Genomic DNA, 51,792 nt, shown 5'->3' on the forward strand with positions numbered 1-51,792 from the left:
CCCGGCTACCCGTCGACCCGTTCCAGCGGGCTAAGACGTGTCAATTGTAGCCGGTATATAGACACATCTTGAATTGTGTCTTCATTTTAGACATGTTATGCTGCATGGAAGATTGTCTGTGCATGTGTCTTAGCTAGCTGGTGTCTTCAGCAAACACATAATTCTATGTTTCTATTTGGTATGTTTCCTATTGTTGGAGATATTTCTATTTACAAAACACTCCTGTCAAAAGCTTGAGCAAACAAAATTTTTCAGTCAGTAAAAATATGAGCACACTCGTGCACAATCAGAATACAGAATCACTAAAACAAGAAATGGCTCATTTCATTGTTAAAGGCTATTCATTGACCCGGTGTTATCAGTGGGATATATACACATACCGGTTTTTTAGAGAGATATACATGTTAAGTCCTCGAGCAAGCGTCCAAAAAAAAGGGCTTCATTGTGACAATGTGCGCGCAAAAGCACGCAAAAATTTAGCATTTTACACTATTTTGGCCCAGAGGTGCATTTTGGTGGGACACAGGCTCCTTTCCACTTTTCTTTTCCTTTTTCGGCACTCTGACCCCCTAACACCCCCCTACCACCACCGCACCACCCTACCACCACCACCACCCCTCTGACGCTAATGCACCCGGATCTTGCGACATACTATATGTGACACGATTTATACTGAGATGATTAGGTTACCCTGGATTTGAAGTTTTGTTTGCTAACTTTTTTTGTTGCTGGTATTTTTTTTCAGACGATTCGGTACCTGTGGTTTGCATATGCATTGAAGGAGGAACAGGAGTCATGTATCATGCATGCAAAGCAGTCAGTAATGACATACCAATCGTTGTCGTCAACCCTTCTGGAAGAGCTGCTGGAGTTTTATCAATGGCCTACAAAAGCGACGGTTTGAACAGGTATAATATATCTAAAGTATTTGTATATATGTATAATATTAAGGGGGTACTACACCCATTGATTTATTTTGCTTTTTTTTTTTGCATTTTGTGAAGAAATTACAAAAAAAAAATAGAAGCCAAAAGGAGGTACATCACTGATGATTTAAATTCACTTCATTTTGGAAAGCTTACTATCAACGGATTTCGTTAAAATTTTGGATATGTGTTGCTAACACATTAGGGAAATAATGTTGATATGTAAAATGGGAATAAGTGGTCCCTGATTTCTTTTATGACTTCATGAACTTGGTGCTCCACAACTATCAAAAACGAACCGGTTAAAATGCTTCTATTTTCAATGTCGAGCTATATTTTGTATTTTGAACTTGCAACACTATGTCACTGAAACTTAATTAAGCCATAGGTAACAGGTTACCACAACCACACTACAGCAATGTTGAAAAAGATTGTATTTTTGTCACCTATACCACCATATTAGGTAGTTTTCCGTCAGCTTCATTTTTGTGATTTTGGTAACTATTTTATATTTATTTGCCCAATCCAACTCAACTAGGCAATCTAAATTGTACTCACCATTTACATCCCAAGGTATTTGAGTATATCCACCTCACACATTTCCATTATATATCCAGTAACAGACAAAATATCAAAATTGATGCCTCATTATGACATGTATGATATCACAGACTATCACATGTATTCAAAATTGATGCCTGAATTTGGCCTGAACCAATTGACCTATAACCTGACCTTTGATGACCTTATAGCCTTTTTTAATCTCTTCTCCTAACAACATATTATAGAAGATACATACATGGTGTAGTATTAAATTGTCTATGTGGAAGAGATTATTTAGGCCTATTTAATTTATTCAGTGTTATAATCAGTGAGTATATTTCTATAGATAGTATAACAAAGGATTTAATGTATTCTATTCATGTATTCTACTTGGACATGTTCAATAGAATAAATTATGGTTTGTTATGAAACACACATCTCAGTTACCAGGATACAGTAAACAAAAAAATATATAGGGCTAAAATGATTTTCTAAAATGGTTTAAAACCACTTTGTATGTAGAGATATTTTATAAGTTCAGGACATATGAGATGATGAACATATTTATATACTTTATAAATTTGCAACAAAAAAAAGAAGATGGGTACTGATGAAAATCAGGGTATTGAATCGCCTTAAGGTATATGGTCAATTCCAGCGAAAGCGGGACAAAATTCTCTCTATGTTAACTTTCCACTTTAAAATGTCATTAATAAAGGGAATCACGTTATTGATGGAGCATATCATGTCACGTCCAATGTGCTCTCTTTGTGCATATAGGCCTTTACTAGCAAGTCATACCAGGGGACAAGTTATGATGGCTTAAATGAATTGGCGTAACCGACGAATTCAAAGATAAAGCACCATATATGTCATTGAATGTCCTTCAATCAAAATGAAATTATCACCGTTAGAAAGATGTTTGCATGATCTCTCATCATATGTAAAACGATTGAATTCCACCAAAGTTTGTGGACTCTAGAGGCCATTAAGTCAATTTGGCTAATAATTTTGTTACCCGCGTATCAAAAATAAAATGATCGTTCTGAAAAATGTTAAGTAAATATGCCATAAATGACTATATCATGAAACGAAGTTTCGTTCTATAATTCTGAGGTCCAAGTGATTTTTTTATGCAAATATGTTTTACCCATAAAATTCCATAAAATCAAATTTGACGTTACCCACGTATCAACTGTTACCCACGAGTCCAGCAAATATAATTGCCATAACTTAAATTAACATTTAATGACTTTGGACACTGAATTTAGTTTGACAAGCGCTTAAAATTGTAAATCGTAAAAATACGTTCACCGTTTTAAAAAGAATCTACGACGGTTTAAACTTTTGTTACCCACGAATCCCGAATAGATGCTAACCTTGAAAACAAGGAGATTGTTTATTTTAAGTTTAAATCAGCACATATTCAAGCCATGGGTATGCTATATTTTTTTCAGTACTTACAGTTTATGCACCTAAGAAACGCAAACCCCAAACGGCACTATAGTACTTATAGCTTTACCCACGAATTCGGCGTTACCCACGAATCCAAGGATTTACTCGTAAAGTATATGTTTCTTATGCATCTTAACATTTTGAAAACATGCGAAATAGGTTCCAAAACAGTCCTGTTTAATAGCGTCCTCTTGAAGGTATACTGAAGCTGTATCATGAAGTTTTGATTGATTATCCTAAATTACCATTTTTGGGTAAATGCAATTGGTTAGAGAAACGGGAATCATTGAAACACAATGGAGGAATAACCGCATGATGGTTTCCAACCTTCTGTAATATTTTCTATTTTGCCGCTTACCAATACATACCTTCAAATATGTTACCCACGAACATTTTGGTTACCCACGAATCCCTACTTAAATTATAGTTAACAATGTATTGATAGTGTTTTAGTTCATAGGAACTGTCAAACACGAGTTAATAGAATATTGCTGCATGAAAATATGGAATGATTTCACTAAAATAATAATATAAAACTGTTTGCTCTGTCTATTTGAATTTGGCAACTTCATTATTTATTATTTTTATACCCAAAATGCCATAATGATCCATTCTAAATATTCCATGTAGTCTGTATTTTGATTAAAATTCATTTTAGTGCAATTGCAGCCTGAATTATTCACATACGGAAAAGTATTTTTTATTTTTAGTTTAAAAAATTATTAGGAATTGCTATTTTCCAGACGCTGTTACCCACGAATCCATCCGAGATCCTCATCCTGCGACGAGATACAAAATCTAACTTTATATTTAAATGAAGCATTTATTCTAATCTTTCAAAATAATACAGTAATGTTAAATGACAGCCACTTTGGAAAGAGTTCGAAGAATTGACACAATCTTAACTGTACACCTGGTTCTTTCTTAAAATTTGTAATAACTAAAATATTTCTTTGTAGATATGTGTAATAAAATTCTATTTTACGTTCAAAGTCTTCACCGATTTCTAGTGTATATGAGTCACACATAAAATATTGAAAGATATTAAAGAAAGTGAAATTTTATGGCGTACAACAGGTGAAAAAGGCTTGAATTCGTGGGTAACATGCATATGCGCATTTAACACTTTATTTGGTCTAGCAAGAAAAGTTATTTTTCAATCCGATGGCACTTCCACCTGATGATTCACTAGATATGATCGTCTCATTTGATAAGTCTAGAATTGAAAAGGAAAACATTTTCAAATGGCCCCCAGAGAGAATTTTGTACCGCTTTGGCTGGAATTGACCATATATAAATTCAAAGAACATACCTTCCAGAATAGGTAGTCGTTACTCTGAGTTTCATGCCTAATAGGCAATCGTCAGACGACACAATGAAATGCTTTAGGTGGACTACCATCTCTTAGGAATGTGAAAGAATATACATTCCATGGTGTCAACACAGCCAAAGTCTATCCCAGAGTCAGTCTGTCTATCGGAGATAGTCAGGAAGTGCTCAACTGCAAAAACAGGAGCGTAATAACAACATTTTACTCATACTTTTTATATAATGATTGATTAATTGGTAAATACAGGGAACTGGAAGTGGCACCAAAGCACATCTTAAGCTGAACATATTTTACCCCCCTTATTTTGTAAGCCCGAAGACTTTACATATATAGTCTTTCTAAAAAGACCACTATAAGTATATATTCTACCGATATTACCGGTTACCGGGTCAAAATGATGCAACCGGGAATTTTGTTTCGTCTTTGCCCCCGAATGGTCGGTCTGTATTTTGACAGAAAAATGCTCCACCATTCTTCCGTTCGTTTCGTTATCGTGTTCCATCGACTTATTCTTACCATCAAATTAAAATTGACATTATGGCGCTTATTCTATTAATTATTTTATTATAATAAAAGTGTATTTCTATAAAATTGAAATAGAAACACTGGAGGGCCATCGTTAAATTTGTCACACACCGGGACGTATAAAATACCTTGATGAAAATCAGTTTTCCATTTCCTTTTCAGGGACACAGAAGAGCTTCGGAAACGAATGAACAACATTATCAAGCTTCAGGTTGACAAAAATGAAAAGGTGAAAAGGTTGATGAAAAGAATGGAGGATTCTATAATGAAAAAGCGACATTTGGTGAACGTATATGAGCCCAATTCAGAGATGGATCAATTGATTCTTCAAGCCCTCATGACTGGTAAGAGTTTTGACATGGGTTTGATTAAATTAGTGCTGTGTTCTCTTCAATATTTTATTTGTCAAGAACGACTGGTTTCAATTCATTATACAGATTGAGTTCAAGACGCACGCTTCTTTCTCAAGACGCTAGCTAATGACTATCATATCCGTTGAACATATATATTCAAGTGCAAGGAATCTGGATTCTTTAGACTAAATCAATTACGGGAGATATTCATCATTTTCTACCCCGGTATCCAAAGATTTATCGTCTGAATATCAAATCGTGCATAGCACATTCACGTGTATCGATCCCAGATATTTATTTTAGTAATTCTGCTGTACTAGGTAATTATTAGCCAGGCGATGTCGGTGTGTGGTATAGGCCTGTGGGCAATGCTCATTAGTCATGTGCATTGCCAGTTTTTACTTGCACCTTGTATATATTTGCACCGTGATCAAAATTTCTGTCGCCTTGAGACGACGCATGTGTACACCGTAGTGCGAGTTATCTTCGTTTATATGAAGCCTGCACTTCAAAGGGAGAAAGGAAAGGTGTACCAATACTTCACTTCAGGACTTCAATGCGCAAGATAGAAATTGATTCAATGAGAACGACTGCATACTTACAGGCATAAGACACCAAGTTTATTGGAAACATTGCAGGAATGAACAGTTATAAATGTTATAATGAGTTTACAATAATGATTTTCTTCTTAAGAAAAATGTTGTTGGCCAAATTTAGCTTTGAAATGAAATTTAGACACAGAAAAAAAAATAAAACACCATTAAAATTATAAACTAAAAACTAAAAAAAAAAGGTTTTTAAAGGGCCTGCCCTGATGTTGGCCAATTTTGGGTCAATCGGTGGAGGGCAAGCAAACAATTATTTTTTTTGCCTACATCACTTTCTAAACCCAAATGATCGATTGATCGATTTACCTACAGCTTATCAGGAGGACTCTGTATTTAGCCGTCAGTTGGATCTTGCGCAAAAATGGAATCGTTGTGACATCGTTACGAATGAGGTCTTCGTGTCCATGGTAGAAAATTTAGACTGGCATGTAAGTTTTCTCCTTTTACTCAAGTGCAAGTTTAATACACGAATGTAAGTTAGTTGGCTATGTAACTTAGTTTTGTCGTTTTACTCAATGGGGTACCAACATTATCATGGGCGACGCGTCACGACAGTGACACGTTGAACTTTAAACAATAGCCATTTTCATCTTTTTCTGATTACTTGTCTGATGGTTAATGAAAGGAATGAAAAGCAGTATTTAAAAGTAACGGAATTGATAAATAAGAAGGTCCTATGAATTTTACCGCTTTAGATGCCTTACATGAATTGAGTCAAAAATCATTGAATAATAATAATTAGATCGTTATTTTTGAAATTAAAAAATCTAATACTGGTACTAAATCTTTGCAACTCGGTTTGCTATGTTGCGTCCGAAACCATCAGATTTCATCAGACACGTGACTGATGATGGTGTGACGTCAAAGGGCGAGGAATGTAATGCCTTGTCCCATGCGTGCACAAATCCTCATGCGTGTGACAATTGGCAGCGAATTCCCCTTTCTTGTTAAGAGCGGGCTCTTCCACTCTCTGCCTTATGTTTTACTTAACTCCTCTCTCGGACCACTTCTCCTCCTTGTCAAGTATGGCTGCTTCTTCTGGATTGAAGAATACTAAGTGTCCTTATTGCAGTGGTTATACACAGCGAAGTTTGATTGACTCACCTTTGTTGACGATAATGATGTGTCGTTAGCAAAACGAAGCAATTTTTTTGGGGGGGGGGTCCAGGGTGATACTCAGTCTTGTTGTTCAAATGTCTCTATATAAAGAAAGACAACAATTGGAGAAACTGCCGCTGTGGGGAGTTTGTTCAGACCAGCTGCTTGGTGGAGCCTCGACCCTCCCTCGGGTCCATGGAGAAGGCCTGGTAATGTAGATTATATAACATTAAATAAACCCGATACATGGACCCTCCCAATCTGTAGGCAATTTGCCTTCCAGTTACCAGCATTTTGTGGGAATTCACTTTTACCGATCCTGGGTCAGACGAGTTATCTATATATCACGTCCGTGGTCTCACTGTCTTGCCGTTTATGTATTAAACGGTAGTAGCCTGAACACAAATCAGTGTAGATCTCAGCAAGCAAGGCGATATTTGAAATCGGTTTTCATTGATAGTCTATTGATCATAACCAACGCGCGCGCAAAATGACAATGGAACTGGGTCATGCATGTTATGTGCCTACCATATTTGAATTAACAATGGGGCGGGGCTATCATAATTGACGCACCAGTCACGTTACATTATAAGTATACTATCAAAATGTAACAGTCTCGGATTAGGAGAGCTATTATAAAAAAATTAAGCAAGTTGGTCTGTAAATTAATTGAGTTTTCGTCGACACACAGTGCTCCAGGAACACTATAACTTTGTTACTGGTAGTCAGGGCTTAGTGGTATGTTGGTATTATTATTAAAGTGAACATAGAAGGAGAAGGTGGTTTTAGCTCTAATTATTTACCCAGAGATGGAACTGAGACTGTGGGACAGTCTAGGTGGGGCCCCGTTACCAACACACTCCACTCTCCTTCAAACCTCTGTTCCACAAGCCTCGACACACCTGATGAGGCTTGTAGATCAACGTCTATACGTTGTGCCTGTGCGTAACGCACTATAAAATCACTGCGCTTTCTTTTAGTTTGCGTACCCATTTTTTTTCTTAAGGGAGTGTTCAGAAATACTTTGGTGGGGGGCTGGTAAAAAGGGAGGGGGGCCAAAAAAGTTTTGGACCTTAAAAGAGGGGGGACCAAAAAGTTTTAGGTGGTAGGAAAGGGGGTCAAAAAAGTTTTCCCCTTTAAAAACCAACAAAATTTGCGCGCTTCGCGCGCATTGAGACCATCTATATCACTTTTAACATGGGCAAGTTCTGGTGTTCAGTGCTTTTGTTTGAAAAAATTATGGCACTTAGTGTACACATATCTATTAATTAATATAACATTAAAGATGATCAGCAACATGCAACATCTGGGTTGTCTAAGAAATACTGGCACTTTTTATCATAGTATTTTATATCTCTACAAAATAGGCTACAAACATGATTATGTACCAATCTGATCAAAATACAACTAAGTCAAGAAAATATTGCAAATAAATAGTTTTCTATTTCTCATTGCAAAATTAATTGTACACATAGGCCCATGGGTAGATTTTCCATAAGACAGAGTGGGTACAGGCCCAGGTGCTACGGTCTTTGGGGGCCAAAACTGATACCTGTGTACATTTGCGTGACCAAATTAATCTCATATTTGACCATTTTAACTTTTTGCATAAATTAGTTCCAATTTTAACAATATTTGACCATTCAAGCTTCAATATGGCCAAATTTTTTGCGCGGTTCGCGCGCATTTGTACTATCATAATAGCCACGCACGGATTCAAATTATATGCTGATGTGCCTATGAACTTCCAAATAAATCCTCTATTTCATTTATCCCTGTAAAATCAGATAAATACCCTGATTTGGGAGAAATCTAAATTAAGTATAAAATGAAAATTTCATTGTGCTTGTATTTCATGTGCAATTTTCCCACCGGGAATGTTTCAAACATTTGCCTCCCTCAATGACATGTGACCCAGATACCACACCACTAGAAACAACATTATTAAGTATAATGTTTGTTATACAATAATGGGGGGGGGGGTCAAAAAAGTTTTGTCTGTCAAAAGAGGGGGGTCAAAAAAGTTTAGCGGTCCATCGCAGGGGGGTCAAAAAAGTTTTCGAGCGAAAAATTTGAGTTAGACCAGCCCCCCCTACCAAAGTATTAATGAACACTCCCTAATGTCAGAATTTTTAGCCCCCACACATGGTATCACCCAGATGGTTGCCGTCCGGGTGTCCAGGCGGAAGCAAAACCATTAATTCACTGCGGAACATAAATGCAATAACCGATCAACAAACTTGATATTGTGATAGGATATGGTGGGCCGATGTTGTGTATACTTTTATGTCATGTTAGTTGCATATTTATGAATATTAATGAGCTTATTTGCATATTGCATATTATTTGTATTTAAAAACCTTTGTTATTTACCCACCTTTGTGTGGGGCCACCTTAACTGCGAAATGCGTAATTTTAGTTATAGCTTGATCTCCAGATTTTTTATCAAGGTCCGCTTGCGATGCAGTTTTATATTTCGCGTTTTTTGTTAATATGGCGTCGCTGTTGACTCAGCTGCGTATTCGTATTAGAAACGATTTAATATTTGTAACATTTTCCGCTTTAACACGTGGACTAATCGTCTTGTAATAGCTTCCGACCTTCCGTTCTGTATTTCTCGGTATATTGTCCATTTGGTGTCCCTCCGGGGTGTCCCTGCAAACTCGATTTCAATTTGACACACCTTGGTGTTATTCTCTCGATGTCCTGTCGTGCTTTCTAACGAGGACCGGGGGTTCTTCTTGGTTGAAGGTGTACGGGGATGTGCCACGGTTTTGGGGTACCTTTCCACCAATTTTCGTATATCGATTGGTGGAGAACGATGCGCCCAATTAGACGCATTTGAGCAAAATTTTCGTATGCTTATGGGTTGCAAAAACAGCATAAAGTAAGTATAGCGAAAGTCAGCTTCCGGAAGTACCCCCGCCACCTTGGTCTGGGGCGGAAATTTTATGAATCAATTTAGAAGAGCAGCAACGACACCAATTGCACTATATTTCAGATGTTAAATCTACATCATATGCAAAATGTTGGAAAAAAAGAATAGGACGTTTTTATTTAGGGCCGTTATGGAGAGAGTGCCCGTTGAGGGAGGCACTAGAACCTCAATTTTAGTAACAAAATGCAATTTTTAAAAATGTCCCATGCTATTTTTCTGAAATTTTCTTACAGCATGTAGTATAAACATGTAGATATATAATCAACTAGTTGCCCTACCTGCTCTTCTCCTAAAAAATAGAAAGTCCTATACCTCAATGATAATGAAACCTAGGTGAAGACTGCATGGCACATCCTCGTACAAGTATTTTCAAAGACCTCCACCCTCCGGACCAGGAGGCAATGTAGCAAACGGAGTTACAAAAGTTTAGTACCAGTATTAGATTTTTTTTAATGAATAATAACTTAAAGCCTTAATGTACGATCTTTTTAAATTCTTAGATTTTTCTTTTTTTCTTCCAAAATGATAAAATGCAATCATTATGAAAGTTCCCAATACATTTGGACGCGAAAAACATTGGAAATTTGCAAAGAAACATCATAAACTTCACCTCTATCACTCGAAATATCTCGCACTTTTTGATAGGACGGCGAGTACGGCCTCAGAGTTAGTCTCCTACGCAGCCAGTTTGGTTACGCTCCCTCCACGTGTGGAGGGAGCGTAACCAAACTTGCATCGTAGGAGACTACGATTTAAGATCGTTCCGACATATTATCATAATCTGAAAAATTATGATAATATGTCGGACCAACAGAAAATCATCCCGTTTTACTACAAATAGGGCGAATTTGACAGTTTGCTCATAGATTTAAGTTGGAACATGTGTAAGTATTACAAATATGCCAAAACAAAATCGGTTTTGAAAAAAATAAAGGTATATTCTGAAAAAAGATCGTACATTAAGGGCACTTTCTCTTTTTGGTTGAAATTTTTGGCGGGAAATAATCCCGCCAACATATTAAAGTAATATATTTCCACAACTAAATATCATATTCATGAAATTAATGATGCATCTGGTAGCTTAGATCATAACGTTCATATACTTAGTTGCAGTTATCCCAGATAATTCTTGATTTAGTTTTACACAGTCTTGAATTGTGGAGGTTTTTGATCAAAAAAGGTGCACTCGGTGTATTTTGAAACTTGAGGCATAACGCTTCTCAAATTAGCCCCAAATCATAATTTATTATATACGCGTGTAGCAAACCCCGCTGGGAATAATTGGACGTTGTTTGCGGAGCCTAAATTTGATTCGATTTTATTTCACAATATTTCTAGGGTGAGAATTTTGACCTGACATTTTTTTCGGATTTCACATTCGGATTTTATAAATAAATAAATTTTGAATAAATAATGAGTACGCTTACCTTTCTGCAACACTTCCTTCCTATCATTTTTGAACAAAATATGATTCAAAATTACGTGCACTACACTTATATATATACTGGCACAGAGAGGCAATGAAGAGAGCTATTTACGGTGGGGTATCTATTGCAAGCTATAAGGGTATAGTAAACTGCTCAAATAAAGAAAGTCCGCAGTCATGTAACCGGTTCTACATCAAAACCTGATTTTGTTATGACAATTTGATTGATAAAGTCGTGTGCAGAATCTTGTTAGCTCCAATTTGATACCAAATTTGGTACCCAAAACTCTTAATTCACAGAGATTGATACCTGTATATGAAATTTGGTGCATTTTCAAAAGTTGCAAATGAAAAACGGAGCACGCGGATCTGTAGGCGAATGGCAGAGTACGACCATTAACATAGCCCGAAACAACCGCTTGGTCATATCGATCGCATCGTGCCCTAGTATTCATCAGTAAAGCACTGTAACAATCCATGCGTTTTAAATTAACAATTGAATAAAGCGCGCACTTCGGATAGTCGACATGGGTTCATCGTGGGCAAACAAGCTTGACCACATTGCCACGCTAAGCAATTTCGACCGCGTGTATCGTTTTGATTTGCAACTTTTGAAAATGCATTAAATGCCATAAACTGGTATCAATCCTTGTTACTGTTGAGTGTTTGGTAGTAAATTTGGTATCAAATTAGAGCTAACAAGATCCTGCACACGGCCGTATCAATCAAATTGCCATAACAAGGTCAGGTTTTGAAGTAGGACGAGTTACATGACTGCGGACTTTCTTTATTTGAGCAGTTTATATCTTCCCGCAAGTGACCCGATGTGTCAAGCAGATGCATACATAAGGGCGGTATATTCAAATGGTATTGTCTGGATCATTGAGTATTGATCGCGCAAGTATACACGTATCTGCGTGGTCGCTACCAAGGGTTTGACCTCACCTCACAATAACGTCGTGAATGACCCAGCGTTTTCATTTTATTATTACAAAATGAATCGTCGTTTATCACAAGTCTTAAGAGTCATATCAGTTCAATTCATCCAAATTTATTTGTATTAAATGAAAAACAAACAGACAAGTAGGGTCATATGTCTATTTATGATTGTATTCCTACAAAAAATCTTATTTTCAACACACTAGAAACGTGTTGATATGTATAACTGTGAAAATCGCCGAATGTTAACCACAGCCATCGTGGCACAGTAGGCATCTTTAGCATTCATAATGCCTTGGCAGTGGTTCGAACCCCGGTGTGAATTTTAGTATTTTTTATTCTTTTTACCAATGCGCTGTGCCGTTTTTCAAACACGCCCCTGAATGAAATTGATGGGCAAGTACCCTTAAGGCTTTAATACAGGGTCAATGGTCATTATTTCATGTAGAGATGACTTTGATATTATTTCATAACAGGCTTACAATGCTGAAACGGACAATTTCAAGGAAAGATTGCGTACTGCACTGGTTAATAACCAACCAGAATTTGTCAAGCTATTCATGGAAAATGGAGTCGTAGATCTGGAAGCTTATCTGACACGAAAGGAGCTCGAATACTTGTACCAGCAGGTATCCAAATGTTGTTTCATATTTGCATTTAGCTTCACCCTCAACGTGAACGTTTTACATTAAGGTAGCTGTTGGGCAATGTTACATTAAGGTTACTGTTGGTCAATGTTACATTAAGGTTAGGGTTAGGGTTAGTGGGTTAGGGTTAGGGGTAGGGTTAGTGGGTTAGGGTTAGTGGGTTAGGATTAGGGTTAAGGTTAGTGGGTTAGGGTTAGAGTTAGTGTGTTAGGGTTCTAATGGGTTAGGGTTAGTCTGTTAGGGTTAGTGAATTAGGGTTAGGGTTATTGGGTTAGGGTTATTGGGTTAGGTTTAGGGATAGTGGGTTAGGGTTAGGATCCCAGTATCACCAAAAACTACTTACTTTTTACCCCACAATTTCCCTCATTCTTCAGACCCTGCCCCCTATCGGTGGCTAATTTATAGTTTAAGCTTGTTTGCTATTGTTTTGGGAGCAACATTGTTTCTTTGTAAGCGTGCGGCGCAACCTTGAACAATATTGTCCTTGAACAATATTGTCTATGAGCTAACGGGTGATTGTTACTTTTGGGGCATCATGTACTGTACAATTTAGTATAATGTTGTTTTCTTTGGAATTATAATATAATAACTCTGTTGTAAATCCTTTTTTCAGGCTAAAAAGTCGCCATTGACAAAGCTTGTAAGTGACTTTTTAAACATTTCTGGTATACTAAAATAGCAAACGGTTTACATGGCTTACATCAATAACTCGTAGTATAGAGACAGTTAAATTAATTATGAGTAGTAAACAGTGGCGTAGCTAGGGGTTGTGGCGCCCGGGGCCAAGGATACAAAATGGCGCCCTAAACCTGTGAATGTACCGAATGCACTGAAGGACATTCCCCGTATTCGGAATGTAACTTGGTGTGTCTGATGTGTTCACAGGTCCCACAAAAATGTGCAAACGTCTCTATCCGAGCCCTTAACCATGTGACCACGGATTTCCATTATACCGTCATTGTGGAAACGCGCATGATGTCACCATATTTGGTATCCTCTATTCAATTGATAAGCCTGGCCAAACACGGCCAAGCTTCGTCAGGGATGGTGACCTCAATCCCCGGTACCTACGCCAGTATGTAATTATGAATAAGTACTAAACATGTTAAACTTCTTTCTTCAATCTCTTTAACCAAACCTAGCAATACATTTTGTAGTATTCTCTTGTATTCAGGAAAAGGAAAACCTGGATGCCATAGGTCGCCTCATACATAAACTGACAGGAAACGTCAACCCATATGATAGCAGCAACACGACTGAAACAGGTCAGCTATAGTATGTTCACTATCACCTCTCCTATACACATAGACTAACTGCTCAATTTTTATACACCCATACGTCGATCAATAAAACAATAACCCGAAAGAGAATTTCTTTAATTTGACATCTCATTATTTGTGAAAATTGAGCAAGAAACGACGGAGCTATCGGGCCAGGAAGGCTGTTATTGTCCATACACCCTGCATGCATGAGCGCACAGTTTTTGTTGTAACAGAGAAGATGAGAATGTACATACGACATTGTCCATCATTGATCATCTGGCGATTGACAATACGGTGCGCCGCCAGCGGTTGTTCTTGCTAGTCCAATTTTTTACCTTCAGGGTCGACATCGCCGTTCTAGCCACCATTAGATTTTCACGCGAGTGTGATGCACGGAGGATTCCGTGTGATCAATAGACGAAAATGGATCTACTATTATTGTAAATTACACTTTTACTGCGCATTCGCGTGTAATATCATTATATTGACATTTCAGTTAGTCTCGGTCCCAGCCGATTTGTGCTCCTTCGTCACTAAACAAACCGTCTGGCGACAATTTCATAATACGTCTTTTCTGATTGGCCAATCATCATCATCATAAAATGTTAAGACTGAGAATTGGCTGTCAATTAGCGCTGGGCTTCAGCGCATGCAGCGGTTGATGGACAGCTATGCGGTAACATAAATCCACACAACGTACGTGAGTACGCGCTGCGAGTCCCCGGGTGCGAGTCTCTGACATGAAAGGCGATATCAGACGATTGGTGCCTCAGTGGCTGCTAAGCTAGCGTATATTTTGCGTTTGCGGTATCTACAAATAATGAGGGCCTATGATTCAGTTAGAGAATAAACGATAGAATTTTATTTTGCCTATCCTCTACCGTGTGATAGACGACAGGCAGGTCCAATATTTTGAGTAGTGGATGCCGGCGCAGCCGGTATCCACTACGATAAAAATATGGGACCTGCCTGTCGTCTATCATAGGTAGAGGATAGGCAAAATAAAAATTCCTATCGTTTATTCTCATTCTTAGTCAGTTAAATATTATTTTAATAACTGTAAAAAAATTTTTTAAGCAAAAACTAAGTTACCGTCATAAAAACTCCCCTCATTATAAAATGAACGAAACTTGTTTACAACTTCACGCATTCTGTTGCGCGTACTGCTAGCGCGTTCGCATATTCCGCACTAGTCTACGCATCCAGCGCGATACACACGCGCACCTCTACACGCGTGTTACGCATTATCAAGACGCATGATGACGTGGGGTCGTCTACGGCCTGATAGACGGCACCCGAAATCATGCGATTGTCCAATCAGAAATGTGTCTACGAACTAGACCACTCCCACTGACTAAGAATAACCAATCAGCGATTGTCATTTCACGGTTTGTCGCCACACGGTTTGTTTTAGCATAGATGAACTCCTGGATGGGGCAGCTTTAATTAGCATGAGGCCGCATTGATATGTAAATAGCGTATTGTTATTTAAATTTGCGCCCAGACGTATTGAGGGCGACAGTCATGTTATCCAGACGGAGAATGGCTGCATATGCCGGGCATGTCAATTTGCTGAGTGAAGGCTGATAATCACCTTTCTGTATACGGTAATAAGCTAGTATATTTCGTGTACCAGTTGGTTATAACAAAAAATTAGTATCATATTAAATATATTAAATGTATAAACTTTGAAATTTACATGAATTTGAAGAGCAGAGCTTCGAAATGTAGCTAAGTCAGGTGATGTGAAATTCTGCTGCGTGACCCCCTCTGCGTGGTAGAATTATATTCATAAAACATTGAATTTAACAGATATCATGGGTAGCCAACCACGATTTATCAGCATTTAAAATATATGTTAATTAACAAAGATAAATAATAAAGAGTACAAATGGCAATTAACTAGTAAACAAGCCTGAAATCTTAAAATGTTGCCACGTGATTTCCCGAACACATGATATGTTAACATGTGACCACTATTCAGATTTACCGTAAATATTTGGAGTATCATGCACATCATGCACATACACTGTGCATTTCTTTACTTCCGTATAAAATCAATAATGCTGGGAGCCAAGTAGGCCTAACATTGTCTGCTCAGAGCAGATTGGTATTTTATTTTACTTGAGAGCATAATAGAAATACATAAAGACGAATAAGGCGCCATGATGGAAGGTCAGGTCGGGTATCAAAGGTTATTATAACTTAAATAGGCCTACTACTTGTATTTCCCACCTTGCCTCTGTCACATATTTCCTTCATATTATTGACAGCAAGTCCTAATTTTGACTTTGCTATTGCAAAATGTCATTTCATATCAAATTTAGTAGACTTTCTTTGAAAAAACATATCACTGGTGCCTGATGGGAATACCCGTCCGCCATTTCATTAAACTGGATCGTTTTCGCCTGTTTTGTGCCCAGATGTATTGGGGGCGCGCTATACTCTCATTGAACAGGCAAAGTTCGCAAAACTAACAACGTTGTTATTTGCCAAACTCAATTAACATGATCCAAGGGGTCGAACATGAATTATTCATAACGAGCTATAACGGATCGATAACTGGCCTCACTTTCTAGCTAGTAAACCAGCTGAATTTTTCATAGATTTTGCGTTGCTAATAGAACAACCGTGAATTTAGTGTCACCCCCTTGGTTTTAGTGACGAAGGAACACAAACCGGCTGGGACCGAGACAAATACACAGTGTGCGATGTACCTCTGTTGTATTTGTATTACGCGGGCTTTGGATGTCGACATTTACTACGTATTTAAGTTGACCTCTCCCTCAGCAAACGCTGGAAGCGCATCGTATTGTGAATCGACCGAATTGAATTTATGGTAACAAACATCTCCTGTTTCAACCGGCGATACATACAATCATCTTTTTCTGATTCACAAACTCGACATTAGATGAATTTTTGAAGTAAAAATAATTACGTTAACGTTTTGTTAGAATTCGGTTGAACTTGTTGCATAGTCAAATAAAAACCGATTCACGGGAATGGCATATTTGGGTTTTGTTGTCAACACGTCAGATGAATTGAGCATGCGACGTAATTTACTACCCAGATACGGAAACATTTATATTATAATTGAATAGTCACGTGATATTATGTTCCCCTTAGAACATATGTAGGGAATTCCTTTTGAATACCTTTTTAAAGAACGGTGCATATTTTCTTGCGTCTGGTAAAGGTTGTGACATTTGGCTGGTAACGCGACGTTTTCACGCAAGTATATTGTATCAAACAAACTAATATATAATTCACAACAAGTGAATTGTTAATTACAAGTTCGTGACAATAAGTGATACTCAACCAAACGCTTTATTCTCGTTGCTGACTAAAGTATTATCCAAACGGATGGCCCATGAAATCCACCGTATACTTGGGGACAAATAGCATAATCCTCTGCATCCTTGCACAGATGACATGACAAAACGGTGTTGCTTTCACCATTCATTCTATTGAACAGTATTCCTAGTGCTGTTCAACTTACATTGACAGACGTGTGTTGTTTCCAAAATCAGCCTTCATGGTCTTCAGCATGTCGACAGAAGAATTATCTCCTTTTTGGAGAAGATCACATTTTTGCCGTACTCCAAATCTCCTTCGTTCTAGCTGGATTGGTAGTATATTGGCTACGTAAAACAAATGGCTGGATTGGAAGTACCCTTCTTTGAAGGCACGGCTACAATCACATTGAATAGCCCAACAGACCACTTCATAGATATGCTACGAAATTCTATTGCTTCTATCCTCAAACCCCAAATCTGGGAATTCCCTGCATCTGATTAAATAGATATCATTTTACATCATGTACATTGCAACACATTCTGATATCTGTACATTTTCCCCAATACACAAATAGATCTGACTGATCATGTTATTGTGCACAATATAGGGGTTTTTTACTCTATTTTCTAATTATGCGGTCGCACACCACAAAATCGTATGCTAATTTACACTTGAAAAGATCTTCTTGAAAATTATGTATGTGAATGTGAAACCATTCCCGTGATGCTAATAATAATAAACACTTTAAACCTATTTCAGAGTTGTTGAAAGATCCATTTCGACACCTTTTCTTATTTGCCATTTTGAATAACTACCATGAAATGGCGGAATATTTCTGGGATGAGGGCAACGAACATATGGCTTCAGCATTGACTGCTTGTAAGATGTACAAAACGATGGCAATGAAGATCAAGAGAAACGAAAAGGAGTTAGAAGAGCAAGCAAAGTAGGTTTTGTTATACAAGTTACCGTCTATTTTTACGGGCCCTTTTTCATTTCATTTCGGATCCCCTATACAAATCGGCCGAGTGTTTATGCAACCATAATGGGCCGAACTACGCTAGCGCTAACCCTAACCCTGACACTAATATAACACTAACCCTAAAGGTTGGTGGTATTGCCCAGGCCATTATGATTACAGCGGCCAATTATGGTTGCAGGAAGAAATTAAACGCCCCGCCCTGCTATCAACTAAAGATGCAGACTATCAAAACAAGTGTAGGCCTATACATGTTTTTAAATTACTGGCGTTATTTCTTTCGGTTTGAAGATCAGACTGATCATAGACCTCAGGTCAATTTACCAGGGGGTGGCAAGAGGCTAGGCTAAAAGTGGCTGATTTTACATGATCGATTGTACAGATAGTTACATCGCCTCTTTGTATCCGGGCCTTCTGGATCCTACCAGCCAATGTTATCAAGTATTTACTTTTTTGGCAGGAGGTACGAAGGTCTCGCATGTGAAATTCTTGGAGAGTGCACTAAGTATCGTGATGGGATGGTCATGGAACGAATCCAGGAATTTCTTTTGCAACCCCTTGGAAACTGGGGAGGTGTAACGTGTCTGAGACTTGCAGAAGTATCATCAAGCCAAATGTTTCTTTCCCACGACAATGTACAAAGTTTGGTGCTGAACGTATGGAAAAGAGGATTGGAAACCGTAAGATAAAAATAACAAAATCTTTCACTTGTTCATACAAAATAATATTTTTCTTTCGAACTCACCAAGAAAGTTTTCAACTGTCGTTAAACTTATATCAGGGGAATTTTCCAATCGTCCCGCCGACCGGTTTACTAAAATTACTTCCGGGACAATTTGCAATTTTGATGTTAAAATGGGCCATGATGAGGACAAATGAGGCCTAACACCTGAGCAAAAGGAAGGTGCACTTCACAACTTCAGGTCAATATTGTTCCGGTATTTTAAGCCGGGGTATCCCCCTCCCACCCCTGCACCTTGGTCGGTATGTTTCTGTCTGACTTTTAATACTTCACGATGTATATTTCCATTTTCATGATATGCACGGTTTTTTCTTTCCATTCAACAAGGATGCCAGCCCGTGGTTCCTCAGACTCTATGCACCAAGGCACAAGTTCTTCTACAATATGGTAAATAGCTTGAATTCCAAATCACAATTATTGTCATCATCATCATCATCATCATCATCATCATCATCATCATCATCATCATCATCATCACCTTTTTCTTCTTCCTCCTCCTCCTTCTTTTCCTCTTCATTTTCTCGTCTGCTCTCGTGGTTGCTACTATAATAAACCGGACCTTCGTCTAATCAATTGCTTGTAACTTAACTTCTTGAGGTCACATAGGATTCAATATGGGGTGTCTTAATGTACAAGAAAAAAATTTATTTACCCAAATATGGTTCAGTTTTAAACTGAAGATTTTTTTCCAAGTGTAAGGATACTTTTATACTTTACTTGCATTCAATACATATTTACGGTAATCGTAAACAGAAATAAAACCAAAACCAATTCAACTGAGTTCGAATTTATTCGAAGCACCTGCTTTTAAACAAAACAAACGCAAAGTAAATCTAGCAAAGCCGCAATTTGCAATTCCAAGATAAGGGCGCACCAAAAAGGGGAACAATGGCGATCAAGGATAAACTATAGTTTTGAATTGGCTGTGTTGTGTGCATATCTATTGCACACGTCTTGTAAGGCCGAGTAAATGTTTCTCATCCCCTCCCGTTTCCTTTTTGTAGGCCGCTTCAATTATCAATAACTTTTGAAAAAAGAAGGAAATTGAGATGCTTTCTATTATAGCCTTGCTTATAATACAAAATACACCTCTGGAAAGTTCTGTGATCATAAGAGAGGCCTACCTATCAAAACAAGGAAATAAAATAGGCCTCCTCATTTTTTCAGGTATTATTGTATACGATAAATATAGCGCAAGATATTGGTATTTACACCTATTTTTCGAAAAAAAATAAAAAGCCTCTCCTCCTCAAACCCCTCCTCCTTTTGTATTATTTTTTTTAAATTTCTACTCTGCCTAATGCACAATAAATGCATTTTTATTGATTGTGATGATAATGCAAAATAAACGGTATGCATTTTAATGAGAGCATGAAGTGATCATCTAAAACACCGGTGTAGTGTAGGCTGCTACTTCTCACTACTGATATCAGTACGTAAAGAGGACTTGGAAGGAAGCTGAAGGAGGACTATGATTTTCTTTATAATACGATTAATGCGTATAATAGTATGTTTAATGTTCTATTTACAGATCTGCTACGTGCTGTTCCTGACGTTGTTCTCGTATGAGCTATTATCGAAACCATCCCTTATGTCTCCGCCATCAGGTTTGGCAATACTTTTAATAGTATGGGGCACAACAATGATATGGGAGGAAATTGCACAGGTAATACTTTCGATAATCTACCCCTTTTGACTGTCAAGTTCATACTCGGTCATACGAGGGTCATTCCAAAAGTTCTACCTCCGCTCTGAAATCTTTGGTTATGTAAATGGTAATTTCTTCAAACTCAGCATGATTATACATTGAAATGCCACCTACCAATGAGGGCAAATGTATATTGACAGATTTATCAGATGTTTGTTCGTGACCTCAGAACCAATAAGATTCGATACATCGGAAACGGTAAAAAATCGTAAAACTATATATTACATGGAAATATGTGTAAGCCTCCTATAAATGAGTTAAGCTCGATATGCAAGTGTTATGATCAGATTGTTACAAGATGACCAGTAATAAAAATGCAATTTAACTTTAAAAAATCATACAGCATCCAATTTTTACTGTTATGTCTGGTGGTCTCTCAGAGCATGAGAATCTGCATCATTATGCAGTTACTGTCCGTTTTCCCTATCCAGTGCAAACACATCGCTCCAATTGATGATTGACCTCTAGCTCACTCACTGTACTGTAGGTACAGGCAATGGACTAGTTAGTGGGCTGGTGGGAAAACCCTTCACCCAATAATAGCCATAGAAGCTCACATGTGAATTATAATGTTCATCCTTAACATACTACAATTTGAAGTAAACAATGTCACGGGAAAGCTGTTGTCGAGCTGTTTTCCCGAAGAGAGTCTTCCAAAATTTCATAACAGTCGGACGTGTAATTTCAATGGCAATTGTGCTCAACAGCTGACTCGCGATAGCTCCAACTGTTAATGTCTTTTGAGCATTTTTAAGAAAAACATTTGCTTACAATCTGCTGTTGTCTTTTCTTTGCTATAAAGTAATGGTTTTTGTTGGAGTGAACCAGCTTTTTTCTCATTTATATAATGCTTAATATTTGTCTTTATGTTAGCAAGATATCTGTGTATAATTTGGAGGCATAATTCTGATAGGTATAATAATATTAATATCCCCCTCCCCAAATAATCGAGCTTGAAACGCGGTATTTTTAAATACCGTACATTTGTACTACATGTAATTGCGTAAGCTAAGCGCCGTTGTTATTGATGTTCTTCCCAGGTTTGTGTTGCTTATTCAATGAAGAGGCTTTTGGAGTACATATGTGATTACTGGAACATAATTGACATACTCATACTATCCATCTTCGCTGTGGGAGTAATACTTCAATTCCCTGATAGAACTCAGGAAATTGGCAGGATTTTTCTTGCCTTCGACTTGTCCTTTTGCTACTTCAGATTTCTTCATACCTTTATGATTTCTAGAAGACTTGGACCAAAAATCATAATGGTCTTCAAAATGGTAAGCTGTACATGACCCATCACACAGTTTCTCAAAATTATCAGCACCGGTATAATGCTACACCCTCTAAAAAGACATTGCAGTATAATATATATATAACATCGAGAAATTTCGAAATTAGAAACGTAGACATTTTGCAAGCTTTGTCATTTAGCACAAAGGCCCTGTGGATTGCAAGATGGAAATATACTGCATTCTTCATTAGCTTGATATTCGATTAAAATATTTGAATAATTAGTCTAGTAAAATATTATGGAAGGATACAAATCAAATTTGGGCTATTATGTAAACATTACAAATATGCCAAAAATCATGTTTGAAACAAATTAACTAAATTCATTGAAAGATTATAGAATATGGCTTCAGCCACAAAAGCTACAGCAACAATCCTCTGCGATCGCAAGTATTTCACGTGATGCGATTGAGTCATCATGCGCCTGGGCTTGGAAGACTTGGTCGGCGAAGGTAATCCCCGTGGGAAGGTATGACCGTCCGTGTTTCTAGCACTCGAGGGGTCGATGGTTCAAAACCGCATCCGAGAAAATGAACATATTCTTCATCTTCTTCTTTCCTTCAAAAAGCCTCCGCGAAGTTAGGTTTAATGAGTTTCTCCCACACGATCTGAATTATCCACCGTGATGGGGGAAATTAACCCTAACACCCAACCCTGCTTTTAGCTATCGAAGTTACAGAAGAAACGAAAAAGGAGAGAAGATGAACAAAGAAGTCGCTTGGCACCCCCGGAATTCGAACCTGCGACCCCCGCATGCCAAGCACACGATCACCGACCGGTAGCCACACGGGTAACGCTGCCCGGGCAGCGATTCCGTGAGCAATAGCATGATTGCGTCATCGCAGACCCTGCGATTCACGCATGCGCAGTGGTTTTCATCGTGGTATTTTGTGGTATTTATAGGCATTTGGGTTAATACATCACTTTGGAGAAATCAATGATCGTGATGGAGAAATTAGTGCATCGTGTTGGAGAATTCATTTCGCATTGGATTGGATAAGTCATTTCACATTGGATAAAATTTTATTTCTTTGCGTGCCAAATATATTTACCTATAAATTGGCGGTCAAATAAACCAAGAAGAGAAGAATATGGCAGCCGTGTACGATTATTGGAATTGTTATCATTTATTTCTATCTCTCTTATATTTTTTCAGTTTGCAGACTTAGGACTCTTCATAGTTATCATGTTGTTTGTTCTACTTGGTTATGGAATCGCTGTTCAAGTTGTCCAGTACCCTCGAGCAAATACTGACTTCATGTCAACCATGACATCAATATTTTACCGACCATATTTTCAGATATACGGGGAACTTTTTCTCGAGGATATTGTAGGTGAGAAAGCTATTCAATTTACGCCGAGGTGTTACTCTAAAAAGCCTAAGTCAGCTACTTTTAAACAAATCTAGAAAATTTAACGTGTTGAATATCCAGGAGAAGACAGTTACATGAAAACTGTATGATTGAATTAAATGATTCTAGTCGTCTGTGGATGTTTTTCTTGTTAGCGATAAAAAAAGAAGCGAAAGTATACTATAACTTGTTTTTAATTTGTGTTCAATAATAGCGAGCCCATCTGATGGAACATGCACCAACAACCACACCGATGTAGAACTTGGAATGCCAATGTGTCCAGAAAACACAATTATCGGCGTTCTCCTTCTGGGCCTGTACATGGTTATCAGCAATGTGTTACTTCTCAACCTCCTGATTGCTATGTTTGGGTAAGGGTATCTGAAATTATAAATTAGTATAGCAAGGTATTTCAACTTTTATTTGCACTTTTCCCAGATAATTTCCTTCCTCAGTCATGTTTTGAGACGCTGATATCGGTAATTCTGTGAGTTCTAGAGTTGCCTGCAAACAGTTGAGACAGTTTGTAGAATTTAGCATGTTTAGTACCGTACCATCACAGAACTACAATAATTTATTGGAAGGGAAACTCATTACGTAGAATGTGCCTTGAAATTCGAAGTAAAAAACATGTGAAAAAACCAAAATAACAGGTCATATATATATATTCGTCGTCCTAAATCTTTACCTGTTTTAACCAGTCAATTGCACAATAGCACCAAATCTTATTGTGCTATTGATTATTTAAACAGGTGAAATATTAGGATGGTGAATATACATGACCCGTAATTTTCGTTTTTCACGGGTCTTTCTACTTCGATTTTGAAGGCACTATGATCACGTAACATGCGCATATTTTGAGGGGAGCTTTGGGGGCGCGAGCCCCCCCCCCCCCTTCCCCGGGTGAAAGCAAGGGGCGGCTGAAGATGAAGGGGCGGCAAGAAGAATTATTACCAATCACTAATTCCGGCCTGAATGGAGTTAGCCCATAGACATACTTGTTTGTCTCGGCCTGTCTGGGAGTTAGTTGAGCCAATGCGCCATCAACGCAATTATAAGAAAACTCTATAAGAGTCTTGGGTCCGTATGCACAAAAGGGTTAGACCGTGTCTAAAGTTAGACCAGGTTTAAGTGGAATTTAGTTCCATCAGGCATGGTCCTTTACTCTTCCTAGAGTAGCAAGTAAATTCTAAAGATTTAAATGCAAAGTTCAAAAATAATACAAAATAACTTATGCAAATGTAAAGGAAAATGTCCTTTCTCCTGGGACTAAATTCCACTTAGACCAGGTCTAACTTTAGACCCGGTCTAAGTCTTTTGTGCATACGGACCTTGAAGACTACCGAAGGTGGGTTTTCACTGAAGACCAATACGCCCAATTAGATGTATTTGTGCAAAAGTGCCCTTAAAAGCATCCAATGTGGCAAAGTTGGGTGCTTTTCGCGATGGGTTGCAAACACAGCAAAAAATAGGTGTAGAAAAGTCAGCATCCGAAAGTCTGCTGCTACATCCACGTACATTTTGTTCGAAGACCTCCCGGGCTTTTACTCTCCTGCTACAATCACTAATCATTTACCTTTTTGTGTTATTACAAATATTAGTTATTCCTGTTTCTTGTTCCTCCAGGAATACGTTTCAAAATGTTGAAGAGGAGACCGACGTTATTTGGAAAAACCAATTTTATTTCATCACGATGGAATATTTTACAGGACCAATATTGACACTGCATTTCTTACTGCCGTGGATTATTATCGATGGCTTATCATGTTTGATGCATTTTAAAAAGAAGTCAGGTTTGACGTTCTTACGTAAATTGCGTGAGTGTTCAAAAAACTTACATGACGTAGTTTAATGAATGTCTTTCTAATTAAATATTTAAATCCATAACATCTACTCACAGTGATTTTGACGACTAGGACTACAAATGTCAGCCTCGTCGCCTTGATTTTACTAATCGGCAAAACTTGATAAAGTTCTATCATAAATTCTTTAGTGTTGGGGTGAACTCTTTCGCGTTCAATGACTGATTTTATCATTTATCTCAGAACGGGAGGTGAAGCCAAGGGAGGCGGTACAATTGAACAAATTAGAAGAGGCAGTGGCTTACAATTACGTCATTAAGAAACGACGAAGTGGTTGTGAACGCGTTTGTCGATGTTTCCACCACACGGAAATAAGGTGAGAATAAAATATGATTTAAGAAACAAGACATTCCAGACAAAATTCATGTCTGTTCAATCTTACAATGTTTTTCGCATATTATAATTTATGATAGGCTATCATTTTAATTATTACAGAAATAATCGAACAGAATAAACTACTTTTCGAAATCGCGGCTTGACAGCACAACCAGTTACCGAATCCATTTTAATTTGAATATTTTCTAGTTCGCGAATCCATTGTTATATCGGATGAAACTTAGCTGATAAATAGTGGATGATCTTAGTCATTCAGTAGTTTTGGGAATTTAATCAAATACTGGAACTTTATTTTTGCAACTTTGCGACGTTGTGTCTCGGACCACCAGACTTCATCAGGCAACTAACCCGCTGGGCTGGTCACGTGATAGATGGCTGGGTATCGTCCCGATGGCCCGGTCGCATGTATGAGATAAGTTAAAGCGGAGTCTCCCTTTCTTGTTCAGTGATGGTTGCTCAATGCGCTCCCAAATGGCTTCTTTTATGCCTCTCCTCAGCGGCTTATGTTGGAGAAACCAAACAGGCTCTTAAACCCGTATTGGCCAACAGAGGAGATTCAGTACCAATGAAGCGCAAAACTCCGCTGTGTACCTCCATCTAACGGATAACTGGACACTCAATCTACAACGAGGAAGTCGTTATTCTGGATAAGGAGGAACAGTGGCATTAGAGAGGCATAAAAGAAGCCATTTGGGAGCGCATTGAGCAACCATCACTGAACAAGAAAGTGGGACTCCGCTGTAACTTATCTCATGCATGGGACAGGGCCAGCAAGGTGATACCTAGCCATCGTGACCAGCCCATCGGGTCAGTTACCTGATGAAGTCTAGTGGTTCCAGACGCAACGTCGCAAAGTTGCAAAAGGTAAATTCCAGTATTTGATTAAATTCCAAAAAAGCTTAGCTGATGTGCAATGCATTTTGGGCAGGTTGACAGCTAAATGTACCATGCAGAGTATCGGGCTGAAAACACGATTATAGCTTAATATCCCATGATGCAATGGCAAAACATCGCATGATCTGATCACATGCAAATAAGGGCATGACACATCCATATAAGGGCATAAAGCTGTCACAGATATATAAGTCAAAGGAGTTACATAAAAAGCATAACTTTGCTCCTATCGTAATTAATTCGTCACCCGCAAGACATAGTGGCGTATCACGAAAATGGCCATTTTGAGATAATTGCATCTGAAGTTTTTGCAACTTTTAACCGTTTGTCATACATTGCCTCGTTTAAAATGTCCCCTTTTCTTGAATGGATATGAAAATATAAATATTTAAGATACATTTAATGTATAAAATACATTGTTGTCATTCACCAATTAATTGTAATTAGTCATTAAACGTATACGCCAGTATGTCTAATTTTTTTAAACTTATACGCCAGTATGTCTAATTTTTTCATGATGCGGTCATGTCTACAGTAGAATTCATCTCGACCTTTGCAGGACTTAAACCCCATTAAAAGCTATTAAACCAAGATAACACTCATTGAAACAGCTCAACTGATTAAATCGGATCTTCTCTGGTTGTGCACATGTGTCTGTTTTATATGTGCGGTATCGCTATAAGGTGCTATAATACAGCTTCAGTTGGGTAACTGATTATAAAGGAAACGCAAGGAAACAATGGTATTGGACCTTTGTTCACGAAATGAGACAATGGCCTGCTTTTTGTTAACCAGCATTCTTGAAAATGAGCAACATAATGATTGTTGACTTAACACGGTTTGGAAATAATTTCTTCATATTTTTGGTGTTATCTGTCGTTTACATATCCTTCCTAAAACACAAAAGTGCGACTATTTCCAAACACCTAAATTAGCTAAAAATTTAGGACATGTTACAAAACTATATTTTCTAGAATTTCATAGAATAGTTTAAATGTAGCTTGTGCCGATTTTTGTGGCATCCTTCAGAACGGAGCGGTCCGTTACCAATATAGCTCAATATTTTCGGTCAAATCTCCATTCAATTAACACGGGGAGCGCTAGCTATGAGCTAGCTATGCTTTGCCCTCACTCATATTCTACGAAAGTGCGACTATTTCTGAACATCTAACCTAGCTGTAATTTTAGGTCATGTTAGAGAAATATATTTGCTAGAAGTTTGGAGAATAGTTTAAATATTGGCCGGTTATTTTTCACACAGTGATGTTAACTAGGCAAATGCAATATACTTCTAACATACACTATTTGTAAAGGTCGCGCGTCAATGGTGAGAGCACTGTGTATTGTGTATAGGAAAACGGACAGTAACTGCAGTATGTGAAACATTTTTCTCCATTCAAAATTGACATCCGACACGTGATACGCCAGTATGTCGAATAATAGTTGAATTCATATCCATATTGGCCACACAGCCGCGATATACCAAAATAGTGGTGTATGTCACATATAATTGCGACATAGTGGCGTATGTCACTGATACGCCACAAAACAAGGGGAATGTTGTACACAATAGTTCCATTGAGTGAGATACGTCAAACCTAATTAGTGATAATACTTTATTAATTAATGACATGCATGTCTTGAAAGTTTGTCAGAATGTAGAGCTTTATACATAGATTATGAAACTTATGAAAGATTATTATCTCATTTTGTCAAAAATGGCTGATACGCCACTATGTCTTGGGAGCGACGAATTGTATACAAATTTGTTGTTATTTGGTTCTCTTGTGCTTTTAATATCGTATCTTTCAGCAAACAAAGAATTATGGATAAATTGAGCGAAACTGAAAACCAAACAAAGCAAAAGGTACGTCTATTTTGAATGGTAATTTGCACCGCATGCGCTATATATATATCTTTAAAATAATTTCAGACATGCTATGACCACATACCCTAGAAAAGTGTCTGTGCTATTACTCGGGGATTCAGCACTTATTTCTTTGGATTAACAAATATGCTGTTTAACCAAATGAAACACACCCGAACCCTAATCCTTTAGTTGGCCCGTACTGGCCGGCAATAAAATAGCAATTTAGATAGTCTTGATTTTGGCAGGGTATGTTAGTTTACTAAAGTACATAACAATCGTGTAAACACAGAATTTTGAAAATGATTGAGGGTGTCCTCCTCAGCAAATGTTATAATATGGCTTTAATATCATATTCATAAGTAATATTTCTCTTAACTCTTTTAGGAGAGACGAGACGAGAGCCAGGAAACCGGTGTGTTAAGTAGTTTAACTCATATACTTTGGCCAGAGGCAGATGCATACGGCACAGGTTTTTCCCTGTAATACGCTCTATAGGATTAATCTTTTCGCTCTTTAAACATCGCCATCTATCAGTATAAACGATTTACGTCTAATTGCCTTCAATCTATAGTTAGTGGTCGTTCATGATTATAACCGCGTAGAACCTTTTGTTACTTAAGGAAAGTGCTCTATAGGCCTATGTGATTGATTGCAAATCGATAATTCGCGGCTTCGCGACTGATTGTAGATCACTATGAATCGGAGGAGCCTTTTGTAAGCTATTTACAATAGCTACCTTCTGATTACGTTTCCATATCAGGCCAAAAGGATGTATGCTTTGTGTCAGATGTATGTACTGTACTTCTTTTGTCCCGAAGCTTTATTCTAAAAAGTACAGATAAAACGCACTCTTCTTTTGGATTTTTGAGACAAGAACTATTTTGTGTGCAAGATAACACAGATAGATTTTCTTTGGAGACTTTAAATTAGGAAATCTGTACCATAAACTAATCAATGGCTAATATAGTTATATACCCCTAAATTAAACATACCAGACGGTCTAAATGAATTTCGGAATATTCCTAACAAAGAAAAAGCACTTTTAAATGTTTCTGCGATTCATGGAAGCCGCCATGATAGCTGCTTGCGAATCCTTTCTGCCACAAGCGGTAGTGTAACCTTTCACACAGACCCACGGCGAGCGTGTGTTGCTATGGCATTCGCGACCCCCACAGCGAATTTTGGTTTTTATTGCTGTTTTTACTTTTCGTTCTCAAAAGACATTGTTGATCATAAATATTACTTAAAATACATTTTTTATGTTCTTCTGTAGTTTTATGGGTAAAAATTGTCGCGTTTTCTTTTGAACGAATGTTGAATCTGAACTTTGGTAGTATTCGCTTCGTGTCACCAAAGTTCACGAGGGACGAGGCTCGTGGCAAGGATTTCGCTGGTTTCAAAATCGGGGTACCGTTACAGCGTAATAAAATACATCGGGTATCAATATGGCCGCCACCATGGATTACAAACTGATCGCTGATTGTCGTAAGGAATTAAGAATTTCTCCTTTATTTGGACGTATATAAGCTTGGGACTTTTACTGTTTGTCGTTTTTATTATTACTGCAACTATATAGCCATTGATTAGTTTATGGTACAGATTTCCTTTAAATTCCTTGTAAATCGTCAGTTTTACCGAGGTTTGTTGTAATTTTTCGTTTCCATGAAAGTGGTCAAGAAACAAAATCAAAAATATCACATTTTTGGCCGGCAAATTAAAATTTTATTCAGGCTATCTAATTGCAGCTTCGACTTTAAAGTAAAGATATATGTGGGACATTTCATATTTCTTTGAGGAGTTTTCTGAATGTTTATGTCAAAAAGATCATGGTTCAATACAAAACAATCACCAAAAATATTAATTTTGCATTCTCCATAGAGTTGTACACATTTTTGATTTCGCATGTATAATGACTTATGTACAACTCTATGGAGAATGCAAACCTTACTGATGTGTTGAAGCCATCGAGTCCCAAAGCCAATATCTCTCAGAAATGTTGTCCAAGGACATATTTTCAACATACCTGAAGTTGATAGTGGATCAAAATGCCTGACATTGGTTTTCAGGGGGGTCAAAATGCACAAAAAATGTACAATTGGGGTTTTGCATGGGTAATATCTCAGCTAAAAATATTCTAATAGGCTTAATATTGGTTAAGAGTAATGTCCTACCAAAGGGCTCTGACTAGCAAAAAAATGGACAGTAAAATTATTTTTACTTTTGGAGTTTTGACCCCCAAAGTTGGTCCCGGATGGACGAAGTTGCATTTTGAGGGCCCTATATCTTTTAAAGTAAAGGAGTTACAAGTTTTCTGATGCCAGATTTGAATTCTACACAAATAAGTACCCCAGGATACATACTTTTAAAGTTGTAAATGGTTCCTTTATACATTCATGGACCTCCAAACATCGTCTTTCGCGTTGCGACACATTTTTACGCTGACCCCTCTAAATTTCAAATTGATGCCACGGGAAAACGAAATGGAGTATGAAGCTCAAATTTTCGGAATTTTACTTTCTCATCAATATCTACCAACACACAGAAAAAAAAAAAAATTGAAGAGGTGCTGCGGTGCACATCCCTGGAGTTGACATGGAATGGGCCAGATAAGATCTTCTGTAGATTACCATATCAAAAGAATTTCGTAGTTTTATCAAGCAAGTTTCTAAGTGTGCCCCTAATCGTGGTTTGTATAGAATTGAGGCTATAGCTTTGTTTGCTAGTAACCAATGACATAGCCGCTATACGATATTAATTAAAAACAGGTCACCGCTAGAGGCGCTGCATTTAAGACGCAGCCTAAAAAGTTTATTACGGGACAAAACAGATGTGACCGTCGGTGCATACCAAAAGGATGGCACGGTAGTTTGAAATGCCAAATAACCAAAAGGATAGCACGGTAGTTTAACATGCCAAACAAACATGATAAACAGGACCACTTGAAAGTGAATCTGATCTTTTGATTTCTGCAATAAACTTTAGGGGTCGATGAGGATTTTTTGTCTAAAGTGCAAAAGTCCAACGCCTCAACGCAAATATTTATTAGGTACAGTAGCGTGCCTAGACTACCCCGTAGTCCACTTGCCCATTGTGCATACTCTGGATATTGTATTTAAGCTTAAAACTCTGATTTAATTAATGTGTGCACAATTGATAGATTTTCACATCTGATCAGTCACCCTACTCCCTCTGTTTGTTAGCTTCCCAAGTGGACTACTGACATTGCCTTGCGGTTAAGATTTTTAACACGGGACTCTATGGACTAAAATTGTCCATGATGTAATGCATCTTTAAATGGATCTGCCTTTTGATTGGTCGCCCATACCTCGCTATGGTTTAAATCGTCTGGGCCCGCGCCATTACCATGAACTACACCGTAAACAACTGTCTGTGGTATTTGCGGCGCTTTTGTGTTGACGCGAAAGTTAATCTCTCATCAAACATCTAGCGCGTCCGGCTTAGTACTTGTGGTTAATGGACTGATAAACAAGTATGCTTGACAGTGTGTTTTTAGAGAGCAAAGTCCAGGGGGTAAAGTTCTGCTTACAATTCAAAGTTCATAGTCGAAATTTCGGGGTTCGCTATCAATAAACTGGTAGATTCCAAAATCAGAATTGTTCAGTATTAAAGCAAGCCGTTATAATTATGCAAGATAATGTTGCATTCAATTACTTTTATTGTCACTAATCGTCTGATATTTTAAACTCTTTATGACCATTTTACTATTGAATACTTTAATTTTAATAAACATCAGTATAATTTTGAGTTCAACGAAATGGGTTCATCATGACTAATAATAACATATTTTAAATAAAATTCGACTATGGCATAGTCTATAGCGTGCCTGGACCTAAGGACAAACTGACAATAAAGGCGGTAAGTCTGATTCACATCAAAAGCCCGCCGACTATATTGTTATGGATTGTATATAGATTATTTTCATGGCATTTCTCTATGATCACATAAACACTGTACCTTTGTCTTTCAAGCAACACATGTAAAAATTATATCACACACTTGATTACCTAACTGCATTAGCTCAATGGTCTACAGTCACTAGCTGAAATTTAGTCGTTTTGTTAAGGGAAATAAGAGACTGAAATGAGGTATTATGTATATTTTCGATTTCTCGGGAACTAAAGTATGGAGAGTGCTGGCTTTTGGAATAGTAGTAAAACACAAACATCCATCTCATAAAATCATCTTTGTCGGGGTTTTAGTTTATTTATAATGTGGGGTAATATGTGTTATTTTTGACAAAAACAAGGCTTTTCTTTCAATAAACATTTTGATATTGCCAACAATAGCAAACGTGGAAAAATAATGTTTTTACCAGTTCTGTTGACTAATCCCCAAACATTAAAATGAGTGTCTCCCTAGAAAATATTTGAAACCGGGATTAAAATATAACTGTTATTCTACTATTGTTACATTTACACAAAAAGTAGGCCTAGTGGTACAGCGAGAGAGGTCATCGTTTGAATGGGAAATTTATTTTTTTAATTTTCTGTTCATTTGAGGTTGATATCATCCATGAAATATCACATGAATTATTAAGTTTCTATTTACATAATACACGAAACAAATTTGTATTACGATGTGGTAATTTCACTAATAATAATATAAGTTTCTATTTACATAGCATTTTGTATATTTTAAGCCCTATTGTCACAAACCCCTCACGGAAATATCCTGCGCCTCCTCGAGCCACTTCCGGTCCTGCCGGGACTCGAACCCACGACCCTGGGTTTAAGAGGCGAGCGCGCTAGCGTATAGACCAAAAGAGGACTTCCCCGTCAGGTCTATAATACTAACGCACTTATACCTCCGTGACATGCTCCCCCTCCTCGTAAGGCGCGTCCTCGCGCCTTACTTCCTCTGTTTAAACTGGTCGTCCTTGATACAAGGCATACTCGGCCAGACTGGGCGTCCTTGATACAAGGCATACTCGGCCAGCCATTTTTATGAACGCCTAACCCTTTCCGATGGGTGATCCCCCTGGTGTTAAGAAACACAAGGGACCACCGCTGCCACCATTTATGTCACAAACCCCTCACGGAAATATCCTGCGCCTCCTCGAGCCACTTCCGGTCCTGCCGGGACTCGAACCCACGACCCTGGGTTTAAGAGGCGAGCGCGCTAGCGTATAGACCAAAAGAGGACTTCCCCGTCAGGTCTATAATACTAACGCACTTATACCTCCGTGACACTATTTACATGATTTTTTTGCCAGTTTCATACATTTTTAGCACGTTGTATCGGTCATCCCACCTGCGCATGCACAGATTATTGTTTCATTTGCATCAGTTATCATCGAACTGAGTACCAGTTCTCATACGTGACCAGTCATCATATTTTCCTCTGTTTTATTTTGTAGATAATTAATGCCATTTGTAAAATACTGCATTTTCATTTTCGCCATTTTTGCAGAATAATGTTGCTTCCCTTCAAGTCCTAAAGTTGCTGAAGTACAAAGATGTCCCATGTCCAATCAAGACTAATGACAAGTCTCGTATTTTACCAAAGACAGACCCAGGCATAGTGTTTATTTCTGCCAAAAACTAGCCATATGCACTTTGTACTGTTGCTGCTCTCGGATGTTTTAAACACGTGCCTTTGATGTAATTTAAAAGGCCCGCCTTTTGCGTGATTTGGCAGTGTCCCTAGTCTATTGATTTTATGCTAATATTGTTACGTAATCAAGTATATGGTATTTTTACACATGTGATTTGAAAGACAAAGGTACAGTCTTTATGTGATTATAAAGAAATCCCATCAAATATTCTATATATGGGGTCAAAGGTCAGCTTTTATTACATACTGACCGCCCCTCGTATGATTAGATCATGTACAGGGTGTAACAATAAAATTTGTACAATTTGGAAAATAGAATGAAACAAGTATACCGCTTATTTTTGGTTTGATATTTATATGTCTATCAAGATAATTTCTTTAGCTAGCAGATAAGCTTTATTCCAATAAAATCGATGGTATACAAGTGAAGATATGGCCAATTATGTAACCTAGTCTTAAAACCGCTTGGGCCACTTTTGTCTGAGTATGACAAGTGACTGAATAGGGTCTGTGTTTAAGCAATGGGGTATTCGATATGGTAGAAATTATTACATAATCATGATAATAGAATATCTCCTTGAGTTTTTTAAAGTCACAACTAAGCACTGACAACTTCATTTACTAGGAATCGTGGCTGCAGCTCAATAACTACAACCCCAATGCACGTTGGAAGAGCGCATTTTTATGGTTGTAACATTCGGTAGCACATGGAGTCAAGCAGAAACCATAAGATTGCTTTATATACAGCTCATTTTCCAAACTCACGTCTTCCATAAAGGCATACAATTACGTATATGTACAACTATGAGAAGTATATAGAATTTTTAAAGAGTTTATAACAGAAATGCTGGCAATAGTGGTCGCCCCAGAATAGCTAGAAGCCCAGCTGAACTTAAGTTTTGTTTTGTACTTATGGATACAAAAACTGTTCTCAGTTTTACCAATGGTATCTGAGGGATATGAGAAATTATTTTATTTATAAGATAGTCAGTTCTTTGATGTTAAATAAACGATTTTGCATATCTACGCGATTCAAACTTGATATGCGCAAACATGGCAAAAGTGGCCCAACACGTTTTTTGGATGATTTAATTAATCGGACATAACTTTTGAACACAAGCTATAAAGAAACCAACTAAACGTCTTCTTTTAGCCCAGATATTACTGACTGTATTGTATATAACATTTGTGCCATAACTCTTTTAGTTTTTTCCTGAGAAGTCAAAATGCAATTGTATACATTTTATTGTTACACCCTGTACATAAACTTCGGCATTTTTATAATGTTGAAAAGATTAGTACACTGAAACGGTTTCAGTAATGAGGCTCTGTATGCAATCTTTTTTTTAAATAGTTGAGTTGAGTAAACTTTGATAAAGGAGTCATAACATCTTTAAAGTCTTTTACAAGGCCACTAATCTTACATGGTATAGATGAGGTGACCTATGATGTCACATGTTTACATTCAGACCGCCCTCTGTTGTTTCAAAGCAGGCAAAATAACACAGAAGTGTCTATGACAGACCACATAAATCTCTTAAAACTCAACTTTTAAAACCTTTGAAGTTTTGTGTGATATTATGTATATAGCTTGATGCATTTATAAACAAGATTGATACCATTTTTGTATTATTTGCTTTGAAACCAAAGTTAATGAATAAAATCAACTTCTTCCATGTAAACTATAGTGTTTTGTGCCTGACAGTTTTGATCACAGACCAACAGAGGGCGTATCAAATGTAAACACATGTCACCTCATCTATAAATACATGGTATAAATATTTGACTACCAAATTTCTAGCTCTCTTATTTTCGCAGTTTTGAATAAGGGGCCTAACTTAGAATAAAGTCATGATTGATATGCAATGTAAATAGTGTATACTATATGTTTACATATTAGAATGATGATGGTGAATTTTACAGTCAATTATGGATTAAATAGTTTTGGTTACAAAAATATGATTACCTTGAAGTACAGAATAATTGATAATAATTGATGATCAATTATTAAGAACCAAATTGTGTATAAATAAGAAAACCAATTATATATATCATTGTAATAGCGTCGAAGACATTTATATGTTTGGATTCGAGGGCTGTATCAATAATTTCATTATAGTGTGTAGTGAATGGGATCACTGTATATTAGTATTAGTATATTACTGTATATTAGTATTCAAATTGTAAAAATGTTAATGTTACGCTGGTCCACATTTTAACACTTTGTATGGCGTTAGACCAGACAATGTCAATATTGTTGATGTTGAAGTTAGCATTGAGTCACTGGCCCCCAGGTTAATTAGTGATTTCACGGGCTTTTGGCCCGAGGCCCGAGTGCCACCTTATTACGAGGACTAAGAGTAATATTAAGCATAATAATGATATGTATAATGTTGATTTGATAAATAGCTTAATTCACTAGTTTTATTTTGAATAAATGCTGATTCATACATTCATTTGATAAATGAACAATCATGATTACTTATGCTGGTTTCATACTTTCTGTCGCTTGCCGCTTGTACTTTTCTGCAAGCGGAGCTGCAGCACACCGCTGAGCGGCAGCGGCATGACTCTGAAAGCCACTCTTGCCGCTCAGCACCGCCGGCTCCAAAATCGTATTTTGTTCTCATACGTCCTGTTTTGTTTACGTTTTGTTCTCATTCAGCACCGCTGAATTCAACTTTTGACATATCTCCGACGCAAAGATCTTGAGTCGTATACAAAACGGTCAAATGCTGGGTTCCTCAATTTAAAGTTACCAAAAACATTTTAGCTATGTAATGAAACATGAACCAAAATAAAATGCATATAAATAATTCTTGTGCGTCAACATTTGGTTTCTTTGCCAAATCACTTATTATTAACGTTGTAATCGCTGATTGGTCGTCATTCCTGTCTTGTAAAACCACTCCAACTAACTTTGTATGTCACTCACTCTCCTCCCCCTTTACCCTTTAAACTTCAGTAACTGGGCTGGATGTTGGGCGACGAATGTCAGTCACTTCGAGACTTATTGTCTACAAGTTAATATGGCAGCACGCACACCCGACACCTATGTATATATACCCAAAATAGCGCATCAATACGTCGAAGTGTGGCCAAACCCTAGCTGGTGCTAGCAAAATCAATTCTTCATGAGAGGAGTATAGTCATACGAGACCTGCTACACCCCGACAGCACGACGACAGTGACCGCTCATTATGTTAGTAATATAGATATGTTTCATTTATCACAATTCGCCTATGGCATAGTCTAATATAGTCTAACGGAGCCCACTGCCGTGATTCCTTAATGCAATAATACCAATGCCACCCGCTCCTACGCTTCCACTGCGTCATCATTGGTCCTCTTCCTGTTCCTCTTGATGTATCTCTCTCTTCTTACTCCCTTCACCAATCACCTTCCTCCCTTTCCGGTTCTTTATCTTTTTGCGACTCCTAGTCTTCTGCGGTTTCCTTATCAGGTTTCCCTTTCCTCCTTTCTACCCTGCCTTCTCCGACTTCTGTATTCCCCTTTAATCACCTACATGTAGATTTTGTTGTTCGTTTTCTGCCTAAAACTTCGTTATATCCGTTATCCTTTCCCCTTTCTATGATCCACCCTTCTCTCCATCTTACGTTACGTTGCTTTTCTAGCTCGTCCAGTTTGTTTTGCTGTTCTTCTTCCCGTTTCTTAGGCTTCTTCCAACTTCTTTTCCTGACCCTTTTCTGTTGTTTTTTTCTTTCCCTCCTCTCCCTTCGGATTTCTTTTTCCCATTTGCTCTGTCTCCTCTTTCTTCTGTATCTTCTCTCTACCTTCCTCCGCCTGGCATGCCTGGCGCTCATTAATTTCTACCCCTCGTTTCATTTGTCTTATATTTGTATGCATTCTCGCAATTTTCTGTGCCCACCGCGTTCTTCTCATTCCTTTCTATCATTCTCCTTTTGTTTCCTCTTTAACTTTTTCTTTCCTTCTTCTGTCCGAAGCTCTCTACTTTCTTTCTATCGTCCAAATTTTCCAATTCTTTTTCTGCCTATAGCTTTCCTTCTACCTTTCGTCTTTCCTCCTCCAACTCTTCCCGTTTGATCCTGTGCAGTTACTTTCTCAACTCCACCTCCTTCTTTTCAAACTCTTCAGTAACGCATGTTCTACACTCTCTTGTGTGTTTTCGCGAACTCCCACCCTTTACATCTCTTCTACCATGTATATGTTGTCATTCCTCTATCTCTGTCAAACTGTACAATTGAGTCTCGCTCCTGATCCGTGCTATTTTCTTTCTGGTCCTGCTGATGTAAAGTATCTATCTGGATGCACAAACTCGGCCTAGTGGCCCTTCCCCTGTAATTACAGATCAAATATATCCACTTCTCACTCTGTCTGCTGTCTCTTCGTAACTCCATGGAATCCCACCGCTCCCTCGTCTCCCACCCCAAGCAGGCTCAATCACTACCCACAGGATAACCCCCCCTTCTTTATTGCACTTTCTACTGACCTATTCTATGTACTCACCCCTCCATATCTCCTACAGGGTGTCCCTGAAAGAGACTGTTCAAATGGAAACTGACCATAATACTTTTAATTAATTGCGCAATCAAAGCTTTCATATACTTTTTGAAATTTTTAAATTGACCCGTTTCGTTCTTTTTTTTCTTTCCATAAAATGTTAGCTTTTACCGTCAAATATGCCCCCTTTTAATTTTGAGCCGAACAACTGAGGTAAACCAAAGAAAATTGGAATTTACTACCAGCGCCAAAGCCATACGCATTCGACTAATATCCATCGTAATAAATTTTGAGAAAACTACACCTAAAGTCTTGATTTTTGCAGGGTATCTTAGTCGAGAAGGAACATGGTTGTGTTCGATTGAAGTCAGCAAGCAAGGAAATCCCCCATTATGATTATGGTAAATGCTGCTGTAAAGTGCATGGTACATAAATGATTAATTAGAAGCGAGACACTGCTACCAATTCCTGCAACGCCGGTTGCAAAGAATCAGTTTTAACATGCTGTTTCTGGTGTTGGATTTCCCATTGGGTGCTCCGACCCAAGTGCGGGCTGCTTAATTTCTTTCTGCAACCAGAATGGTCCGCAATATATCACTAACCGCATAGTCCGAGGCAAGGTTCATTATTGTCATGGTTAGGGTCTTAGGGTTAGGGTCTTATGGTTAGGGTAGGGTTAGGGGTTAGGGTTAGGGTTAGGGTTTAGGGTTAGGGTTTAGGGTTAGGATTATATTCGTATTTATTCGTACTAATATACTACTAATAGTATATTGTGTGTATGCAGTTTATTCCGTCATCAATAAGTGTCATAAACAAACACCTTTCTGGCACAACGAATCATAGCACAGTCGTGTAGGCATTATACTATGGATACATAGGTTGTGGGTTCGAACCCCAGGTAAACCGTTATAGAATTTTAATTCTATCGATTTCTTTTTATTTTATTAAGTAAGAGGAAATAATAATGTTAATAAACTCGTGTTATATCTAGCCTCATAGGCCTATAATTACATGTATGTACTATGTGTTATCGCATTGCGGCCCATTATGGTTGCAGAAAGAAATAACGCGTGCGGGCTGGTATTTTACCAGATCGAGTGAGGGAATGAGTTCCCTCTGCCTCCCTAGCTCAGTTGCTGAACATGCCAGCTTTAGGGTGGAGGAACCATCAGGTTCAACGGCCAGTATGTTCCGGTCTAAGCCAGTTGTATTCTTTTCAGTAAGTTAAGTAAGTTAAATCCATCAACACAACTGCTACTGTAATGTCGTAGACAGCCTCAGCAGCGCACTTAGGAGGACCTGTTTAGTGCTGAATATAATACATGTCTAAAGAGCATTGGAGGTGTTTCATGTCTTCGATAGGTTAGGGTTCTCTCAAGAGCACCTTGTGATATGTGCCAGCTGGACTTGTTCCTTAAACTGCTGGAGACTAGTGCGGTTAAACCATGTGTTGTATTCTGGTAGGGCTAGTTTTAGTTCCAAGGTGTTCTGCCATGTCTCACTTTACTATAGCGTTTTTATCCATTTAGTGTCCACTCAGTGTCCTTCATCTAACCCAGCTATGGTTCAAATAGTTTGGAACCACCTATTCCAATGGCGGATGACGAGTACAACTCTCAACGACTAAAGAGCTGATGAGAATGATTATATTATTCCAACGGGCAATATGATGGTGTTGAACACGTCATCATAGGTCAAATAACTTCACTGGCAAACGTGTGCAGGGGAGTGCCACTAAATACATGAAATATGTGGATTTCGGTTGCTGTTGCCTCCGGAAATACGCTGTTCAGGGCCGATCACCTGCTCAGTTGCCAGACACTGACTAAAATAAGTCTGGCAAAATAATGATTACGAAAACTACAAACAAAATATCCAAATACTAGATCGAAGATAGCTGGGCAGACGTCTTCTTCTGACTCTATGACGGGGCAGCGGGTACCTGGCACACCATCACAGACTGTTGGTCCAGATATGTCTCGTCTACCTACCTTCAAACCACTTGTAGTATCCACCTACAATGTACGTACACTACACCAACAAGGGAAACCCACCATCTATTTATGGGTTGTATATGCGGGCGTCGACATTGTCGGTGTGCAAAAATTAACACCGCATCATTCCCCACTGACGAATCATGGTCAGACGACCAGAATTGGGTACTTATTTACAGTTCTGCCACAGATCAGAGGCAGGGAGGTGTTGGACTTCTGATGTCAAAGCACATTCATAGGCGTCTTCAGAGTGTGCAGTCCATAATCAAAGAATACAAACAGATTCATTTAACCGGAATCCCCAGCTTACGGTTGCAATTATTTATGCCGCAACTGAATCAGCAACCTCAGGAGAAAAGGACGGTTTCTATAATCCACTAGAAGACCATCTTGAAAAGGTGAAGAGGCGCAACATGCACCTCGTTATTGGTGATTTCAATGCCAGAATTGGCCAAGATAACCATGTATCTCATCCAGCTGTGGTTGGTCCTCATTGTTTTTACGACACAACAAATGACAATGGAGAGAGACTAGTGAATTTATGCCAGGAATTCAAGCTCCGTCCTTCACAATCAAGATTTTCTGAACTCAAAAGTCGTCTCTGGACATGGATGCACCCAACGGGCTCAAAACACCAACTGGACCACATCCCTGCAAGTGATTAAATTCCCTGCGCAATTGCAGAGCTTGTAAGTCTGTAGAGCTGGATTCAGACCACCGAATACTCAGCATACGACTGCACACCAGTCTCCGAACCACCAAAGGTAAACCTTGTAAGAGGTCTAAGTACAACTGGAAGAAGCTGCAACATGCTTCTACTAAGAACCATTTCCAGATTTAACTTTCAAACAGGTTCCAGTTCCTCCAGCGTGACAACAACCAGACACCAATTTCTGAGAGGTACGAAATGTTCACGAAAGCAGTGCAAGAAGTCGTAGAAAAGGTTGTTGGAAAATGTAGCCCTTTTGGAATGCCAAGCTGGATGACAGTTGAGATCAGAAAGAGATGCAGCTAAGAAGACATACCTATTTGTTATAGAACTCGTCACTCCAAAGAAGTGTGGCGAAGGCTCAACACCCTGCTCAACGAGTTATTCCGAGCTAACGAACTTGCCTCTAGAAGCTGTGCACAGCAAACGCATATCATGGAGTCATGGAGGATTTCCCCAGTTACCAACTCCCACTCACAATACCATTCATTGACTTCAAGAAAGCCTTTGATTCAATCAACAGGAAGATAATGTTTTCTGTTTTTCGGCACTATGGTATCCCAGAGAGCATCGCAAAGCCAATACGTGTACTGTATACTAATACACAAAGCGCCGTATAATACGGTAGATGGTTGGTAGATGTGATAGATGACAACATCTCGGATCCCTTCCTAGTGACAATTGGAGTATTGCAGGGGGGTTATAGTTCCATTCTTATTCATTTTTCTCATCGACTAGTTGATGAAGATGGCTACCAAAAGGACTGACACTGGTGTTGAAACACATCCGCGTCGTTCCAGACAATATCCTGCCAAGGTTTTGAACGACTTGGATTTCGCTGACGATATTGCCTTACTTGAATCGCGGGCGCAGGCACAGCTGACCAGAACAGCGGCTGCAGCAGAAAGCCTGGGTCTCATCATCAGTGTTCCTAAAACTTAAAACATGACCATCAACTACGATCACCACTTTAAGTATACGGAGAACCCATCAAGTATAATATGTCACCGATTTTAAATATCTTGGTTCCATGATGGGCTTTTGTTACCAGTGACCTCTCCCGACGAAAGGCGCTTCCATGGTATGCATTTTGGAAACTGGAGCATCTGTGGAGAAGTCCAACAATTACTGTTGCAACAAAAGTCAAGCTTTTTCACTGACCATCTTGGTAATGAAAGAATCTATACCATCACCAACACTGTGCCTCTTATCAACTCTGTCAAATCACGACAACTACGATACAATTTTTTAACACCCAAAATAGGGGGGTTATAGAATTATTAAGGGCTGGCCACTCGAAAATTTCGCGCGCTACGAACGCATTCTTTTATTTGAACAATCAAAATGTGTGCACAATCTTTCGTTATATAATGCAAATTTTTTGCGCGCTATGCGCGATTTCTTTACACACACGATCAAATTTTAACGCACTCTGCACACTTTCTTCGCTCTAAAAGTTTTGGTGCGCTCCTGGCCTTTGTTCCGGCAATGAATAATTTGTCTTGAGTCTGTGTAGGGGGGCATAAAATTTTTTTACCCGGGATAGGGGGGGCATAAAAAATTTATTCCTGGAACCAACATATTCATGACCCCCCAGCCGAAGAAAATGACATCCCCCTTAGATAAAGTTACATTTCATCCCTCACCCTACAATTTTCTCTCTTGTTTGTCTCCATCCTCTTCGATCCACCTTCTCTGGGCATATGTACATGCACTCTAACTCTAACACAACAATATAGCGTGGCAAATTATCCCTAGTCTTCTGCAAATGCTTGACTCCTCGCCTTCCTCTTGTACGTCCTCCTCCCACTCGTCCTCACTTTCTCTTGCGTATCCCCAATCAGCTTGAACCTGCCCTTCCCTTTTTTTTCTTCTTCTTCTTCGGCGGCCGTCACTGCTGACAATTGGCTACCATCTGGCTTCATTTACTTATCTCCTTCCTCCAAGCTGTTCTGTTCTGACCTAGACGTTTGGTTTGCACTCGGTTCATTCCTGTCCACTCGCTGATGTTGTCGGACCATTATTTCTTTTTTTCCCTTTTCCCTTCAACTTAACTTACTCTGAGGATGTGACCAAGGTAGGTAAACTTTCTTGTCACCAACTCTCCAAGCAGCTCTCTCTTCACTCCAAGTTTGGATGCTCCTGTTTGTTCTTTTCTCCTTCCAACTGATCTTTAGCATTCTGCTCCAGAACCACATTTCAGCAGTAAGCACCCGGTTCTCATCTGCTTTAGTCATAGTCCAGCCATCCAAGCCATAAAGGAGTACACTCCATACCAGTATCTTGATCAGTTTTATTTCAGTTCTGACGCAAGGTTCCGATTATTCCACAGATCCTGAAGTTCAATCATACTTCCTTTGGCCATTCAAATCCTCGCTTTGATGTCTGCCGTGCAATTTGCATTGGATGTTTTCACCGAGCCCAGATACTTTTCACCTGTTCAACTTCTGCTGTTGTACTCTTTTTCATTCTGCCTCTGCAACTAGAAGTTTGTGTTTGCTTCACATTGAGTTTGAGATTCATGTCTTTGCCAGTTACATCTATTGCTATTGCCAATCGTTTTATGTACTCTACATATGTTTCAAGGAGTGCGGATTCGTCTGCATAACAGATGTTTGAGATTGGTATGCCTCCTACTTTGATGCTATAAGTATCCACATCAGCATCCCTCGTCGGTGTCTCTGTGTATGTCACGAAAAGATATGGTGACGCAATACAGCCAGTCTCACACCTTTGCTCATGCTGAACTCATATGTATTTTCACCATTCCACCTGATCTTTCCCCTCTGGTTTACATACAAGGATTGTAACAGAAACACAAGATGTACTGGGAAGCACATTTCTTCCACTATACCAAACAGTTTATCGTGGCTGACTGAACCAAACGCCTTTGAATAATCAATGAACATGACGAAGTCAAGTATCTTATCCATCAGTATGTGAAGGCATACCAACAAGTCTCTAGTTCCTCGATCTTTCCTGTAAACAGCTTGTTCTTCTAGAAGTGCTTGCTTCAGTTTTGCTTTGATGCGATGTATATATGATGATCATCAAGACAACTTTGCTGGTATGACTGATGAGTGCAATGGTACTGTAGTTGGAACATTGCTTGAAGTCCCAACATTATAAACTCTTGTATTTTTCAGTCTTCTGGCCATACACAACTTGTCCATATACATACATACCGTAGTTGGTGTAAAGCTTCTGGTCCATACCGTCCGGTAGATCTATATTAGCTCGGCAGGTACACCGTTAAGACCTGGTGATTTCACAGTCTTGAGTTTGCTGACTGCATTCAACTTCAGATATAAGAGATGGTGGCTGTACCTCTTCAACCGGTGTTTTGGCAAGGAAAGTGGTATATCTCCATCTGTTTTTTCAAACAGTAACTTTTCTACTATACATTCTTTCCATCTGTTCATGATATCTTCCGACTCACTGAGTACTTTTCCGTCTCTATCCTTGATGCATGCTTGCTATGTTGGAGTCGACTTAGCTTTTACTGATCTAATCCGTTCAAACATTGCCTTGGATTTTCCGGTTGCATCAAAGTGTCTGGTCTGCTTACATTGTTCTTCGAGCCATCTTGCCTTGCCTCTTCTGATCCTCCTCTGGATCTCAGCACGTAGTTCTTTTTATCGATGTTTCTGAGTTCGCGTGTTACTTTGTTTGCACAACCCGTTCTTTTCCTCAGTTATATCAAGTACTTCTTGGCTAATCCATGATTGTTTTGGGAACTCTTTTGGTTTGCTCAGCTGTCTGTGTCAATAATTATGGTTTTGTATAATGTTACCCACAAGGATTCAGAATTGGTTTCATAGATGTATTTCGGTTGGTTCATTGCTTCATTTCTGAACTGAACTGCCTTGACGTTAGGGTCATGCAGCCTATTAACATTCAATTTGCCTGATCTTCTCCAGTTTGGTTTGGTACATGTTGGCTTCACTCACATCTTTGCTGCTAGTAATATGTGATCTGCAGGGGCGTAAATCCATTTTTGAAAGTGGGGGGGACACAACGAAAATTATTAGTCATTTATACTTCGACGCGACAACGCTGCACGTCGCGCCCCCGCGACGTAGGGGGGGTGTCTGAGGGGGGATGTGCCCCCCTCCGAAGTAAGAAACTTTTTCAAAATGAAGACCTAATTGAAGCCATTTGGTGGACCATTTTGGCACTATTATTGTGTAAAATTTTAGCTTGAAACAGCTGAAAAATTGTGAAATGACGGCCTAATAAGCGATTCGTGGACAAGTCTTCACTAAAACAGAAGCGAAAGCGACTACTTGCTTATGTATACGCACATTACGCAGGGGGTGTCTGAGGGGGGATGTTCCCCCTGATAAGAAACTTTTGCAAAATGAAGACCTAATTGAAGCCATTTGGTGGACCATTTTGGCACTATTGTTGTGTAAAATTTTAGCTTGATACAGCTGAAAAACTGTGAAATGACGGCCTAACTTGTGGACAAGTCTTCACTAAAACAGAAGCGAAAGCGACCACTTGTTTATGTATACGCAGGGGGGGTGTCTGAGGGGATGTTCCGCCCTCAGACGTTGGAAAATTTTGCAAAATGAAGGTCCAATTGAAGTCATTTGGTGCACAATTTTTACACTGTTATCATAAAACAAACAAAAAAAGGGACCGAACTCAATTTGCAAAATTTTACTTGAGATTTGAGATTCGGAATTATTACTAAAGCATGCATGGATTGATGTTGAAGTCAGCATTGAGTCGTCCGTCTTAAACTGACTTTGGTGATAAAATGTGACGGCTGCATATCGACGGGCCCGCAGTACAGGCTTTTGGGCCGAGGACCCGCCTTCAAGCAATTTGCCCAAAATAATCACAGGCCTATTATATATTATACTTACGATCGACCCGGCTGTGTGGATTTGTAGGTTTGTATGGGCAGTGATGGGCCTACTCAATTACGTGCAATTTAACTTTTTTTTTCTCTCCCTTTTCTTTTCTCCCTTTCTCTTCTCTTTTTCTCCTTTTCTCCCTTTCTCTTCTCTCCTTTCCCTTTTTTTTGGGATGTGGGGACCAAAATGTGGGGGGGACATTTGATATTGTGTCCCCCCACTTTGAAAAGTGAGGGGGACGTGTCCCCCTGTCCCCCACCCGATTTACGCCCTTGGTGATCTGTATCACAGCATAGACTGTATTCAGAGTCTATGATCACAGTCAGCCATGACACTCGATTTGCATCTTCTTTTCATCATGATGTAGTCGATCTGATTTCTGTAACGGTCGCCAAGTGATTTCCATGTGTACAGGATTCTTTTGTGGTGTTTGAAACAAGTATTCATGATGGTTAGGTTCCAATTCCACATTTCTTGTCCTCACCTTCTCCAACTTTGGCGTCATGTATGACCACACATACATCTCCTTTCTTAATCTTGTCCATGGCGGGTTGCATATGTTCATAAAACTCGACAATACTTGCGTCATCGTGTCAGGATGTTGGGACATAAACCTGCAAGATGGTTATTGGTTTCGGCTTATAAGTCTTACAGTGATTAGTCGATCAGAGATGGGATTGTAGCTTGCAATGCCTTGCATATCGCTCCTTTCTTCCTACTCGGTTTTCCAGAAAACAAGATTTTAGTGCTTTTATCTGGTTGAAAAGATCCTTCTCCTTTCCATTTAGTCTCACTGAGGCCAAGAATATCTAGATGTAGTCTATCTTCCTCGACAAGTAACAGCTCCAGTTTTCCATCTGATCTTGATTCATAGTTGTTACATTCCACGTTCCTATTTGGAAAACCTTTCCCTTCTGCCCCATCAGGTTGATATGATACCGATTGGTAATGCTGCCTTCAAGAGCTATCCTTTCCGTAGAATTTGGGGGTAACGCCGTCATCATTGGAACTCCTCTCAGGCTCAGCAACCTCTTCCTCAGCATAGCAGCATCTCGGATGTGTGTACTAATTGGGTCCCAACACCCATCTGTTTGACACATAATTGTTCTTTCTCATCTGCAACTCATACATGTCATAAATGCTATGTTCTCGGGAATATACATATTATATAAGACAGTGGGCTCCGTTACCTTCTGCCTCAGTGCTATCTCGCTGGGATTAAGAATATAAAAGTATTAGTTAGGTGAAAAAGTTCAATTTGGTGACCACTCTCTGGCTAGTAAGGTTTGACGATTGATTCGACTTCTATGGACCATTTAGAAAAAAAATAGCCACCATGTCCCTCGCGAAAATCCCGGCATTTTTCGCTAGAGGCCAAAATCCAAAATGGCCGCCGCCACCATTTTGAAAATTTAAGTTTTGAACCAGAGCACCTATAATCATGCTCAAAGACACTTTTTCGGATATGTCGAGTACAAGGATTCCGATTCTGATATTCGTTTGACATTACGGCATCATTTTCACCCAGAAATCCAAGATGGTGGCCGGCACCATCTTGAAAAATTTAGTTTTGAACAAGAGGACCTAAAATCGTGTACAAAGACACTTTTTTGGATAAGTCGACCAAAGGATATTTTCAAATTTGACATTACTTTGACATTACGAACTCTCTTTTTATCAAATTAGTGCAATCTCACTCAAACAATAATTATTACTAACCCTAAAGGATTTGGCTGAAAAAGGACCCCTAAATGGCGATGCCTTCCAGTACCCCTTTTTCAAAAAGACGTCGACGCCGCTGTGTGGTGAAAAACATACCCTTTTAGACGTTTTTCTTGGACACGGGTGCGTAGCAAGTGAACAGTCATATAGTGAGTGACCCGCCCGGGCGGTAGCCTATGGAGCAGTGTAATACACGTCATGCATAACTGGCAAATGCAAAATCGGATTCAACTGAAATTTTGGGAATAAGCATTTTTCATGGATAGGCCTATCTACTGAAAAATGTCCGTCATAAAAAGAGGATGCTAGGATCGCGAAATCTTCCTTAAAAGAAAATGTAGGCCTAACATCTTTCATTTGATACAAAATTTGCCATTGTATGAGCATGTAGTAGGCCTAGTTTTAAAGTGATCATTTGAGTTTCATGTCCAGTTTTGCCCATATTCGTACTTTTCCTGAGCCTTTTTAGAGCGTTTATTGCTTCCCCCCGGCCCCGTGACCCTTGGCTCGCCAGAATTTCTTCACCCCTCCCCCCCCCAATTTACCCTCCCACCAGGGCTCATAATTATTGCACAGCCCCTCACCTCAATTTCTGTAGCTTTCTGTGAATATAGGTGGGGGGCTGTGTGAATCATGTTTTTAAAAATGCGATAGTTAAATACAGGGTTCAAAAGAAATAACTCCCCCTCTAAAATTACAAAACATTTCTTTGCATAACTTGACATACATGTTGTTGATTTGAAAAATTCAAAAAGCTGTAAATAGAGGAATTGTTTTGCAACCCTCCCAAAGTTGTTTCATTTGCAAAAACAATATTTTTGGTCAAAAATAATCACATTTTCCAAAAATGATGCTTTCAGAAAAAGTTGCACTTAACCACATAATGTGCAAAACGTTCTCGATATTAATGTTAAGGTTGATTTAATTCTTGGTTTTTCCTTCACATTTCTGTCTCTGATCCTTCAGGCACTCGTGCAACCATCATTCAATGCAAAACAAAGATTTGTTGAACTTAATTTTGACGTAAAATGAGATTTTAATCAGCAGTTGTTTCAAAATGATAAAATCACTAGGAAGGAGAAATGAGCTCCCCACGCATACATTTGACCAAAAGGGTAAACATTTACCTGTATTGGATCGGTTGAAGCATCTTGCATTTTGATTTAAAATGATGGCTTTCTTGGATTAAGGTGTAACACTCATGATGTGGCCACAAGCGATTGGCTGCATGCAGTTAATTGGCTGGATGCTGACTTCCAACCTCCAATCTTTGTTGGGCAATTCTTCTTTCTCATGTACGCATTTATTCAAGAGAGCTGTTGCTATAGATCTTTGCAACTGTTTCAGTCTACCATTTGAGCTCATTTGCAAGTACATTTTTATCTGTTCTAGCCAACGAAAGAAATTATCACACTGCAAACCTTATTTCTACTCCTGTAGTGATTTTACCATTTTTGAAACACCGACTGAAACCCCCATTGGTGTCAAAATTCATGTCAATGAATCATTGTTTTATATTGAAAGATGATTGCATGGGTGACGGAGTAATCGGATACATAAAATTTAAGAAAATAAACTAACAATTAAATCAATCAAAACATTGATCACGTTGATATCGAGAACGTTTTGTACATTACAAGTATAGGATGTTGAAAAGTGCAACTTTTTCTGAAAGCATCATTTTTGAAAAATGTGATAATTTTTGACCAACAAAAATGATTTTCAAAAAAGAAGAAAACTGGGAGGGTAGCAAAAAGATTCCTCTATTCACAGGTTTTTAAAATATTCAAATCAAGCAAATACATGTCAAGTTATGCAAAGAAATGTTTAGTAATTTTAGGGGAGAGTTATTCCCGGGGAGTTATTTCTTTTGAACCCTTTAGTTAGCGATTTGCGGTTTACTACGGTGTACCATGAGGGACATGAAAACTTCAATCAGGTTTTTGCAAACTTCAATCAGTTTTTGCTAGCTTCAATCAGTTTTTGCAAACTTCAATCAGTTTTTGCAAACTTCAGTCAGTTTTTGCAAACTTCAGTCAGTTTTTGCAGTTTTTGCAAACTTCAATCAGTTTTGCAAACTTCAATCAGTTTTTGCAAACTTCAACCAGTTTCTGCAAACTTCAATCAGTTTTTGCAAACTTCAAACACTTTTCGCAAACTTCAATTGTTTTTGCTAACTTCAATCAGTTTTTGGTAACTTCGATTGTTTTTGCTAACTTCAACTAGTTTTTGCTAACTTCAATTGTTTTTGTTAACTTCAATTGTTTTTGCTAACTTTAATCACCCGCGCGGGCCGCGATAAGGGTATCAATTTCAAGCTTTTTGCAAAAAAAGGTACCCTTTTTAGCCACTTACGCCTACAAGTCGGCATAAAGGGTAGTGATTTTCATGTTTTGTCGGAAGCCGTTTTCCAACTGGTATAAAGCCTGTACGGGAGCCCGAGTATGTACACCCTTTTCACTGATACAATAAAGTAGACTTAAAAGTCTACTTTATTGTATCAGTGAAAAGGGTGTACATATTTTGAGTTGATCAGTGAAAAGGGTTCCTACTTTGCTCCAAGGTCAGTAAGGGTTCATTTTTTTTCACACAATTAAGGGCGGTGTTTAGGCTTGGGAATCTGAGGGGATGCTTGAGGATGACAACACATAATGGTATGTGAGTGCCGTGGGGGGGTCTCAATGGCGTAACTAGGCATGTTCATGGGGGGTATGCAGGAGCACGAGTACTGACATGGATGGGGTGGAAACTATAAGCTACATTGAAGTTACTTACTTTGGTGGGGGCATGGCTTCTGAGTGTAAATGCCCCTTTCTGGTTCTTGCCACTATGGCCGGATCTAGGGTCCAGTGGTGTTGGAAGGGGGAAGGGTGATGTGGGGGAAGGCCCATAACCAGGGGCTGGGCGGACGCACCCCCAAATGCCCCAAAAGGCCTCCTGTTTTTACCCAAACAGTCTCCGATCGGAGTTTTTTTTTATGCACGTTTTGTTCAAAAAAGGTCAAAATTTTTGGGAAAATCCACTTTTTCAAAATGCGACCCCCTAGTCCAAAATTTTTGAAAAAAAGTCCACTTTTTCAAAATCAGCCCCCTCCCCCGGTTACGGGTCTGGGGCCGGGGTCTGGGGAGCACCGTCAGGACAGAAACTCTACCTGGTTTCATTCAGGTGGTGTGGGGGCATGGCTACCAAATACACCCTGACCCATTCCCCTATGCGCGCTACTCAGTTGCGGTGCCATGGGGGATTCCCCCAGACAGAACTCTTGCCCCCTGTTCCCCAGTAAAAAACCCAAATTACTAAATTTTGCACTTTTTGCTGCAATTTTGCGCAATATTGGTTGATTTCAACCATGCCCACCCCCCCCCCACCCCCGAAATTCACTTTGCCCCCCCCACGAAAAATCATGGTGCCGCCACTGGCACCACTTACCTAGTATCATGTCAACGAAAATTCCCGGCGAAAATTGTACTAGGGTTTTATAATTACAGAATTTTGCATGTCCCTCATGGTGCACCGTACTGTTTGTCTTCTAAAGGGTTTGAAGTTAACAAAAACAGGGTTTGAAGTTAGCAAAAACAGGGCTGAAGTTAGCATAAACAGGGTTTGAAGTTAGCGAAAAAAGGGTTTGAAGTTTGCAAAAAGTGATTGAAGTTTGCAAAAACTGGTTGAATTTTGCAAAACCTGGTTGAAGTTAGCAAAAACAAGTTGAAGTTTGCAAAAACTGATTGAAGTTTGCAAAAACTGATTGAAGTTTGCAAAAACTGATTGAAAAAACTGATTGAAGTTTGCAAAAACTGATTGAAGTTTGCAAAAACTGATTGAAGTTTGTGATTGAAGTTTGCAAAAACTGATTGAAGTTTGCAAAACTGATTGAAGTTTGCAAAAACTGATTGAAGTTTGCAAAAACTGATTGAAGTTTGCAAAACTGATTGAAGTTTGCAAAACTGATTGAAGTTTGCAAAACTGATTGAAGTTTGCAAAAACTGATTGAAGTTTGCAAAAACTGATTGAAGTTTACAAAAACTGATAGGTCCCATGAGACATGCTTGGTGGCCACCAACAT

At 38.7% G+C, this 51,792-nt stretch overlaps 1 protein-coding gene across 1 annotated transcript; it reads left to right on the plus strand.

Annotated features, from left to right (window-relative positions):
* Positions 1-795: 795 nt before the first annotated feature.
* On the plus strand, positions 796-28,937 carry LOC140162976 (transient receptor potential cation channel subfamily M member 5-like). The gene is made up of 17 exons (XM_072186303.1): positions 796-908; positions 4,942-5,123; positions 6,053-6,168; positions 12,618-12,770; positions 13,402-13,428; positions 13,963-14,053; positions 18,107-18,293; positions 18,787-19,006; positions 19,396-19,455; positions 20,600-20,734; positions 21,817-22,056; positions 23,226-23,403; positions 23,636-23,792; positions 25,048-25,238; positions 25,467-25,599; positions 28,326-28,380; positions 28,768-28,937. Exons 1-17 carry the CDS (start codon positions 796-798, stop codon positions 28,864-28,866), a joined length of 2,337 nt encoding a protein of 778 aa, XP_072042404.1. The 3' UTR covers positions 28,867-28,937.
* The last annotated feature ends 22,855 nt before the right edge of the window (positions 28,938-51,792 follow it).

Source organism: Amphiura filiformis, chromosome 1 (genome assembly GCF_039555335.1).
Source record: "Amphiura filiformis chromosome 1, Afil_fr2py, whole genome shotgun sequence".
NCBI lineage: Eukaryota > Metazoa > Echinodermata > Ophiuroidea > Amphilepidida > Amphiuridae > Amphiura > Amphiura filiformis.

What these genes read in the sequence shown, in the direction of transcription:
- LOC140162976 (XM_072186303.1), top strand. Translation starts at nt 796, where the DNA reads ATGTATCATGCATGCAAAGCAGTCAGTAATGACATACCAATCGTTGTC. An exon ending in AAAAGCGACGGTTTGAACAG is followed by an intron (nt 909 to 4,941) that starts GTATAATATATC and finishes TTTCCTTTTCAG; the next exon opens with GGACACAGAAGAGCTTCGGA. An exon ending in CAGCAACACGACTGAAACAG is followed by an intron (nt 14,054 to 18,106) that starts GTCAGCTATAGT and finishes AACCTATTTCAG; the next exon opens with AGTTGTTGAAAGATCCATTT.